This window comes from Lissotriton vulgaris, chromosome 11 (genome assembly GCF_964263255.1).
Source record: "Lissotriton vulgaris chromosome 11, aLisVul1.2, whole genome shotgun sequence".
Taxonomy (NCBI): Eukaryota; Metazoa; Chordata; class Amphibia; order Caudata; family Salamandridae; genus Lissotriton; species Lissotriton vulgaris.
The window spans coordinates 211,222,139-211,294,227 of NC_141699.1; positions in this window are offsets into that span (position 1 = coordinate 211,222,139).

Consider the following 72,089-nt stretch of genomic DNA (forward strand, 5'->3'; position numbering starts at 1 on the left):
CACCTGGCTACGTAGCATAACCTAAAAGCCTCATACATTGAGTGTTGGCCAATGAGTAAATCCAAGTCTTTAGCAGCTTTCTGAACTTGGGTTCAGTAGTGGCTTGACGTAGACAGGGAGGTGCCTTATTCCAGGCTTTCGCTCCAATGACCGCCATGGATTTGCCTCCTCTTGTTGCCATTTTGAACCTAGGAACATGCAGCAGATTTGCGTTGGAGGACCTAAGTGCTCGGAGAGGTTGATAATGTTTAAAGTATTTACGCAAATAAAGTGGGCCCTGATGGTAAAAGGCTCTGTGAGTAATGACGAGCACTTTAAACAGTATGCGTTTGTGTATAGGAAGCCAGTGTAGTGTGTTCAAAGCTGCGGAGGCTGAGGATTTCCTAGGTAGTCTGGGGACCAGTCTGGCAGCTGCGTGTTGGACCATTTGAAGCTTATGCAGGGCAGATTTATTGAGTCCTGCATAGAGGCTGTTGCAATAGTCCAACCTGGAATTTATTGTCACCGCTTCAGCGGCCGTTTTTGGCTGAAAAGCGGCGATAATTTCTTTGAAGTATTATCAAAGACATGCTAACAGGTTTCCTTGTGCTAGCACCCGTTTTACATACGCCTTGCAGCGCATCGCTAATCAGATGAAGTAGACGTTCCTCACATAACTTCATGGGAATTCATCGCTAACGCAGCTTCGAGATATTTACAACAATGCCCCGGACCTAAGAAGCGACAATTAAAATCACGATAAGCCCCCATTAATGCTGGAATCTAATGTCTGCAAAATTCCTGATTAAGCTATAATATCCTATGGGAGGTGAATTGTCAGGCTAAGTGCACCATGTCGTATTATCAATGATTTACCTATCGCTGAGTTTTTATCACTGGATTTCATGCGAAATTCCCACATTTCCCCGTAATCGCTAGATTTATTATCGCTTTTGAATTAAGTGTTGATAATAACGCGCCATCTCAGCGATAAAATCCAGCGATGGACGTCGATAAGAAAAAACGCGCTAAATGCGTTAAGTGATAATCATCGCTGTTTGTTGATAATATGCCCCTTGGCATCTGTGACCTGTGAGAAGTACATAAGGAGGGTTGACCCCTTCCAGTAAATATCTAAGGACAGAAATATCTACAAGCATTGCAAGACTGATCCCCTTGGTTGCTCCTGGAACATAAAAATGCTGAAAAGGACATTCCTGTGAAGAATACCAGCTGACTAGTGTCAACTGGTCCTGGACAGATCTTTGCTGTTGCCCTCTGCGTGAAACACTGAGAGTCTTTCAGAACTCTAAATTATGTTCTTGTAGCCTTAAAAGTGTACTCTTGTGATTGTTTGGGCACTGGAAATAGTTTGGGTATGTTTTCAAAACTCATAACCCAGAACTTCAAGGGGATCGACAGCAAACATTATCTTACCAGTAGTTCCAGAACATCAGATTGACATTTAGGTTTGTTCAGTGGGGAGAAGAGTTTTTCCTCACAAAAACTACAAAGTTCCTTTTCAAATTGGGGCTTAGAAACTTTGTTGAACTTCCCCAATTCCGGGGCCTGGAGGAACCAATCTAACTCTTATATCCAACTCACGGTCCATAGCGACCATTGATTGTGGGAAGGTGGAATCTGACTGCATGGTTGCCCCCACTTTTTTCCTGATGTTTTGATGGTTTTTGACTTAGTTTGGCTGGGATCCTGCTAACCAGGCCCCTAGCCTATCTGCTTTCTCTTCTAAATTGATTCCATGTACTTTAGGTATACTCTAGATTAGATACTGGGGAACCCTTATGAGTCCGTAGTATATGGTATACTATGTACCAAGGGCATAGGTACCCCAATAGCCTATCCAGGGCTGCAGCATGTATTGTGTCACCCCTGGGAATCCATCAAAAGTGACACCACAGGTCTACTACTGCAGCCTGGGTCAGGTGGTGCATGCACCCCTTACTGAGATACAGGTTACCTATATCCCTTCTGATCACTACAAATGTAAACCTATCAGTCAACCCTATAGCAGGACTTAACAATCCTGAAGGCAGCGTGCTTGGTATTTTTGTGAGAGGGTGCACATGCATGAGCATAGCCCCTCTGCAGCCTTCGGAATCTATTCTCCAGGGTTGTATGTGATGCAGCCAGGCCATATACTCTTAAGTGCGTTATAACCTCGCGGTAAATGATAACTTTAAAACAGCTGCACAAAAACATGTTGTGTTTGGTGTCCAGCAACTGGTGTGGAAGGTATGATTCAACCCTACTAGAGGCAGAAACATGAAAACACTGGTGCACCGGTACCATCTTAACAGAACCCGGGCACCACAAAATTGATGCTGCCAGCCGCAGTCATAAGTCTGCCCTCCTGCTGCTGGACGAAACTCCAGCAGGGGAAGGTTTAGCAATAGGTTTTCTGTCACAGGGAGGTGTGACCACCTCCCAGACAGGCTTTAGTGTAGTGGGGCTGGGTGGGTGCACTCCAAGAGTGCTTTGAAGTCTGCACCGGGGGCACATTTGGTGTCCCTTTGCCTAGTCCAGTTCAAACCGGTTTTAGGGGCTACCAGCCCCTGCTCTGGAGCGAAACTGGACACATGACATGGGTGTAGCCACCCCTCTGTCCTGACCCTCCCATAGGTGAGTCCCCAGAGTTTGTCCCACCCCTTCCTTGGGTATAAAGTTGGAACCCCTGGCTACAGTACTTTAGATATTACCTGTACAAGACTCTGCTACAGAAACCAGTACTTCAAGGATATACACTGCGCTAAATGACTGAAGAATCTCCCTCGGAGTAAAGGAGTTACTACCCTGCTTGGCAGGCACCAAAGACGCATCTGACCGGCCTGCATCTCCGAAGCTCCTGAGGAATCTGAAGAACTTTGCAGCACAGGAGGTGGGTTCCTGAGGTCTCAGAGGTTGATCAGTGCCCACATCAAGTCTGAGGCCCGTATCCCTTGCCGAGACTGTTCCACCTGAACCCCTGGACACGTGAATATTTGCAGAAGCATCAGCTTTGAGGCAACCTCTGAGGCTGAGCTTTGGATTAATTGTAGCCCTGACCCCGAGCAGCAGTTTCACTGAATATTGCTGGCCTACACTCCACAAGTGTTCCCTGAGCCGGCCCTTTGTGTTTTCTCTCGAGGTTCCTTTGCGATCCCTGGTCCATTGACCTGTGGGTCCCTGAGAAGGAATCCTTAACTTACAGTGGTCTTCCCTGGTTGCTCCCGATGTGCCCTGACTCTCCATTACTTGGGGTGTCCCCAGGACATTGCTGGTCCTCACCGAAGCATCTTTGCGCTGACAGCGTGGGTTGCAGTGGCCAAGGCTTGTTGGTGTTCAATCCGAGCACTGACCCCCCCCTAGCATTCGACATCCTTCGTGAGACAGCTTGCATCCAGATCCTGGTCATCGTAAACGTCTCCTGGTTCCCGTGGCTGCAGAGTGAAGCTTCACGTCTTCGCACCTGAAGCACCAGACATCGGTGGGCATTCCTCTATAGTGCCCCTGGTCACTGGTTAGTGACCCAGACTCTGTCCCCTCTGCTTTCAGGTTCTTCCCATCTTTGATCCAGGCTTGAATTACACTGGACACTTCTCCTCTTCCCGGTAGCAGCACTTCTTAGTAACATGCCATTGAAATCGACGAGCGTTTCCACTTGACCCCTTTGCACCCGGCTCCTCTGGGTTAGGTAACACAAGTACTCCGGTACTGTCAAGGGTGCTGGCCTTAGAACTGTCTTAATTCCAAAGGGTTTGCTTAGAGTCCGCTCCCAAGTGTCTAAGGGCCCGATGTAGGTAAATGGCATTTACCGATTCGTAAATACCAAATTTTACCGATTCTGTATTTACAAATCGGTAAATGCTATGTAGGTATTCTTACGGATTTTTTTTACCGAATCTGTAACATTTGGTAATTACCGAATCGATATTTACCGATTCAGTAATTGCCATTGATTCCTATGGGCCTTGAGACCCATAGGAACCAATGTCAATTACTGAATCGTTAAATACCGATTCGGTAAATTTACCGAATTTACAAGGGGGACATTGTATCACTTTGACACCCTGTTGCACCCCTGTTTCAGGCATGTGACACACATACATGCCCTCAGGGCATGTATGTGTGCCACATGGCACAGGTGTACATGCACAGATGTGCATGTACACAGGAATTGGTTATTTACCATGCAATAGTATTACATGGTAAATAACGAATTCTTAGGGGCCTGTGGCACTGTTTCCAGCGCCACATACATATAGATTTACTGAATCGGTAAATTTACCGATTCGGTACTTTACAGAATCAGTAATTTTACCGAATCGGTAAATTTACCGATTCTGTAAAATATAGGCCCCCACATCTCAATTACCAAATACCGGTTGGTAACGGCCGAAATCGGCTGTTACCGACCGGTATTTGGTGACCTACATCTGGCCCTTAATCTTTAATTTCCCAACTGCCTAGCATTGTATGGGGATCGCACCTGTGTTCACACTCTGCACACGTCCCCTGTGGGTCCCCTGTGTCACTACCTTGGGTGGTTCCTTGGGGTCCCAGCGATTCTACGTGCTCTAGGCACTGCCTCTAGTCAAGTTGTGGTTCTTATACCACTTACTTAGTATATGGTTAGGTCTCCCCTGGAGCCTATTGTATATTGTGCAATTTACTGTTGATTTAGTGATTGTAACTTATGTACTTTGACCTCTAATCTCATAAAGAGATTAGTAGGGGGTGTTTAGAAATGCATACATACATTTTATATATATATACCTGCTGTGGTTCTCCTTTCATTTGGTCATTCAGGAGGTTATAGACTGGTAAAACAAGCTGCTTTACATTCCTTCAAGACTTAGCCTGAAGGCTGCTCTCCAAAGCTACCACTAGGATATCTTTGAATAAAGGTTGTCTTTAAATCTATAATCAAGAAGGGTTATTTGGACTGGTGCAAGGTGCCTACTTTAATTACTGGACAGCATATACCAGGCCAACTTCTCACATTGGCTACCACTCACACTTTTCACTTTCTAGTGTTATTTTCACTTAAATCTTTATAAAAAAAATTTATTTGGTTCCCCTTATTGGATTTTTGTGTCATTTTGCTGATTACATTTTTTTCTATTTTTAAAGATTGGATTTAGATATTTATTGGGTTGCCTTTTTGACTTTTTAACTGTTTTGGTTCTTCTGAATTCTTTACACATTTACTGTAAGTTAAGAATGTCTGGTCTGTGCCACAGCTATCACGGCTTGAGCTCAGGTTTAAATTGCTGAAAACTTTAGCTGGATCTAACAAGTTAGTGGGTTTGGGCCTGATTTAGATGTAGGCGGATATGGTCCTGCCATCGCTCTTTCACTGGTTTTCCCATCCGCCTACATGGCGGTCCACCTGCTCTCTTTAGATATTGGAGTTTCCATAGATGAAAGGCCACCCTAGTGCCACCGACTCCATAAGGATTGATCTCCATCGTTGACGGCGTCTTAGGCAGAAGCAGCTGTTGAAAAGAATGTTGCCAAGATTACTGCTGTGCTGATCACAATGTGCCTTTCTGTCAGCAAAAATGTGGCAGGGATACCTCCTACTTTGAGTTCTTCCTATGAACAGTGTGTTAATATTTGTTTTAGCTTCTTGTATTTCCACATTGCTCTTACATGCAATTTTTCTATGTGTCATGCATAGGTGTTTATCTTATAACCTATTGTGATAAAATGTAAGCACCTGTATTGACTCTTACAAAAAAATGTTTGGGTGGTGGTGGTGTTGCGCTTGTGGTGCCCGTGGGTGTACATTCAATAGCGTGTGTATGTTGTTGGTGTACTATGCTCTCTGTTCACATTTTGACAATTACACATACACATTTTGACAATTTCACAACATATATGTGAAGTGAGACATTCATTAGTAATACTTACCTGTCCCCGACCCCCAGACCTCGCCACCGTCCCCCCCATCCGCCGAGCGACCGTCGGCAGCATATCGTTCTCTCACCTTGCCGAGAAAACCTGGAACACCCTCCCCATCCGCCTACGACAGACCCAGGACCTGCTGGCATTCAGGAGACTCCTCAAGACCAGGCTGATCGAGCAGTAGCAGCACCGCCCCGCCCCCAGCGCCTTGAGACCCTCACGGGTAAGTAGTGCACTCTACAAAATGTACTGATTGATTGATTGATTGACCAACACCAGCCGGGCCTCATTCCGTTAGAACTCTGCCGCCAGGACACCACCAGCACAATGGTACATCTAAATCGGCTCGGCGCTAACCCGCCGGCATGATGGTGAAGGAGTACTGTGTACCAGTAGAGAAGACTACTGATTCAGTGAGACACAGTCTATTGATGCAAAATCTAAATACAGTGGTCCGAGCACCATCAGCTTCATGGGGTGCTTGGAACTGCTGACACTGCAGGACGGCGGTAGTCCCACCAAGATCTAAATGGGCCCCTTCATTACTTGTAGTGGACTACCGTCCACCCTAACTAACAATTCAATTTCTTACAATGGCAAAGTGAATTGCCCCCATGATTTTCTCTAACTCTCCCTCATATTTGTTTCCAAATGTTGGCATGCATAATGGGTTGTAATTCAGAGTCAGGAAATCTAGAGTTCATGCTTGATACTGTATGATCTCACATATGGATGGATGTGATCGATTCAGATTTCTATACTGAGAATCATGGCATAAGCAAACAGAAACACAAAACCCATGTTGATAAGGAATTCAAGGAAATTCACACTACTCTGTATTATTTTAGATGCATTTAGCCCTCTAGAATCACAAAATTAGAGAAAAATGAATAGTAGTAAATAAAAAACTTCCTACTATCGCTTTAAGGATCTTACTTATTGTTAGTAAAAATAAAAGCAATGACTCATTTCCTGCTGAGGTCTAGAGGCTGGAACTGCCGATCTTAGCACCTGGGGTCTCCAGTTAGAATCACAGCCTCAGTATCTGGCTCAACATGGTGGGGTTCTGGATAAATCACTTATTCTCCCTGAGCCATAAAAAATCAGAAATGTATTAGTGCTTAAAATGTGTGAAATTATTTTTGTAGCTCGCACCTGAATTAGATGAGCTTGCTGATCGTCTCCCAACCACCATGTATTGTACATTGGTGTTTCCTAGCTATGTTTGTGCTACATCAATACCGATCCATACATTCCCTAATCTGTGGATATTTATCCCAAAACCTTGTGCACATACTGTCAACTCACCCTCATTTGGCGGGTGTAATCTGCTTTTTACTTCTCTTCACCCGCCTGACAAACAAAATGTTTCTAAGACTATGACGGACTTGCCTGCTTTCAAGCTCAAAAGAAGTGTTTATTCTCCATCGACCTTAGTGGTGTTGCCAACTTAAATGCCTGACTTCACCCCCATTTTTTGAGGCAAGAAGGATCCCGGTTTGTGCACACTCCCATGCTGACTGGTTTCAAAGTCCACTTTTATTTGCAAAAAGATTGAGTTATAAAAAAGGAAACGTGAACATCTGGGACAGCCAGGGTGGAAGTGTTCATGGTTTACTGGGTTAAATATTCATAGGTTTAGGGGTATACCATACCCAGTGGCAGAGCAAAAAATAGCTTTGCACCCAAATTTTCAGGGCATTTAATAGACAACAAATATAAGCAAAATATCTAAGGAATCAACACTATTATGATGTGGCCCTTAAAGTCTCCGACCTGTGGTCGTAGCCTTCAACAGCGCATCCTAATGGGCAGCTCGGTTTCCTTTCCCACTGCCTTATTATGATGGAGGCGGTCGGAAAGGAAACCAGATGGTCATTCCAGCTGGCTCCCGACGGGCACGGAGATCCTGTCCGCCAGTTGGAAGCCGTCTAGTAATCTGAAGGGTGGGTCTTTCCGCCCTTCAGATTACAATGCACATTTCCACCATGGCTTCCATGCCGGCCTGTCTGACATTGAAACCATGTTAAAAAACGTGTTTGGGGGTCCCTCATCATGGTTTTTTTTGGTGCTCAGCCGAGAGGGCACCTATGGTGCCCCCCTGGTAATCCCTGCACCTTGTGGCAGGTACCTTGAGGTGCCCAGGCGGCCCCTGTGATGATGTAAGGCAAGTTTGCTCTAACTTAGCAACTGCATTTAAATTGGCACCCGAAATAATCGAATTTGCCATTCTGCTCTGCTATCAAGGGGCAGGCTGCTTTTCGTTTGAAGATTTCACAAGTTACTGACAGCGAATGCGACACGCTATCTACGCGAGTGGCTTTGGAGAGCAAGGCTGATCCATGAAAGCCACATGGCGTCTGCAATTCTTTCTTGATCTTGCACCCCACTTTTAATCAAACGCCGTAGTATCCATGAACGCAAGCATTCTCATTTATTGAGTTATTAAAAGGCGAATAATTGTGTCGTATTTTCAATGCATCCAAGCAAGAACATTACACACAAATTAAAATCGGGCCTGCCCTTAAGCCATTCTTCTTTCTTGATCTTGCACAGCAGCGGTTTTATTAGGAGAAAGTACTACTATGAAGAAGACTTCTTAGCTTCAAAGGCCCAGATGATATTTACGCTGCCACAGCAGGGTCTTGCCAAGTTCGCCTTGGCAGTGGCACACATTTTGGGGGCCTTTCTGTGGGAAGGTAAATAAGAGTCAGACAGTTGCGCCGTGCCGCCAGATGCTTTTCATGCATCCAAACTGCATGCATGCAGTGCCATGTCTGCTCACTCGATTGCAGCTAACAATCTGCTTCCCTCTGCTTGACTTGGCCTTCAGAATTTTAATGATAAGTCAGTAAATTACTCTGTGAAGCTACTATCCAATGGTGCAGCATGACCATGGTACATGCGTTCTGGCCCCCTTTATATTCACCCTCATCACAAATGGCCTCGAGACAGCAATGCTTGAGGGAAGTAAAGACCTCCCCTCGGTCGGTCGTCGGCATATACCCGCTTTGCTATATGCCGACGACGCGGTCATTTTGGCTAGAACATCAGTGGAACTGCAGCGAGAGCTGGATAGATACTGTGAATTTATGTTAAGTCTGAACTTGTTTTTAAATGTTAAGAAAACTTTTACTATGCATGCGGGGAGGAAAAGCATGAAACCTAAAAGACTATTTGTGAAAGGAGAAGCTTTGGAAAGAACATCCACCTACCAATACCTGGGAATCGTCATTGACAACAAATTTAAGTGGAAAGCAGCAATTTCTGCTAGGAAACTATCCTTTCTAAAAGCAACAACGGCCTTGAGATCATTTGTTCAAAAATTGGGTCATAAGCCACCTCTAGAAACGTTAAAAATCTACAAGGCAAAATGTGTCAGTACCGCTATTTATGGGGCAGGGATATGGGGCTATGCAAACGTGACTGACTTACAAAAAATAGAAAACGCCTTTTTAAGATCCCTACTGGGGCTACCGAAAAATTCCTCTACATACGCCTGTCACGAAGAGCTGGGCATAGACCATCTAGAGGATATTATAAGAACTCAACCTATAATGCTCTGGCGCAGAATTTGGGTCACTGAACAATGCCACCTAACCAGACTCATTATCCAAGACATACAGACGCTTGAGCACTATGGGCGGATGAAATGGACAGCCTACGTAAAAGCCTTTTTAAAAGACATGGGATACAGTCATTATTTTACAGATCCATCATCTCTAAACAGTATTTCCAAACTAGAACTGAGGAAAGCATGTCTATCACATTTGCATCAAATACGTCTGCTAAAAGAAATCCATAAACCCTCTGTACAACAAAGTTTATTAGTTCAAACAGTATCATCTGTCGAACCCTATTTGATGTATAATATGACCCAATTTGAAAAACTACTTTTGACACGCTTCAGGTTCAACATGTTCCACTTAATGGTCTGTTTTCCCACACAGAATGATTGGTCATCAAAACTGTTGTTGTGCCCTTGCGACTCCCAATCACAGCAGTCAACGATACATACAGTCTTATTTTGTAAATTCTTTGAGGCACCCCGCAGACAATGGCTATTGCCCATATTCAAATATTGGGGCCTACGCCAATGTCGCCCAGCTTACCTGGCGTTACAATATCTGGAAAATGAATTGATAGCAAAAGCAACTGTACGTTTCCTGAAATTTTGCATACGCCATAGGTCTAATCTCTGATAATTAAATGAATGAAGAGACCATAAGGGATGGCAGTAAAAGTTTACCCTTTTCTATGATTTTATAAACTGTATTTTAAATTTACGATTTTTAACAGTCTTTTTTAAATTGAACCAATGTATAAAAATGTATTTCTATGAACTTTTATGGTTTTTCCTCTAAAAAAAAGAATAAAGTTATTTTTGATTTGATTTGATTTGACATGCGAGAGGTTAGTGAATGATGGATTACCGAGATCTGTCACTGGAAGGAGTTTAAATGTTAACTTTGTTCCCTAACCTCAGAGACCTTTCTTAGAAGTGCTGTAATATTTTCAGAGCTTCACCGTCAGCGGCGGACGGCCGTGAAAGTGAAGTTGTGCGCACACGCGTGCGCAACCGGCAAAAGTGTTGTGCAAGTCGCACGTTCTAGCAAGCTGGTGGCCGGCAAGGTAGCGCTTTTTTAAGCAGCTACTAAGTGTATCGCAAATTCAGTGCATGCACTGACTCTAGCTAGACCTAAAAAGGGGTGGTTGTGGGAAATCTTGCACCCTGTGACTGGCACCGCATAGCGCCTGCCGCACTGTGCTTTGTTGTAAAGAGGGATCCCTTGGGTACACCCAGGGGCTACATTTGTAAGTCTCAGTATGAAGGAGGGCCCACAATGAGCCCTCAAAGACAGATTCCGGCAGCCATTTCATCGCGGGCAAACTGAATCGGTACGGCTGTCTGAATCAGTCATCGATTGATCATCTGGAAACTGTCTCCATAGAGCTGTACGAATCGGCTTTCAAAGACTCTGGCTATCCGGATGCCTTTTGGAACCGATTCTTCAGCTTGAGCTATTTCCGGGCATCGTAAATGGTTGTTGAGAAATCTGTACAATTCAGTAGGAAGCAAGGGTTCCAAATCGGATTCTTCCATACTGAATCCCATCCGAAGCCTTTCCTAACAACATCACAATCGGCCCCAAAGTGAGAGTCTCAAGCCTTTTATTATGAGAACTCCCACTTTCTTCCACTGCAAGTAACAAAAGTATCCCTGTATCAAGCAGTAACCCACATACATAGCTTTCTAAAATAGAAATAGGTGCTCTGCATGTTACACAATGTGCTTTGCAACGGGTAAATTCAACCTCTCTACTTCTTTATGAGTTAAAACTGTGAGTAGACTAAACACAGATCATTACAGTAAAACATTGAAGACACAGGAGTTACTGACCGTAGTTATATTCCCTGAAAAATGATGGGCTGCAGGTGCCATAATCCCATCAAATATTTTAAAATGCAGCCTCTTTTTCAACAATTAATTCAGCCAGGACAGAGTTACAGACAAGTGAAATAACAAGTACTGTCTTGAAAAGAGCAAGTGTCTTTCTGACTCTGGTCAACTTGCAACTTGTAGGCCTATGGGTGCAACGAGGCGCAATATTTATTTGAAATGTACCTCTTCCAAACCCTTTGATTTACCTTGTGAAGTCCATACGCGGGAGACAGAGCAGCATAGCGCTGGGTGCGGCACTCAGGCCATCCTCGCTCACTGGGGAACAACGAATACCCCCACCCACACATACTGGTTACATAAGATCTGGCACATATTAGGCATGGAACGGATATCTATGTCTCTTGCAGGGAAGGGGGCGGGATTTCAGGAGGTATGGAAACCATATTGTATTGTATTTTAATTGCATTTATATAGCGCTTAGTATCCCTTACGAGGCGTCGAAGCGCTTATTCGGCGGGTAGCACGCTACTCCGGGACCCACAGAGGATTAGTGTTGAATAAGTATAGTGAAACATGCAAGTACATTTTAAGTGGTGGATAGGTTAATCAGTTATTTGGATTTGGAATGATAGCAGAAGGATAGAGTAGGACAAAGGTTTGTATTTATTTATCGCTCGCTTGTTGACGCATGCTATTCAGGGAGCCTATAAAGGATTAGTGGTGAATTAATATGCTGAAATATGAGGTGATTTCAGTGGTGGATACTAGTCTGTTACTTGGAGTGAGAAGGATAGAGGATGGATAAAAGGGGAAGGAAGATTTGCATTCATATAGCACTTGTTACCCTTGATGGGTGTTGAAGCGCTTTTCTGGCGAGTAGCACGCCACTCCGGTACCCATAAAGGATTAGTGTTGAAAATTAGTATAGTATAAATATGAAGTAATTTGAGTAGTAGATATGTTATTCAGTTATTTGGGCAGTATATTAGTATAGTTGAATATGGAATATGGAATTTGAGAAGTGAAACATGTTAGTCTGTTCATTTTGCTTGAAAAAGGATAGTGGATGGATAAAAGAGTGAAGGATTTTTTTTTTAAAGTCTTAGCAGTAGGAAGAGGCTTTTGGATGAGTAAAAAGGAGTTTTGGAGGGAAGGAGTCAGAGGGGAGAGTTTAGAAATGTTTGTTTTAGGGAATCGGTGTAGTAAAAAGAGGTGTCCGATGATGCAAGGAGGGGTAGAGCAGGAGAGAGTCTAGAAGAGGTTATTTTGGCTATCATAGTAGTGGTATGGGTTTGGGATAAATGAGAGAGTAGATGTAGAGGATATATTGATAGATCTATAGGATGAGAGATAGGGTAGTGCATTAGAAGGAGTAGTAGAAAGAAGTTTGAGATGAGTCAGAAGGTTGGGCTAGAAGATATATTGAGCGAAGTGTAGGCTGAGAAATAGGCTAGTGCATTGGAAATGCTAATTTAGAAGAAAGTGATAAATATATAGATCCATAAGTACATTGAAAGTATATAGATACATAAAAGAAGTTAGTATATTTAGATTAAATATATTGATAGAAGCACAGGATGAGAAATAGGGTAGTGTATTGAATATGCTTTTTCAGGAGAAAAGTAACAGACACACAGATCCAAGTACAAGGAAGGCACATAGATGTACAATGGAAGTATGTACATGTAGACCAAAAATGATTTTTATTTATTGATGAATATTATTATTATTATTTTTTGTTCTTCTCTTAACAACATAATTGTTTTACATGTTTTATAAAGTAATACACAAAGATAGGTACATATCTATTTATTTTATTTATTTATTTTTTAAACTTGTAAGGCGCAACAGCTACCCAAAAAGGGTTTCCCGGCGCCGAGACACAGCACAAATGGTGGCGTGGGTTTGCAGGGTTGTTCCAGTTATTGCTCGAACAACCAGGTTTTGATGTTTTTTCTGAACCTAGCGTGGTTTTCCTCCTTTCGAATATAAAGAGGGAGTGCATTCCAAAGGGTTGGACCTAGATGTGCAAAGGATCTGCCTCCCATTCTTGCAAGTTTGAACCTAGGCATGCAGAAATTAGCCGCTGATTGTGACCTTAGGCTGCGTTTGGGAGTGTAGGGATGGGCTAATGCAAGTAGGTATGTGGGTGCAGTACCCGCTTTTATTCTGAACATATAGTTCAGGGCTTTAAATCTGATTCGGTTTTCTACCCTGAGCCAATGCAGTTCGCGTCGGTAGTTCGAGACCCTGGTGCTTTTAAAAATTCTACACAGCAGCCTGACAGCTGAGTTCTGGACAAGCTGCAGCCGCCGAACTACGGCTTTATTAGAGCCTAGGTACAGGATGTTACCGTAGTCAAGCCGGGATGTGATGAGGGCATTGACTACGGTTTTTTGGGTGGAGATGGGCAACATCCAGAGGATTTTTCTCAACCACTGAATGATGGTAAAACACAGGCCGACAACTTTGCTGGCCTGTTGTTTCATGGCGAGGGAGCTGTCCACGATGACCCCCAGATTGCGAACTTGGGGGGCCGGAGTTGGATGATTTCCCATCTGGGAAGGCCAGTGGGAGGAGTTCCACAATTCATGTTGTTTCCCCAGGAGGAGAATCTCTGTTTTATCACCATTGAGCTTCAGCTGGTTTCTAGTCATCCAGCGGAAGATGTTTTGGAGACCCTGTTTGAGGAGAGACGGGGATGAAGGACTAGATTTAGACAGGGAGAATATGATCTGAGAGTCATCGGCGTAGGTCATGAGAGTGAGTCCTGATTTGTCCGCGAGGTCGGCCAGTGGTCTGAGGTAGAGATTAAAAAACAGAGGGCTCAGAATGGATCCCTGGGGCACTCCATGTGGGGCATTAAACGTTTCGGAGCATGCTGCGGAGGATGTAATTTGGAACGTCCGTTGTATCAGAAAGGACCTGATCCAATCAAGAGCCAAGCCACAGATTCAATTTTTTCTTAACGTAAATATGAGTTTTTCATGTGATATGGTGTCAAAGGCCGCGCTCAAGTCTAAAAGAATGAGAACAACCGTTTGACCATCATCGAGGAGTTTCCGGATGATTTCAGTAACTCCCAGTAGAGTAGTTTCTGTGAAGAAACCTGCACGGAATCCTGATTGGGATGGATGAAGGAGGGAATTGTCTTCAGAAAAGTGAGTTAAGACCGAGTGGATGTGTCTTTCCAGTAGTTTCGAAAAGACAGGGAGCGGGTATATAGGTCGGTAGTTTGCCAATACTTCCGGGTTTGCTGTGGGCTTCTTCAGCAATGGGCTTATCATGGCATGTTTCCAGAGTGCGGGAACTGTGGACAATTCCAAGGAGGAATTTAACGTGTCAGCAATGACTTCAAGGGACGGGACATCCAGTTGTTTTAGAACTTTGATGGGGATGGGGTCACGGGGGGAGCCTGATTTGATGGTCTTAAAGATGGCCTTCAGTGTGTCTATCGTAATGAGAGGCCAGTATTCCAGGCTATATTTAACTGTGGGGACATAGTCTGTGTCTATGTCAGCCTGCGGAGTGGGGTCCTTGTTGTTGCTGTTGATATCACTGATTAGTTTGTCGATTTTGTCTGAGAAAAATACGGTGAGATCCTGGCATTGTCGTTCGTTAAGCGGGGAAGCAGTTGCTGTAGTTTGTGCACCTGCAAGTTCCTAGACGGTGTTATACAGAGTTTTAGGTCTGTTTGTTGCTTCCATAATGGTATTGGAATCATACAAGGCTCGCGCTTTCATGCAGGCTGTGTGGTATTTGTTTCTGGCGTGATGGTACCTCTCTTTTTTTATCGGGTGCATATTCTTTGCGCCACTGACGCTCCAATGCCTTACATTTGGATTTTTCGGTTTTTAATGAGTCGTTGTACCATGGAGCTGGGGGTCGTGGTTATTACCCTTTGTATGAGGGGTAGGTAGGCAGGAGTCTGCAGCGTCACTAAGCCACAGTTGTGTAGCTTTTGCTATGCTTTCCATATTTCGTCCTTTAGTGTGGGCGGGGGGTTTACCAAGTACCCTGTTTAGTTGTGCAATGTCGAGTGATTTCCAGTTTTTCCTGGACGCGGCAGGAAAAACGGGCTGCACAAAGGTGAGGGTTGGTAGTGAAAGGCTGAGTTTTATTAGATAGTGGTCTGACCAACATATGGGAGTGGTATCGAGCCATTGTAGTTCGGTAAGATTGGTAATAATAGGGTCGAGCAGGTGACCCGCCTCATGTGTGGGGCCGGAATTTAGTAATCTCAAGTTTAAAGCTGTCAGGTCTTCAAGCAAGTTGGAGCAAGTGGAGTTAGATGGATCCTCCAGATGCAGGTTGAGGTATCTAATTAGTGAGAAATTTTTTGAGGCTACATAAAATGGTGAGATATAGTTAGCTAAATTGGAAGCCCATTGGGTGGAATTTCCGGGGGGCCGATATATCAACAGGCCATATAGCGTAAAGTTGGGGTTCATGGATATTTAAAAAAAGGCAGCTTCACTGTCTGGGATGTCAGCTGAATTGAGGCTACATTTCAGCTCTCTATTAAAAATGATTGCAATACCCCCACCAGTTTGGTCCACTCTATCTTTCCTAACAATAGCATAGTTGGAGGGAAGAGCAGTAGCTATGTCGGGGCCTGCTCCATCGTGGAGCCAAGTTTCAGTCAAGAAAAGTACGCTAGGTTTATCTTCTAGTAGTAAGTTAAAGATATCTAGTTTGTGTTTCTGTAATGAGCGGCAGTTGGTACTGTAAAGCCGGAGATCTTGCGCCCTAGCATTTGGGTGCCGTTTCCGCTTCCTATATATGTTCCTAAGATCCGGGTAAGGTTGAAAATTAATGAATGTGAGATTACAGTTGGGACAAGAAGTATTTCCTAACTGGTGTGAATCAAGTGTGGAGCACGAGGCATTTGTGGTTGGGCATAGCGATTTTAACTGACTGGAGGACCTTACCCGCCTGTTTTGAGTCTCCGGGGCATGGCCCTCAGCCCCGTGCCCCGTCCTGGCCCGGACGGGCACAGACAGGCTGCTCTTTGGCGTGTCTTCAGCACGCGTGGACGGCGCAGACGCTGCGCGCTGCGCGTATTCGGAGGCATCAGGTTTTTGTAGAGGACAGGCTAGCATTCAGCTCCGCCTCCACCCACTCGCCCAATCAGTGCCAGCACCGGGAGGGAAACCCAGAAGAAGGTACCGCCATGCACCCTCCACAACAAACAAGCCTAATGCTTGCGGTGGTCCGGGGTTGCAGGGGCGACAGAGTGTAGCGATGTTAAGCGTGAGCAGAACAGTGAGTAATAGAGTTTAATTAAAAGGGAGCAATTGCTTCAGTGAAATTATGAAATCTATCCCACACGAAGTGCTAAGAGATTGCAGGTCACGCTACAACAGGAAAATGCATCAGTGCAATTTTTCAGTCAATCACACAAGATTAGTTTAAAAATATTCAGGATTATAATACCAACAAACGCGCTGCAGTCATTCGTGGGCGTGTCATCAGGGCGAAGGTATATTAGCAATGGGTTTATGTAGAGGACGGGCTAGTATTCAGCTCTGCCTCCACCCACTCGCCCAATCAGTGCCAGCACCGGGAGGGAAACCCGGAAGAAGGTACCGCCCTTCACCCTCCACAACAAACAAGCCTAACGCTTGCGGTCTACCGGGGTTGCAGGGGCGACAGAGTGTAGCGATGTTAAGCGTGAGCAGAACAGTGAGTAATACAGTTTAATTAAAAGGGAGCAATTGCTTCAGTGAAATTATAAAATCAATCCCACACGAAGTGCTGAGAGATTGCAGGTCACGCTACAACAGGAAAATGCATCAATGCAATTTTTCAGGCAATCACACGAGATTAGTTTAAAAATATTCAGGATCATAATACCAGCAAACGCGCTGCAGTCATTCGTGCGCGTGTCATCAGGGAGAAGGAATATTAGCAATGGGTTTATGTAGAGGACGGGCTAGCATTTAGCTCTGCCTCCACCCACTCGCCCAATCAGTGCCAGCACCCGGAGGGAAACCCGGAAGAAGGTACCGCCCTGCACCCTCCACAGCAAACAAGCCTAGTCTAGTCTAGTCTGGAAATTTGTATTGCGCAGAACATATCACATCCCGTGAGGGAGTCTCATGGCGCATGCGGACAGTCCCCGAGAAAAGAGGAGAGATCCTATGAAAGGCAAGACCTAGCTGAAAAGCCATGTTTTCAGCAATTTTCGGAACCTCATGTGCTCGATCGTTGCACAGATGTTCATAGGAAGTTTGTTCCATAGGAGGGTGCCATATGGGAAAAAGCACGTCCCCCATTTCTGACTGTTTGTACTCTAGATGGCGTAAGTAGGAACTTGGAGCTGGATCTCAGTTCTCGTCCGGGCTGGTACCAGGTCAATTTTTGGTTCCAGTATTTGGGTCCGGTGCCATGCATATGTTTATGAACTAGACACATGATTTTAAAAATGACTCTTTTTTTTATGGGGAGCCAGTGTAGATTCTTTAGGCTTGGAGAGGAAGGAGATCGTTTTGGGAGTCCCAAAATCAGACGAGCAGCAGTGTTTTGAACAACTTGTAGCCTCTTTATATGGCACTCATTTTTGGCAAGCAGGATGGAGTTGCAGTAGTCTAACCTATTTATTATGAGGCCCTGCACTAGAACTTTGCGAGCTTCTTTTGGTATCCATTTGAAGGCTCTGCGGAGGCTTCGCATGATTCCAAAACAGGTCCCAACAGTGTGGTTCACATGGTCCTTAATGGATAGTTTATTATCCATGTGGATTCCGAGATTGCGGACGGATTCTTTTGGGACCGGACATTCCCCCATTTCCGGGGGCCACCAGTCCTGAGTCCAATGTGCAGTTGCTTGACCAAAAGTCATTATTTCAGATTTTACACCATTTAGTTGTAGGTGGTTCAGACTCATCCAGTTTTTAACCTCGATCAAGCACTCTTTAAAATGTTTTTTTGTATCATTGATATCATGGCCAAGGGTGAGAAGTATTTGCATGCCATCCGCATATGATAACACGTCAAATCCATGTGCCCTAATGAGATTGGCCAGAGGGGCCATATAAACATTAAAAAGCGAAGGACTGAGGATTGAGCCTTGTGGCACACCCCTAGTAACTGGCCGTGTACTGGCCAAAGTTTCATCAGTTTGTAGTGTGGTAGTACGATTGGACAAATAGCTGATGAACCACCTTAAAACCTGCCCTTTGACACCATACTCCCACAGTCGTCTGAAGATGGGAGATGGTGTCAAAGGCAGCCGATAGGCAATTTGAGATGGCTCCAAGTCATCCACTGATCCACGGTTGCGGTGGACCGGGGTTGCAGGGGCGACAGAGTGTAGCGATGTTAAGCGTGAGCAGAACAGTGAGTAATACAGTTTAATTAAAAGGGAGCAATTGCTTCAGTGAAATTATAAAATCAATCCCACACGAAGCACTAAGAGATTGCAGGTCACACTACAACAGGAAAATGCATCAGTGCAATTTTTCAGTCAATCACACGAGATTAGTTTAAAAATATTCAGGATTATAATACCAGCAAACACGCTGCAGTCATTCATGCGCGTGTCATCAGGGCGAAGGTATATTAGCAATGGGTTTATGTAGAGGACGGGCTAGCATTCAGCTCCGCCTCCACCCACTCGCCCAATCAGTGCCAGCACCGGGAGGGAAACCCGGAAGAAGGTACTGTCCTGCACCCTCCACAACAAACAAGCCTAACGCTTGCGGTGGACCGGGGTTGCAGGGGCGCCAGAGTGTAGCGATGTTAAGCCTGAGCAGAACAGTGAGTAATACAGTTTAATTAAAAGGGAGCAATTGCTTCAGTGAAATTATAAAATCAATCCCACACGAAGCGCTAAGAGATTGCAGGTTACGCTACAACAGGAAAATGCATCAGTGCAATTTTTCAGTCAATCACACGAGATTAGTTTAAAAATATTCAGGATTATAATACCAGCAAACACGCTGCAGTCATTCGTGCGCGTGTCATCAGCCCATCTATAGTGAAAACAAATGCTTGTATACAGAGGGATATGCTGTAAATTTCTATTTCCGTATGGTGCTTATGTGGGGAAGAGACAGATCTTGAGTAGTTTTCTGAAGATAAGGTGGTTTTCGGTGGATCTTATGTTGGGGGGTAAAGAGTTCCATAGTTTGGCTGCTTGAACAGAGAAGGATGTGCCACCCATTGTTTTTTTCTTGTATGGTGGGATTTTAAGGCGAGATGCTCCTTTAGAGCGTAGGTTCCTTTGTTGAATGTGTTTGGTGATTTTATTCCTGATGAAGAGTGGTCCTATTCCATGTATTGCTTTGTGGGTAATACAAAGCAGCTTGAACGTGGATCTTCTGGCAACTGGTAACCAGGTTTCTTACTTCCTTCGATACTTTAGGCAGTGATCCCAGTTCATCAGGCCATGTGGCAAGCGGGTTCTAATTTTTCTAATCGCCACACGTGAGTATTTCAGTTTTTCAAGCATTCAATTTGAGATGGCTCCAAGTCATCCACTAATCCACGGCTCTGAGACAGCTGACAATTGGTAATTTTCCAATGTCTTTGGGGCATTCCAGTTGAAGGAGTATTTGCGTGTCATCTGCATAGTTGTAGCACGTGAGGTGAAATTTATTGATCAGTACTGGTAAAGACTTCATGTAGATGTTGAAAAGCATGGGCGAGATGATGGAACCTTGAGGGACCCCTGCTTTTGTGGAGTACGGTTTGACGAGAAAGGTGGGGTGTAGATGGCATTAGTTCTGTTTTGAAGGTAGGACGCGATCCAGTCTAGAGCAGTTCCCTCTATGCCGGCTTCATAAAGTCTTTGTTTCAGAGTGTCATGGTCAACCATGTCAAAGGCAGCTGAGAGGTCCAAGAGGAGTAGCGCAGCAACCCCGTTGCGGTCAACTGTATTCTTTAGGTCATCCCAGATGACAAGGAGGGCAGATTCAGTGCCTCTTCCCAGACGGAATCCTGTTTGGAAAGTTTGTCATTCTCTTCAATGAATTGTGACATCTGCGCGAACACTGCTCTTTCTATCAGTTTGCCCAGGAAACGTCAATTTGTAATGGGTCTGTAGTTGTCAGGGTTCAGCGGGTCCAAGTTTGTTTTCTTCAGTAAAGGGAGTATGTATGACTTTTTGAGTTCTTCTGGAAATATTCCAGTAGTTAAGGAATCGTTGATGATTCTTCTTACTGGAATGGCAGCAGAGGTTGTTAAAAGAATTGTCTTGAAAGTTTGTGGCGGACAAGGGTTAGAAGGGCTGCTGGCAGACCTGCTTGCTTTGACCAGGTCCATAAATTCATCGTGTGAGATGTGTTGGAAGGAACGAAGAGGCTTGATTAGAGCATTCTTGGATAGCTGTTTTGTACAAGGGTTAGTGCTGGTCAGTGGCGTAACAAAACATGAGGGGGCCCCCCTGCAAACTACATGGAGGGGGCCCCCCTCCCATTCTCCGTGCCAGTCTAGAGCTCTCAGGCCAGCGACCCGCCATACTGCAGGGGATGCGGGGCGATTGTTATGCCACTGTCACCAATACAGCCGTTATAAGTAACACTTACCTTGCATCCTTCTCCTCTCTGCCTTGCACCCTTCTCCCCCGCCGCCTTGCACCCTTCTCTACCCTGCATCCTTCTCCCCTTTGCCTTGCACCCTTTTCCCCTCTGCCTTGCACCCATCTCCCCTTTGCCTTGTACCCTTCTCCCCTTTGCCTTGCATCCTTCTCCTCTCTGCCTTGCACCCTTCTCACCTCTGCCTTGCACCCTTTTCACCTCTGCCTTGCACCCTTCTCCCCCTCCGCCTTGCACCCTTCTCTACCTTGCACCCTTCTCCTCTCTTCCTTGCACCCTTCTCCCCTCTGCCTTTCACCCTTCTCCCATCTGCCATGCACCCTTCTCCCCCTCCGCCTTGAACCCTTCTCTACCTTGCACCCTTCTCCTCTCTGCCTTGCACCCTTCTCCCCTCTGCCTTGCACCCTTCTCCCATCTGCCTTGCACCCTTCTCCCCTCTGCCTTGCACCCTTCTCCCCTCCACCTTGCACCCTTCTCCCCACTGCCTTGCACCCTTCTCCCCTCTGCCTTGCACCCTTCTCCCCTCCGCCTTGCACCATTCTCCACTCTGCCTTGCACCCTTCTCCCCTCTACCTTGCACCCTTCTCCCCCTCCGCCTTGCACCCTTCTCTACCTTCCACCCTTCTCCTCTCTTCCTTGCACCCTTCTCCTCTTTGCCTTGCACCCTTCTCCTCTTTGCCTTGCACCCTTCTCTTCTCTGCCTTGCACACTTCTCCCCTGTGCCTTGCACCCTTCTCCCCTCTGCCTTGCACCCTTCTCCCCTCTACCTTTCACCCTTCTCCCCTCTGCCTTTCACCCTTCTCCCCTCTGCCTTTCACCCTTATCCCATCTGCCATGCACCCTTCTCCCCCTCTGCCTTGCACCCTTCTCTACCTTGCACCCTTCTCCCCTCCACCTTGCACCCTTCTCCCCTCAGCCTTGCACCCTTCTCCCCTCCGCCTTGCACCCTTCTCCTATCTGCCTTGCACCCTTCTCCCCTCCGCCTTGCACCCTTCTCCTCTCTACCTTGCACCCTTCTCTACCTTGCACCCTTCTCCTCTCTTCCTTGCACCCTTCTCCTCTTTGCCTTGCACCCTTCTCCTCTTTGCCTTTCACCCTTCTCTTCTCTGCCTTGCACCCTTCTCCTCTTTGCCTTGCACCCTTCTCCTCTTTGCCTTGCACCCTTCTCCTCTTTGCCTTGCACCCTTCTCCCCTCCGCCTTGCACCCTTCTCCTATCTGCCTTGCACCCTTCTCCCCTCCGCCTTGCACCCTTCTCCCCTCCGCCTTGCACCCTTCTCCTCTCTACCTTGCACCCTTCTCCCCCTTGCACCCTTCTCTACCTTGCACCCTTCTCCTCACTTCCTTCTACCCTTCTCCTCTTTGCCTTGCACCCTTCTCCTCTGTGCCTTGCACCCTTCTCTTCTCTGCCTTGCACCCTTCTCCTCTTTGCCTTGCACCCTTCTCCTCTCTGCCTTGCACCCTTCTCCTCTCTGCCTTGCACCCTTCTCCCCTCTGCCTTGCACCCTTCTCCTCTCTGCCTTGCACCCTTCTCCCCTCCGCCTTGCACCCTTCTCCTATCTGCCTTGCACCCTTCTCCCCTCCGCCTTGCACCCTTCTCCTCTCTACCTTGCACCCTTCTCCCCCTCCGCCTTGCACCCTTCTCTACCTTGCACCCTTCTCCTCTCTTCCTTGCACCCTTCTCCTCTCTTCCTTGCACCCTTCTCCTCTTTGCCTTGCACCCTTCTCTTCTCTGCCTTGCACCCTTCTCCTCTTTGCCTTGCACCCTTCTCCTCTTTGCCTTGCACCCTTCTCCTCTTTGCCTTGCACCCTTCTCCCCTCCGCCTTGCACCCTTCTCCTATCTGCCTTGCACCCTTCTCCCCTCCGCCTTGCACCCTTCTCCCCTCCGCCTTGCACCCTTCTCCTCTCTACCTTGCACCCTTCTCCGCCTTGCACCCTTCTCTACCTTGCACCCTTCTCCTCTCTTCCTTGCACCCTTCTCCTCTTTGCCTTGCACCCTTCTCCTCTGTGCCTTGCACCCTTCTCTTCTCTGCCTTGCACCCTTCTCTTCTCTGCCTTGCACCCTTCTCCTCTCTGCCTTGCACCCTTCTCCTCTCTGCCTTGCACCCTTCTCCCCTCTGCCTTGCACCCTTCTCCTCTGCCTTGCACCCTTCCCCTCTCTGCCTTGCACCCTTCTCCCCTCTGCCTTGCACCCTTCTCTACCATGCATCCTTCTCCCCCTCTGCCTTGCACCCTTCTCCCCCTCTGCCTTGCACCCTTCTCGGCCCCCCATTTCCCTCTCCCTGCGGACACCCATGGTGTGTTCTAACAAGCGTGCTTACCTGAGGGCACCATTTTGCTGCCTCGTCCCTTCTCATGTGAGCTTTGCCCTGGAGAATACTCTGTCTGGGGGCCCCCACTCCCACCCTTGTCAGGTGCTCTGTGCTGTCTCTTGCTGTTGCTCTCTGAGGCCCCCACCCCATCCTTGTCCCTGTCTCTTCTCTTGTGGGTGGGCCCCCCACCCCATCCTTGTCCCTGTCTCTTCTTGTCCCTGTCTCTTCCCTTCTCTTGTGGGGTGGAGCCCCCACCCCATCCTTGTCCCTGTCTCTTCTCTTGTGGGGTGGACCCCCCACCCTCTCTTCTCTTCTCTTGTGGGGTGGGCCCCCCACCCCATCCTTGTCCCTGTCTCTTCTGTTCTCTTGTGGGGTGGGGCCCCCACCCCATCCTTGTCCCTGTCTCTTCTCTTCTCTTGTGGGGTGGGCCCCCCACCCTCTCTTCTCTTCTCTTGTGGGGTGGGCCCCCCACCCCATCCTTGTCCCTGTCTCTTCTGTTCTCTTGTGGGTGGGCCCCCCACCCCATCCTTGTCCCTGTCCCTTCTCGGATGGGGGCTGGTCCCTTTCTCTTCTCTTCTCTTGTGGGGTGGGCCCCCCACCCCATCCTTGTCCCTGTCTCTTCTCGGATGGGGGCCTGTCCCTGTCTCTTCTCTTCTCTTGTGGGGTGGGCCCCCCACCCCATCCTTGTCCCTGTCTCCTCTTTTCTCTTGTGGGGTGGGCCCCCCACCCCGTCCTTGTCCCTGTCTCTTCTCTTCTCTTGCACTTTGAGGCCCCCACCCCATCCTTGTCCCTGTCTCTTCTCTTCTCTTGTGGGGTGGGCCCCCCGACCCCATCCTTGTCCCTGTCTCTTCTCGGATGGGGGCCTGTCCCTTTCTCTTTTCTTCTCTTCTCTTGTGGGGCGGGCCCCCCACCCCATCCTTGTCCCTGTCTCTTCTCAGATGGGGGCCTGTCCCTGTCTCTTCTCTTCTCTTGTGGGGTGGGGCCCCCACCCCACCCCATCCTTGTCCCTGTCTCCTCTCTTCTCAGGTGGGCCCCCCCCCCATCCTTGTCCCTGTCTCTTCTCTTCTCCTGTGGGGTGGGCTTTGTTTATCGAGAGGAGAGAGTGGGGGCCGGGCTCTGTGCTGCCTCAGAGGAGCAGTGGAGACTGCTGTCTCTGGTGCCCCCATCCTCTTTCCGGGACTGCCTCTGACTGAAAAGAAACAATGTATATTGATACTTTGTTTCTCTTCAGTCAGAGGGAGGGGGCAAAGGGCTCCAAGCAGGCTGCACCTGGTTCAGATGCAGAGGGAGAGAGGCTTGCTTCAGGGCAGACCTCTCTCACAGCTCTCAGAAGAGCTGAGGGGGCCGGGGACCCCTGGGGGCCCCTTCATTAACTGTAGAGAGTGAGGCCCCCCCGCACTGCGGGGTCTGCGGGGGCGTTTGTTACGCCCCTGGTGCTGGTGCTTTGTTTCTGTTGTAAGTACGAGTCCAATGTGTCTGCTTTGTCAGTGTAATGATTTGCCAGTTTGTCTGTGAAATCTTGAGTAACAGGATGAGTTCCTTCCAGGCAATTTGGTTTTTGAAATTCATTGAGTATTTTATAGAATCAATGAGATTACCTGCCCAAAATATCTTAGGCTCCTGCACCTCACTAAGGCCCCCAAGCCGGATCAACACAAGACGTAAGGACAATAACCAACTACTTAATGTAGCGCGGGTCAGGCGCGCAACGCCCATTGGACTCAAAGGGCTTCAGCTTCAGCACCCCCCCCCCCCCCCACCTGCGTCGTGTGTGGGAGCCCAGGATGAGACAGCTTCCCGGGCACACAGAGCGGCACCCGAGTATTTCAAAGGTCCTTACAAGACCTTTTGCTTGTTAATGAGGCTTTGATCTTTTTCACCCCTTCTTAGAGCCCTGCCCCCTGCAGCTCCAATCTGCTTTTTGCCTGAAGGATCAGCCCCACCTATAATGATGTGTATGCAATCTAGTCTTTGGTGGGTGGAGTTAGGGGGGTTACAGGAAGAGGAGGAGCGGGGACAGGAAAGGGACAGTTAGGATAGGGACGTGGTCATGAGCAGCAGCAAGAATAAATGCTCTTCAAATAGTACATAGTGTGTCTGTCGTTATTTACAGCACAACGCTACAGATGGCGACGAGGGTGGGATGGTGCAGTCTGTCATCCCCTGGACCCCTGGAGACGAGTGACCCGTCCCTCGCAGCACATGAGAAGAAGTCGCCGTCGCGACACGTGTGCCCTGCAGAGACCGCCGCCGAGAGTCAAGCGGCCAGCGGTAAATGCCCGCTTCTCCGTGACCAGCTGGTCGTGTGGAGCCCAGTCGGGAAAGCGCTGTCGAGCGCTGGAATTGCCCCGTTGTGGAAACATTGTCGAGCGTTTGTAATCGGGTGCTTACCCCAGATGCGTGAGGTCGAGTGCGGCGAAAGAAATGAAGATCGGGAGCCCACCCTGATCTGACCTGCCGTTCTGGTGTCCTGGGAGCGTGTGGAGGTGCCGCTTGCTGCAGGGACCGGCTGCCGGTGAGTTTCGGTTGATGAAACGTGAACCAAGACTGAATGAGCCCAAATCTCGTGGGAAACGAGATTTTCATAGCGGCGGCCATTTTGAAGTCAGGCGGTGAGCTCCAGTCCCCATTGAAAGCATAGGGCAGCCATTTTGAAGTCAGGCAACTTGACATTGAGCAACAAGCACAAGCAAAGACAACAGTAAATGAAACAAACACAAGCAAATGCAAGAGGTGAAATAGGAAAACAAGCACAAGCCAATGCAAGAAACAGTCACAGGCAATAGTAAAGATAAACAAGCACATGCAAATACAAGAGGTGAACTAAGGAAACAAGCACGAGCAAAGTCAGAGGAGAAAAGAAATAAATCAAAATGACGACGTCACTGCAACGAAATGTCGTGGGTCCAGTGGCGACCACGCCAAATGCAGCAGGCGTCTCATATTTGCGCGCCCCAGAACCTCTGGCCCTGATAGCTGGAGGTGGCATGGGCCTCAGGTGGCAAGAGTGGTTCGAGGACTTTGAAGATTTTATGAAGGGATCCAAAGTCACTGATGAAGATGAAAAGTTAATTGCGCTGCGCAATCTAGTTGGCAAAGAAGTTGGTAAGCTAATCAAGGAACTGCCGACTGCGGACACAGGATCATATGCCAAGGTGCGAGATGCTTTAAATAAAAAGTTTCTACATAAGAGAAACGTAAATTATGAAAGGTACACGTTTAACCTAGCCTGTCAAGAAAAAGAAGAACTCATGAGTACGTTATAACAAGACTTCGACGACTGTCAAGTTATTGTGAATTTGATAATTTTTCTACGGAGGATGCCATTAGATTGCGAATCATTGAAGGATGCCAATCGGAGACCCTCAGAGGCGGCTCTTACGGAACAGTCACAATCTAGACGAAATTGAAGAGGTGACCCGAGTATATGATCAAGCAGAGGAGCATGCCAAGAAAATGGAGGCAGGACGTGTTGAGAGGCGGGAACAAGCCTACCACCTACAAAGCAGCACCACTCGCAAATACTCTCGAGATCGACGGCGGACATCCAGACCTTCTTCCCGCCAACGTTATGCCGGGCGCAGACACCATGAGTCTGGCCGTGGAGACAAGAAACGAGACCGGCCCCTGAGTTGTTACAGGTGCGGATATGATTTTCCACACACAGATGCGTGTCCAGGGCTTGGGCAGCAGTGTCGAAAGTGTGGAAGAGAAAATCACTTTGAGATTGTTTGTGGAGAGTATCGTAAAGACAGAACGAAAGAGACTGCGAGATCCTCTCGCCCTGTCACAAAGCGACATCATGCAAAGTCTGTTCAAGATCAGCCAGAGTCATCCTCTGCCTCCTCACACTCGAGCAGAGAGTCTCGTAAGTCACAATGGATGAGAAGATCTCTGCCCAGAGAATCCAGGTCAGCATCTCCAGCATCTTTGTACACTGATGAATATGCCAGTATGGTAGCTGATCCAGACAAACTGAAGAAATACCGCAGACTGGACATATGTGTGGGTACCCATGCAACCAAGTTTGTACTGGATAGTGGGGCATCACTGAACTATATCCCCGTAACTGAGTACAACAAAATGCAGCCGCCACCCACCCTAAGCCCGGCACACGTCAGAGTGTACACGTGGATGTCGAAGAAACCTCTCACGTGCCTGGGAAAATTTGCAACCACGCTCAAGCACAAAACCACATCTGTGCCAGCTCACATGCATGTCATTGATGGACCGGAAGCTGACTGCCTCCTCAGCTTACCCACTGCTGAGTGTCTTCGGCTGGTTGAAATTCTATGTCGGGTGAGTGATGATCCCAATATTATACACAAATTCCCTAAATTGTTCTCCGGACTTGGAAAAATTACCAGATGCCAAATTCGGTTGCATATCAACGAACAAGTACGACCTATAGCACAACACCACAGGCGAGTGCCCTTCCACCTTCAACAAGCTGTGGAAGATGAAATTCAAGAATTATTACGAACAGACATTATTGAGCGGACAGAAGGCCTCACTCCGTGGGTTTCACCAGTGGTGATCGTGCCAAAGAAGGGCACACCAGGCAAGGTGCGCCTGTGTGTGGATATTATGCTTCCAAACACAGCTATCGAAAGAGAGCGTCATCCAGGACCTCACTTAAGTGACATGATTTCATCTCTCAATGGCTCACAGGTCTTTTCCAAGCTAGAACTAGAAGGTCTGGAAAAAGAAGCTGAGTCCTCAAAGTCTTCAGTGAGAGAAATAAGCACTGATATAGCACTGAACCAGACCCAAGCGGTCGATGGACACTAAATATACGATAGAAATCCTATCAGCCCACCCTTTTGGCGGAGCCTCGTCATGTAGGACATCTAGAACCCAACAGGTGTATCCATGCCCAGATGAATTGGCTAGATATCACACTATTATGGTTCACAAGATGGAAGTGTCCATGCCGCTGGCGGTGCTGGTACAGTGCAGTGCAGTGAAAAATAAGTGAGTGACATTAAAATGACGGTCAAGGCAAAACAAAGATCCCTTTATTGTTATTCACCTGGACGTCATATTAAAAAAGGGTGCAAAACAGTGTGACAAAATCACTGTCTACTTTGCTGTGTGGTTGATAAGGCCAACATGTTTCTGCCATGAGGTGAAACTACACCGGCATTCTTCAGGGCCACTAGTATAAAACTTGCTACTGCAAAGATACACTCTATTGATAGTGCAAAGAAAAAGTGAGGTGTCAGACCACAATAAGTCTGTCAACAGAAAATGTGGTCAATTAGACCATCCTACCGTATCCTCTTGAACCATGTGCTGATAGAGGATGCAGTCCCTGCAAACAAAGACAGAGAAAAATAAAACTACTATTTGTTGTTCTCTAAACATGACAGTCTATCAAGGGCAGTCAACCCTGGAAAAAACTATCATGTCGTGTAATGAAGACAACACAAGACTCAGCCAGGCCAGTCAAACCTGTGACGGCCGATTGATTAATACAGGTTGCACATAGGGTAAACCACAGAGAATTCTGAATAAAGTTTAAACAAATAAATAGACTTACCCAGCAATGTGTGGGGGTCAAGCCTCACCTCACCCGGCAACGGCTCGGAGAATGAGGCCCCGCTCTATGCACAAACATAATGAATAAAAATATAGATAGACTGTCAGCGATCTGATCAGTGTCCTCAATCATAAGTATATAGTCACAGTTGTGCATGCAAACGCTTGGTTGTAAGTTGCCCACAATGATCACAGTGCCATGGAGAAAAGGGGTAGGTATAGCATCAAAGTGTTGAATGTAAAAGTAGGTTATAACTGACAAGAAAGATGGAGTGTTCCTAGCCCTACATCCCTCATGATGTTAACAAGCATTCTGCACACAAAAAATATTTCAATATTCTGTTTGCAATACAGTACAAAAATAACTGAAATGAGGGAGAGAGATGGCTCAACTGACTCTGTCTTTAAGCCCATTCTACAAGGATAGTCTACCCTGATCCTAACTGGTATAAAAGGTAACCCCTCTAAGTAAGTATCCAACGGCCAGAGCGCCGGCCGAACGAACCGCTCTAAAGCATTCCCACAGACAGAAGTAATGGGAAATCAAGCCAGCGTGTGGCAGATAAGGTCGCATAGACTCACCTCTCCGTCGGTACCTCTCGGCAAGATCCACAGCCAAAGGGGAGGCAACGAGGAGAGGCGAGGAGCGCATTTAAATACCCCCCGTGATTGGTGGAGGGTCCGTTGATTCGGCTCACCTGGTAGGCCGATGACGGTCCTCCAATGCGTGAATTCTGGCAATGCGCATGCGCGCCGGTGAACCACTCGTGTTGTCAACGTGGTTCAGAACCGGAGCATGCGCGGTGTTAAAGTGTAAAGTGTGAGCGTTGTAAGCATGCGCGGAGGTCTCCATCCTGGTGGAGAATAGCGCATGCGCGCTGTTCATTGTGTACCTGCTCGTCCACGGTGCATGCGCATTCCAGGCCAGTGTCTAGTCAAAGACTGGCGCCTGCGGGAATAGACACCCATCATGAACAAATGCTACTACCACCTCATAGACCTGAGTTTTACTAATGTCTGCGCCTGCAATGGTACAAACGGGAACACAAGGCACTTAAGGGCCAATTTAGCATATAATCGAGATAAATATTATGAGTGTGGTGGATTAGCGACTCGAACTTGGAATGTAAAGGGGCATGTCTCAGTTGTTAATGTGTTCAAAGCCACAGTGTCCGCGCCTGCAATGGTACAAACGGGAACACGGGGCACTGCAGGACCAGTTCAGCATACGATCAAAAGAAATACCACAAGTGTGGCAGACTAGCGACCAAAAACTTAGGATGTAAAAGGGGCATGTCTCAGTCATTGATATGTGCAGAGCCACAGAGGTGTGGGACACCACAGGAATAACTGATCATGTAGGCAAAAATTAGACACATGTAAAAGCAGCAATGGTATACAGTGTCCAATATGGACTCTCCATTGGTAGGAGCATCTCGTTTGTGTATTAGATCTAACAAAAGTCCAATCATGGGGTAAGACTGGCGTAAAGAGATGTTATAAAAAGCAGGCTATGGGTAGTATTACTCATTTTGCATGGGTGGTCCTAGGTGGTCTTGAAGGCAAAAGGGCAGACAGTAATGATTCAGATTCCAAACAATAGAAAATGTACTATGGTCAGTAACCCAGAGGAAAAGTAAACTGTTCATATGGACACCCATGGGATGTTGTCATTCAACCCTGCCACATCAGTTTTTAATTTGAAAATCCAACGTTGTTCCTTGATGAACAAAAACCGTGAAACATCTGTGATGTGTGCTGGGATGAAGGGTTGTTCCAAGACCACCCACCTCAAATCGTCTGCTTTATGTTTCTTAGCTAGAAAGTGATTTGTTAGGCAGGTAGACTGTTTGTTACAACGTATCGTGCTCTTGTGTTCACTAATACGTAATTTTACTTTTCTGGTGGTATGTCCGACGTATGCTAGACCACAAGGGCACGCGATCAAGTAGATCAATTTCTCAGAGTTGCAGTTAGTGTGGTTAATCAGTCTCCATGGTCTGGAAGTTCCAATGTCAATAGAAAGAGTCTTCTGAGTCTGAGGGCATACGGTGCAACCACCGCAAGGGTAATGCCCCCTGACCGGAGCAGTGTTCCAAATAGTGTCAAGAGTAGTAGTGGTATCTCTTCTCTGGGTCTTGGGTCTGGTATGAACCAGACTGTCCCTGATACTGGGCCCTCTTTTGAAGGCAAACAAGGGCTTGGGTATTTCTCCAGATGCTGTGTTCAGGATCTTCCAATGTTTCAGCACCGTTTTTTTTTACCACATTAGATAGGGTACTGAAAGTATGTACCATCGTGATCCTGTCAGAAGGCGTCTTACTGCGTCGATGTTCAATCAGTGCCTCTCGATTGTTGTTGAACGCTCTTTTGTGCGCCCGACGTATCAGATAATTTGGGTAGTGACGTTCCTTAAGGTTTGACGATAGCTCTTTAGCGTGTTGTTCATACAGGGTGTAAGAGGAACCATTTCTGCGAACCCTCAGAAATTGGCCTACCGGTAAGTTGTCACGAAGTGACTGCGGGTGAAAACTCCGGTATGAGAGCAGTGAGTTGCGGGCCATGGGTTTCTTGTAAAGTCGACTTTGTAAGCCTCCCTCTCCAGGGAAGATGAGAAGATCTAAAAATGGCAACTGCTCTTTACTGAATTCCATCGTGAAGTTGAGGTATTGATTCCTAGAGTTCAACCAGGTATGGAAATCGGTGACCTCGATGCTTGTGCCTCTCCATATGACAATGATGTCATCAATATATCGGCGCCACAGCAACACCTGTCCTAAGAAAGGGTTGCTGTGGTTCAGAACATGGTCTTGCTCAAACTGGTGCATATACAAATTAGCAAGACTAGGGGCAAAGACACTCCCCATTGACGTTCCGGAGACTTGGAGGTAGAGGTCATCCTGGTATTGAAAATAATTCTCCATCATGGCCAGTCTGGCGCACTCCATGATAAAGGGTATTGGAGTAATTGTATCCAAAGGTCTTGACTCTAACAAACTCCTGATGCAGTCCAAAGTCTCTTGTTGCGGGATGCATGTATAGAGAGACTCGACGTCGAAACTCACCAATAGGTAAGTCTCGACGTGGAACTCAGTCTCTGCAAGGAGTCGTAGAGCATCACCGGTGTCTTGTAAGTACGTAGGTGTATCTTTGACGATTGGCTTGAGAAAGAAATCCACAAAAGTGGACAATGGCTCCAGTAAAGAACCAATCCCCGAAATAATCGGGCGGCCCGGAGGAGGTCTCTTCTCCTTATGAATCTTAGGGAGACAGTAAAAATAAGGAACCACAGGATGTGTCGTGCTGAGATACCTGGCTTCTTGAGATGTAATCCATCCTTCGCAGGATGCTTCTTCAATGAGGCTTTTGATGTCATTGGAGACCCTCATGGTAGGATCTTCTGTAAGTCGGCGATAGGCTTTGGAGTCATTTGATTGGCGTTTACACTCACTGTGGTAGATGTCAGTATCTTGTATGACAATAGCTCCGCCTTTGTCGGCGGGTTTTATGGTAATGGTGGCATCTTTAGACAAACCCATAAGTGCCATCCTTTCGACTCTGGTCATATTGGAAAAAGTCCTTTTGTTTGTCTGGTCCATGTTCATAATATCATGGGTGACTGCTTGCTCAAAAGCAATGACCCTGGCAGGAACTTGATGGTTGAGTGGCGTGTATGTGGATTTAGGTCTAAGACCTGTGTTGCGATCCAAAGAATCCTCTAGATTGAGGTTATCATTAGTTGTTTTGAAAAAGAAATGTAAACTGATTTTTCTGTAAAAGGATTCTAGTTCGCACCTCAAGTTGAAGGGGTCTCCTTCATTGGTTGGAAAGAATCCTAATCCTTTATTAAGGACTGAAGTCTCAGTAGGTGTAAGTATCCGGGTGCTGAGATTGACCACGAGATCACTAGTTTCTTCTAGGATTGGCCCCCTCTGTTGTTCGAGGTGTCCGGTGCCCAATTCACTGACTGTTGGCCTCTTCTCCTTCCACGGCCTCTGCCTTGACCCTGCCATAAAAAAGACTGGTCAAAGTAGAGATTTGGATTGAGTGGGTAGTTTGGGGTTTGATGGCCAATAGTGGGTGGTCCCATCGGTGGTTGGTGATAGCCCCAAGGTGCTGGAGGCCACCATGGCCCTGGGTTTGGGTAGTACTGCATACCTCGCCCTCTGTTGGATCTTCTTTGGGGACCTTTGCCCCGCCCTCTGTTAGGTGTCCCTCGGTGCGAATTCCCTTGATCACTAGACTCTGATTCTGAGCCTGAGGAAGAGTAGTTAGACCCGTATCTCTTCCCTGTGGTGGTATAGACCGGGGCTACATAAGAGTCACTAATGTAGGGGTAGGTGGTTTCCATGGAGAATCGTGCAAGATCTTTCTTGAATTTTTCAACTTTATTCAAAAGGATGTTATCATAATATTCTTTGTTGGTTTTATTAGTCTCGTCCATATTCTTTTTAAAAAGCACCGGACGGATAGCTGCATTAATTTGACCTTCTAAGACTTGGATCTCAACCAATAAAGCATCGGCTGTTTTCTTAGCGGTTTTAATAATCAAGATAAGCCAATCACGCGTGCAGCGCCACGCAATCAATGCCCAATCTTTTAAGAATCCTTTGTCTGTTAGAAAAAGACGTGGTGTGTTCGTCACTATTAGCCCTGATGGTGCACACTTCCCATGGAGGTACTCGTTAATGACTACACCATGTAAGGAAATACGAGAGTGATTCTTTTTCATATTCAGTAAGGTCACCCAGTCATCCTCAGTTGTAGTAGTGGATGTGGAGGGTAAGTCATTTAGAATGCTAGGGTTGTCAGTAAGAAGAGTGTTGAGGTCCGCATCATCGAATGCCAACCCCCCAAAATCAGCCATAGTTAGTGATCAGAGCAAGGCAACGCAATCAAACAAGTGAGCGAAAAAAAGACAACATGAAATTCGTGTTGTCAGAGAAGAAAATAGACCCGCAGCGGAGGCTGCACAATACAGAAAAACAACTATTACAGGAGGGTCAAGGGGAATATATTTATAGACCATCCAAGTTCAAAACCCCTATTAGAACTATAAAGAACAAAAAGAACTAGAAGGTCTGGAAAAAGAAGCTGAGTCCTCAAAGTCTTCAGTGAGAGAAATAAGCACTGATATAGCACTGAACCAGACCCAAGCGGTCGATGGACACTAAATATGCGATAGAAATCCAACAGCCCACCCTTTTGGCGGAGCCTCGTCAAGTAGGACATCTAGAACCCAACAGGTGTATCCATGCCCAGATGAATTGGCTAGATATCACACTATTATAGTTCACAAGATGGAAGTGTCCACGCCGCTGGCGGTGCTGGTACAGTGCAGTGCAGTGAAAAATAAGTGAGTGACATTAAAATGACGGTCAAGGCAAAAGAAAGATCCCTTTATTGTTATTCACCTGGACGTCATATTAAAAAAGGGTGCAAAACAGTGTGACAAAATCACTGTCTACTTTGCTGTGTGGTTGATAAGGCCAACATGTTTCTGCCATGAGGTGAAACTACACCGGCATTCTTCAGGGCCACTAGTATAAAACTTGCTACTGCAAAGATACACTCTATTGATATTGCAAAGAAAAAGTGAGGTGTCAGACCACAATAAGTCTGTCAACAGAAAATGTGGTCAATTAGACCATCCTACCGTATCCTCTTGAACCATGTGCTGATAGAGGATGCAGTCCCTGCAAACAAAGACAGAGAAAAATAAAACTACTATTTGTTGTTCTCTAAACATGACAGTCTATCAGGGGCAGTCAACCCTGGAAAAAACTATCATGTCGTGTAATGAAGACAACACAAGACTCAGCTAGGCCAGTCAAACCTGTGATGGCCGATTGATTAATACAGGTTGCACATAGGGTAAACCACAGAGAATTCTGAATAAAGTTTAAACAAATAAATAGACTTACCCAGCAATGTGTGGGAGTCAAGCCTCACCTATCCCGGCAACAGCTCGGAGAATGAGGCCCCGCTCTATGCACAAACATAATGAATAAAAATATAGATAGACTGTCAGCGATCTGATCAGTGTCCTCAATCATAAGTATATAGTCACAGTTGTGCATGCAAACGCTTGGTTGTAAGTTGCCCACAATGATCACAGTGCCATGGAGAGGAAGGGTAGGTATAGCTTCAAAGTGTTGAATGTAAAAGTAGGTTATAACTGACAAGAAAGATGGAGTGTTCCTAGCCCTACATCCCTCATGATGTTAACAAGCATTCTGCACCCAAAAAATATTTCAATATTCTGTTTGCAATACAGTACAAAAATAACTGAAATGAGGGAGAGAGATGGCTCAACTGACTCTGTGTTTAAGCCCATTCTACAAGGATAGTCTACCCTGATCCTAACTGGTATAAAAGGTAACCCCTCTAAGTAAGTATCCAACGGCCAGAGCGCCGGCCGAACGAACCGCTCTAAAGCATTCCCACAGACAGAAGTAAAGGGAAATCAAGCCAGCGTGTGGCAGATAAGGTCGCACAGACTCACCTCTCCGTCGGTACCTCTCGGCAAGATCCACAGCCGAAGGGGAGGCAACGAGGAGAGTCGAGGAGCGCATTTAAATACCCCCCGTGATTGGTGGAGGGTCCGTTGATTCGGCTCACCTGGTAGGCCGATGACGGTCCTCCAATGCGTGAATTCTGGCAATGCGCATGCGCGCCGGTGAACCACTCGTGTTGTCAACGTGGTTCAGAACCGGAGCATGCGCGGTGTTAAAGTGTAAAGTGTGAGCGTTGTAAGCATGCGCGGAGGTCTCCATCCTGGTGGAGAATAGCGCATGCGCGCTGTTCATTGTGTACCTGCTCGTCCACGGTGCATGCGCATTCCAGGCCAGTGTCTAGTCAAAGACTGGCGCCTGCGGGAATAGACACCCATCATGAACAAACGCTACTACCACCTCATAGACCTGAGTTTTACTAATGTCTGCGCCTGCAATGGTACAAACGGGAACACGAGGCACTTAAGGGCCAATTTAGCATATAATCGAGATAAATATTATGAGTGTGGTGGATTAGCGACTCGAACTTGGAATGTAAAGGGGCATGTCTCAGTTGTTAATGTGTTCAAAGCCACAGTGTCCGCGCCTGCAATGGTACAAACGGGAACACGGGGCACTGCAGGACCAGTTTAGCATACGATCAAAAGAAATACCACAAGTGTGGCAAACTAGTATATTTAGTGTCCATCGACCGCTTGGGTCTGGTTCAGTGCTATATCAGTGCTTATTTCTCTCACTGAAGACTTTGAGGACTCAGCTTCTTTTTCCAGACCTTCTAGTTCTTTTTGTTCTTTATAGTTCTAATAGGGGTTTTGAACTTGGATGGTCTATAAATATATTCCCCTTGACCCTCCTGTAATAGTTGTTTTTCTGTATTGTGCAGCCTCCGCTGCGGGTCTATTTTCTTCTCTGACAACACGAATTTCATGTTGTCTTTTTTTCACTCACTTGTTTGATTGCGTTGCCTTGCTCTGATCACTAACTATGGCTGATTTTGGGGGGTTGGCATTCGATGATGAGGACCTCAACACTCTTCTTACTGACAACCCTAGCATTCTAAATGACTTACCCTCCACATCCACTACTACAACTGAGGATGACTGGGTGACCTTACTGAATATGAAAAATAATCACTCTCGTATTTCCTTACATGGTGTAATCATGAACGAGTACCTCCATGGGAAGTGTGCACCATCAGGGCTAATAGTGACGAACACACCACGTCTTTTTCTAACAGACAAGGGATTCTTAAAAGATTGGGCATTGATTGCGTGGCGCTGCACGCGTGATTGGCTTATCTTGATTATTAAAACCGCTAAGAAAACAGCCGATGCTTTATTGGTTGAGATCCAAGTCTTAGAAGGTCAAATTAATGCAGCTATCCGTCCGGTGCTTTTTAAAAAGAATATGGACGAGACTAATAAAACCAACAAAGAATATTATGATAACATCCTTTTGAATAAAGTTGAAAAATTCAAGAAAGATCTTGCACGATTCTCCATGGAAACCACCTACCCCTACATTAGTGACTCTTATGTAGCCCCGGTCTATACCACCACAGGGAAGAGATACGGGTCTAACTACTCTTCCTCAGGCTCAGAATCAGAGTCTAGTGATCAAGGGAATTCGCACCGAGGGACACCTAACAGAGGGCGGGGCAAAGGTCCCCAAAGAAGATCCAACAGAGAGCGAGGTATGCAGTACTACCCAAACCCAGGGCCATGGTGGCCTCCAGCACCTTGGGGCTATCACCAACCACCGATGGGACCACCCACTATGGGCCATCAAACCCCAAACTACCCACTCAATCCAAATCTCTACTTTGACCAGTCTTTTTTATGGCAGGGTCAAGGCAGAGGCCGCGGAAGGAGAAGAGGCCAACAGTCAGTGAATTGGGCACCGGACACCTCGAACAACAGAGGGGGCCAATCCTAGAAGAAACTAGTGATCTCGTGGTCAATCTCAGCACCCGGATACTTACACCTACTGAGACTTCAGTCCTTAATAAAGGATTAGGATTCGTTCCAACCAATGAAGGAGACCCCTTCAACTTGAGGTGCGAACTAGAATCCTTTTACAGAAAAATCCGTTTACATTTCTTTTTCAAAACAACTAATGATAACCTCAATCTAGAGGATTCTTTGGATCGCAACACAGGTCTTAGACCTAAATCCACATACACGCCACTCAACCATCAAGTTCCTGCCAGGGTCATTGCTTTTGAGCAAGCAGTCACCCATGATATTATGAACATGGACTAGACAAACAAAAGGACTTTTTCCAATATGACCAGAGTCGAAAGGATGGCACTTATGGGTTTGTCTAAAGATGCCACCATTACCATAAAACCCGCCGACAAAGGCGGAGCTATTGTCATACAAGATACTGACATCTACCACAGTGAGTGTAAACGCCAATTAAATGACTCCAAAGCCTATCGCCGACTTACAGAAGATCCTACCATGAGGGTCTCCAATGACATCAAAAGCCTCATTGGAGAAGCATCCTGCGAAGGATGGATTACATCTCAAGAAGCCAGGTATCTCAGCACGACACATCCTGTGGTTCCTTATTTTTACTGTCTCCCTAAGATTCATAAGGAGAAGAGACCTCCTCCGGGCCGCCCGATTATTTCATGGATTGGTTCTTTACTCGAGCCATTGTCCACTTTTGTGGATTTCTTTCTCAAGCCAATCGTCAAAGATACATCTACGTACTTACAAGACACCGGTGATGTTCTACGACTCCTTGCAGAGACTGAGTTCCACGTCGAGACTGACCTATTGGTGAGTTTCGACGTCGAGTCTCTCTATACATGCATCCCGCAACAAGAGACTTTGGACTGCATCAGGAGTTTGTTAGAGTCAAGACCTTTGGATACAATTACTCCAGTACCCTTTATCATGGAGTGCGCCAGACTGGCCATGATGGAGAATTATTTTCAATACCAGGATGACCTCTACCTCCAAGTCTCCGGAACGTCAATGGGGAGTGTCTTTGCCCCTAGTCTTGCTAATTTGTATATGCACCAGTTTGAGCAAGACCATGTTCTGAACCACAGCAACCCTTTCTTAGGACAGGTGTTGCTGTGGCGCCGATATATTGATGACATCATTGTCATATGGAGAGGCACAAGCATCGAGGTCACCGATTTCCATACCTGGTTGAACTCTAGGAATCAATACCTCAACTTCACGATGGAATTCAGTAAAGAGCAGTTGCCATTTTTAGATCTTCTCATCTTCCCTGGAGAGGGAGGCTTACAAAGTCGACTTTACAAGAAACCCATGGCCCGCAACTCAATGCTCTCATACCGGAGTTTTCACCCGCAGTCACTTCGTGACAACTTACCGGTAGGCCAATTTCTGAGGGTTCGCAGAAATTGTTCCTCGAACACCCTGTATGAACAACACGCTAAAGAGCTATCGTCAAACCTTAAGGAACGTCACTACCCAAATTATCTGATACGTCGGGCGCACAAAAGAGCGTTCAACAACAATCGAGAGGCACTGATTGAACATCGACGCAGTAAGACGCCTTCTGACAGGATCACGATGGTACATACTTTCAGTACCCTATCTAATGTGGTCAAAAAAAATGGTGCTGAAACATTGGAAGATCCTGAACACAGCATCTGGAGAAATACCCAAGCCCTTATTTGCCTTCAAAAGAGGGTCCAGTATCAGGGACAGTCTGGTTCATACCAGACCCAAGACCCAGAGAAGAGATACCACTACTACTCTTGACACTATTTGGAACACTGCTCCGGTCAGGGGGCATTACCCTTGCGGTGGTTGCACCGTATGCCCTCAGACTCAGAAGACTCTTTCTATTGACATTGGAACTTCCAGACCATGGAGACTGATTAACCACACTAACTGCAACTCTGAGAAATTGATCTACTTGATCGCGTGCCCTTGTAATCTAGCATACGTCGGACATACCACCAGAAAAGTAAAATTACGTATTAGTGAACACAAGAGCACGATACGTTGTAACAAACAGTCTACCTGCCTAACGAATCACTTTCTAGCTAAGAAACATAAAGTAGACGATTTGAGGTGGGTGGTCTTGGAACAACCCTTCATCCCAGCACACATCACAGATGTTTCACGGTTTTTGTTCATCAAGGAACAACGTTGGATTTTCAAATTAAAAACTGATGTGGCAGGGTTGAATGACAACATCCCATGGGTGTCCATATGAACAGTTTACTTTTCCTCTGGGTTACTGACCATAGTACATTTTCTATTGTTTGGAATCTGAATCATTACTGTCTGGCATTTTGCCTTCAAGACCACCTACGACCACCCATGCAAAATGAGTAATACTACCCATAGCCTGCTTTTTATAACATCTCTTTACGCCAGTCTTACCCCATGATTGGACTTTTGTTAGATCTAATACACAAACGAGATGCTCCTACCAATGGAGAGTCCATATTGGACACTGTATACCATTGCTGCTTTTACATGTGTCTAATTTTTGCCTACATGATCAGTTATTCCTGTGGTGTCCCACACCTCTGTGGCTCTGCACATATCAACGACTGAGACATGCCCCTTTTACATCCTAAGTTTTTGGTCGCTAGTCTGCCACACTTGTGGTATTTCTTTTGATCGTATGCTAAACTGGTCCTGCAGTGCCCCGTGTTCCCGTTTGTACCATTGCAGGCGCGGACACTGTGGCTTTGAACACATTAACAACTGAGACATGCCCCTTTACATTCCAAGTTCGAGTCGCTAATCCACCACACTCATAATATTTATCTCGATTATATGCTAAATTGGCCCTTAAGTGCCTCGTGTTCCCGTTTGTACCATTGCAGGCGCAGACATTAGTAAAACTCAGGTCTATGAGGTGGTAGTAGCGTTTGTTCATGATGGGTGTCTATTCCCGCAGGCGCCAGTCTTTGACTAGACACTGGCCTGGAATGCGCATGCACCGTGGACGAGCAGGTACACAATGAACAGCGCGCATGCGCTATTCTCCACCAGGATGGAGACCTCCGCGCATGCTTACAACGCTCACACTTTACACTTTAACACCGCGCATGCTCCGGTTCTGAACCACGTTGACAACACGAGTGGTTCACCGGCGCGCATGCGCATTGCCAGAATTCACGCATTGGAGGACCGTCATCGGCCTACCAGGTGAGCCGAATCAACGGACCCTCCACCAATCACGGGGGGTATTTAAATGCGCTCCTCGCCTCTCCTCGTTGCCTCCCCTTCGGCTGTGGATCTTGCCGAGAGGTACCGACGGAGAGGTGAGTCTATGCGACCTTATCTGCCACACGCTGGCTTGATTTCCCTTTACTTCTGTCTGTGGGAATGCTTTAGAGCGGTTCGTTCGGCCGGCGCTCTGGCCGTTGGATACTTACTTAGAGGGGTTACCTTTTATACCAGTTAGGATCAGGGTAGACTATCCTTGTAGAATGGTCTTAAACACAGAGTCAGTTGAGCCATCTCTCTCCCTCATTTCAGTTATTTTTGTACTGTATTGCAAACAGAATATTGAAATATTTTTTGGGTGCAGAATGCTTGTTAACATCATGAGGGATGTAGGGCTAGGAACACTCCATCTTTCTTGTCAGTTATAACCTACTTTTACATTCAACACTTTGATGCTATACCTACCCCTTTTCTCCATGGCACTGTGATCATTGTGGGCAACTTACAACCAAGCGTTTGCATGCACAACTGTGACTATATACTTATGATTGAGGACACTGGTCAGATCGCTGACAGTCTATCTATATTTTTATTCATTATGTTTGTGCATAGAGCGGGGCCTCATTCTCCGAGCCGTTGCCGGGTGAGGTGAGGCTTGACTCCCACACATTGCTGGGTAAGTCTATTTATTTGTTCAAACTTTATTCAGAATTCTCTGTGGTTTACCCTATGTGCAACCTGTATTAATCAATCGGCCGTCACAGGTTTGACTGGCCTAGCTGAGTCTTGTGTTGTCTTCATTACACGGCATGATAGTTTTTTCCAGGGTTGACTGCCCCTGATAGACTGTCATGTTTAGAGAACAACAAATAGTAGTTTTATTTTTCTCTGTCTTTGTTTGCAGGGACTGCATCCTCTATCAGCACATGGTTCAAGAGGATACGGTAGGATGGTCTAATTGACCACATTTTCTGTTGACAGACTTATTGTGGTCTGACACCTCACTTTTTCTTTGCACTATCAATAGAGTGTATCTTTGCAGTAGCAAGTTTTATACTAGTGGCCCTGAAGAATGCCGGTGTAGTTTCACCTCATGGCAGAAACATGTTGGCCTTATCAACCACACAGCAAAGTAGACAGTGATTTTGTCACACTGTTTTGCACCCTTTTTTAATATGACGTCCAGGTGAATAACAATAAAGGGATCTTTCTTTTGCCTTGACCGTCATTTTAATGTCACTCACTTAGTTTTTCACTGCACTGCACTGTACCAGCACCGCCAGCGGCGTGGACACGTCCATCTTGTGAACCATAATAGTGTGATATCTAGCCAATTCATCTGGGCATGGATACACCTGTTGGGTTCTAGATGTCCTACATGACGAGGCTCCGCCAAAAGGGTGGGCTGATAGGATTTCTATTGTATATTTAGTGTCCATCGACCGCTTGGGTCTGGTTCAGTGCTATATCAGTGCTTATTTCTCTCACTGAAGACTTTGAGGACTCAGCTTCTTTTTCCAGACCTTCTAGTTCTTTTTGTTCTTTATAGTTCTAATAGGGGTTTTGAACTTGGATGGTCTATAAATATATTCCCCTTGACCCTCCTGTAATAGTTGTTTTTCTTTTCCAAGCTAGACCTGAATAAAGGACCTCACTTAAGTGACATGATTTCATCTTTCAACGGCTCACAGGTCTTTTCCAAGCTAGACCTGAATAAAGGATACCAACTGTTGGAACTGCATGAGAAGTCTTGCTATATAACAACCTTCGCCACTCATCTAGGGCTGTTCCGATACAAGCGTCTTAGCTTTGGAATTTCGTCTGCAGCAGAGATTTTCCAAGAAGCCATCCGCCAGACTATACATCACATACCAAATGCACTAAATTACAGTGATGACATTTTAGTATACGGTGCGAATGTCCAGGAACATGATAAAGCACTACACCGGGTGTGCCACGCTCTCCTGGAAGCCAACCTCACCCTCAACAAAGAAAAGTGTGAATTCCATCAGTCCACCCTAAAATTCTTTGGACACGTGTTTTCCGGAGCCGGGATGAAGCCTGATCCCGAGAAGGTGATAGCTCTAAATGACACCAAAAGTCCACAAGATGTGAGTGACATTAGATCTTTCTTGGGAATGACGAGCTACTGCGCCAGGTATATCAAAGATTACGCCACAATCAGCCATTCGCTACGTGCTCTTACCAAACAAGGGCAACCATTCACCTGGACTTCCCAATGTGAGCAGGCGTTTCAAAAAATTAAACGAGCTGGTGAGTCCGCTGACAATCAGGCATACTTCAGCCCCAAAAGAAACACCAAAATCATTGTTGATGCCAGCCCAGTGGGGCTAGGCGCCATACTAGCTCAGTTTGACAACGAAACGGATCAGAGACACATTGTGGCTTATGCCAGCAGAAGTTTAACACCATCGCTGCTAGTGATATTTTGCTTCTGTGCTGGGATTTTCAAAAGTCCATTGTGTATGACGAGCTGGGCTCGTCATCAGCCTGGTAGGAGGCTACTTCATGACGAGCCCAGCTCGTCATGAGCCTGGAAGGGGTTAACAGACACTGAGAAGGCCTATTCTCAACCGGAAAAAGAAAGTCTTGCTGTCGTTTGGGCTTGCGAACATTTTCATATTTTCATATACGGCAAGCATTTCACGCTAGTAACCGATCATCAAGCATTGGTTACCATTTTCGGAAACCGTAGGGCCAAAATGCCACCTCGAATTGAACGCTGGGGTTTACGTTTGCAGGAGTACACCTACACTATAGTGCACAAACCAGGAAAGTCAGCCAATCCGGCTTACTACATGTCGAGACACCCTCAAGTGTTGCAGGCGTCTAACCCATTCCTGGCCGAAGAGTACATTCACTTTGTAGTGGACCAAGCCAGACCACTGGCGGTTCCCCTCGAAGCCATATGTGAGGCCACGGCTCAAGATGATGTCCTCCAAAAGGTGATGCGCCGATTGCAGTCTAACCGGTGGCGCCACGACAACGAGGAAGATGGGAACGATCCCCACACCAGACAAGAGATGCAGGCTTTCATACACGTGAGCGAGGAACTATCAGCCACCTCAGAGGTGCTCCTACTGAGGGATCAACGGATTGTTATTCCCATGCGTCTCCATCAGGGTGTCATCAATCTGGCACATGAGTGTCATCGTGGAGTGGTAGCTACCAAAAGAGCGCTCAGAGAAAGAGTATGGTTCCCGTTACTCGATCAGATGGTCGAACTCACTTTGAAAGATTGTCCTCAGTGCCAACTCGTGAGTCAAGGAGATCCTCCAGCTCCTCTCCATATGTCAAAGTTGCCCGGCGGTGTATGGCAAGAACTTGCCCTGGACTTCTATGGACCCCTTCAGTCGGGGAAATACGTCCTAGTGATAATGGATGAGTATTCCAGATTTCCCATAGCACAGTTCGTGTCATCCACCAATGCCACCAGCACCATTGCCGTTCTGGATGAAGTCTTCGCTGCCTGGGGCGTTCCGAAAGAAGTCAAGACCGACAATGGACCGCCATTCAATGGACATGACTTTGGGGAATTTGCGAAACACCTCAACTTCAGGCATCGCAAAATCACTCCCCTATGGCCCCAGGCCAATGGCATGGTGGAGAGGTTCATGGCCACCTTAAAAAAGACATTCCAGCAGGCTACTCTTGACAACAAAGACTTCCAAGCGACTCTAAATGAAGTTCTGAGAGCTTATCGAACAACTCCCCATGCCACTACCGGGAAGTGTCCTGCCACACTCATGTTGGGACGACCGATCAGGACACGGATATCTTCTTGGGGAGGTGCTTTAATGCCGGTGTCATCCAAAGATGTACACAAGGAAGTAGTGGTTGCTGACCGTGAACGCAAGAGCAAGATGAAGTCTTACGCTGACGAGCGGCGGAGAGCACGATCTCCATCCCTTCACAAAGGGGATTGGGTGCTGATCAAGCAGGAACAACAGAAGAAAACAGACTGTGAATTTAGAGCTGAACCTTTGAAAGTGACACAACAAAAGGGTACGATGATAACAGCCGAATCAGAGAACAAGAGAATTACACGGAATGTCTCACATTTTCAAAGGTGCGCTCTGACAGTTAAAGACATCCTCAACCAAGCGACTGAGCGGCTGACTACAGAGAGGCCCGAACCCGTCTCTGCAGCACAGACACCTGAGAATCAGACAGAAGCTGGACCTGACAATGGAAGCGTGCCCAGACGAACTATTCGCCGACCTACCCGGCTAATTGGAAGAACTATAACCTCATCGATGCTGCTGACGGCCAACGGCCGTCTTGTGCACTACCTTTGGAGTGCTGCGCACGTCCGTTGGCCGTCGCGGCCCCACCCGCGCAATAGAACGTTCCGCACTAGCGCGGAACGTTCGTCGCAGTTAAGTGGATAATCAAGTCAGACTTTGCTATTTGTTTTCATTTTGTTAACACGGGGGAGATGTAATGATGTGTATGCAGTCTAGTCTTTGGTGGGTGGAGTTAGGGGAGTTACAGGAAGAGGAGGAGCGGGGACAGGAAAGGGGCAGTTAGGATAGGGACGTGGTCATGAGCAGCAGCAAGAATAAATGCTCTTCAAATAGTACATAGAGTGTCTGTTGGGTATTTACAGCACGACGCTACACCACCCAAACCCCACCCCCGAAGTTTTTTCTTAGCCCCCTCCATCTTCGAAATTTGACTCTGGCACGAGTCATGTTTCTGGGTGAGGGTGGATGGGGAGGGGGGGAGTTTTCTTGGGGGAGAGGTGCGTTCTGGTGGTAGGAGGGTTTCGGGGGGGGGGGGGGTGGAGTTTTCTTTTCCTCCTTTTCTAGGGCGTGTAACACACCACTTGCAGTAATCTAAGTGTGACTAGCTAACCGGGAGTCTTCTCCCTAAACGTTTCTTTGATGTTGTATCTGTGTGACCCCTTTACAAAATGCTAATTAAAGAGTTAAACCATAAAAATGTTACTCTCCCTAAGACAAATGACACGAGAGATTGTCCGAACCTGTGTGTGAGATCACTTGAAAACTTTATGGGACATGAGGCGCGCGCCGATCTGTACTGTAACAACAGTACCCGGGCGGGGACTCCCGCAGCGGTTCTTAGAGGCTGCCAGTCACACAGTGCATGACTGTTAATTTGTCGGCCTTTGTGACACTCAGCCACTGCCAGCAGCAGAGTGTCGCCTACTCTCGGCAGCGACGGACGTGTCTCGACACATTCCTCTGTAGCCAAGATGAGAGACGGCGGCTGGATAAGTGTTCCCGTTCCGTTCCCGAGTGGCTTCGGGGAGCGGATGGTGGCTCGTTTACCAATTAGCCTCGCGCTCTCATTCGTAAGTCTAACATTTAAGCTTCATTTTGCAGGCATGCCTCGTCACCATGACATGTCGTTTGCAGCGGTGCTGATGTCCTTTCTGTGTGGTGTGCTACTGGTGCTGATGGCCTTGGGTGCGATTAAAGCGATGGCTATTAACAACCCGTCACACTGGCTGCCCTTCCTCACTTTCCTGACCCTCGATGTATTTGTCGGTCTCTTCAGCATCTGCAGCCTGTTCGTGCGCACTCCGCCCTGCCTGCGCTTCATGGACCACCTGAACTGGAGGAAGCCCAGCAACGCAATGTACTTGTATGGCATTAACGACCCGGTCTTTGGAAATGCCGCCGAGGTGCCCCTGTTTCCACCTCACTCACGAGGCCCCGCAACCCTCTTGACTCTGTGCTTCGCCGCTCTGCTGCTTCCCAAGTTCTATCTGGTGATGTGCGGCTGGCGCGGCTACAAGGCCATGAAGTTTGGTCGTTGGGGGAAATGGCAACCTTGAAGTTTCGGCCGTCAAGCTGCCGGAGAAGGGGCTGCTCCCGCCCTCCAGTGAAGAGGCCGCGGCCCTGCCGGCCAAGGAGCCCCCTCCCCCGGCCGGCTCCGGTTAGTCGCCGCGGCGACTCTTTTTTTTCTCCAGGGCTGGGGTAGGAACGGGCTTTGAACGGGCTTTCAATCAAGGGCTTTACTGTCTCATGTCAACTTTCTCTTTTTGCGCTGATTGTAGCTGACACATGTCGTCTGGATCGATGGACTCGTCTAATCGCTAATATGTGGGCTTTGGTAAAAAAGAAAAACAGCTCGCTGTGACTCGAAAGGCTGCAACGAATGATCCCACCGTACTTCGCGGAACTTTGAACCGTACTTCACAGGGGGCGATTGCCGTTTTCCACCACTCATTTCCCTTGTGTTGAACTGAGTCTCTCCCTCTGTCTAAGTGCCCACTGTTCCGCAGGTGGTTTTCTGCTGGGACTGTTCCAACCTGCTGGGACCTCCAACCTGCTCCATGTCTGCTGCGATTATGTTAAGGTCTGTTCTAACGTCACCCCTCAGTACCGTAGGATTCTCGAGCACTGGCTACCAGTACCACAGTACGATGGATGCAACACGAAGCTGCAGGGCTGCTCACCAACATGCAGGGCTGTGCTAAATGTGGGTCAACTACTCCAGCCTATTAGCACCAGCCGCCATACAGAAGTAGGGAGCCGTTCCGATCCTAACTCCAGGACTGACTGACCCCTGGCTGCTTCAAGTTCTCAGGTGAGCGCTTCGCTTCCTGAAAGACCCCTGCACTCATCAGATGGTCGAGGCCGCCCTGGCATTCGGTTGATGCTCGTGACAAACGCCGCACCACAACTGATCACCACGGACTGGGGAGCCACATGTTGTATGCAGCTCTCTTGACATGGGCCACTTTTCACAGGACGAAATGTCACCATCTGTAACCTGGGCTATTAGATGAACCTCATCAACAAACCCTTCTGGATTTTGCTGTTAGTATTCTGTATACACGTACTGGGTGGAACTTATGCACAATGTCACTTAGCACTTTTGTAAGTTGTGGGGTTTGAGCGACAATATATTGCTACCACTTGTTAAATGCAAAGCCAAGGAACGTGTCGTCAGCAATTTTAGGAAAAACAAAACTTGCCTCGCTGCCAGTAGTTCTTACTCTCGAGGGTTCAGCAGGATTATTGACAGTGTCTAGAAAAGAGTGTTGTTAAATCGAAATCAGCCAAACATAAAAGTTGCTAATGCACATTCAAGTGATTCACGATTCGAGGAGAGTATATTCTAGGTTTTGGGAGCAAACTTACATTTGATGGTAAACTCCGCAAATGAATAACTATTCGATGTTAAAAAGGGTTGTCGTCGGAAAGGCTCTGTTATGCTTCTCACGGCTATGTGCCCCTTCTGATTTCAATAGTGAAATGTTAAAACACCTGGTCAAATTAGCTGAATCATAGGCGGAAATTGGAGAAAATTAGATTATTCTACAGTCCTTGTTCACATTGTATGTTTGCCTCTGAAGATAGGAGGCCTGCTGTCCCTGTTCATAAAGCAAAATAAAAACACATTTTTAATCTAGCTTCATGGAGATAGAACTCGCCCTTACTTCAATACTCAAATCTGAGCGTGCCTGCTGTGGTCCAAAGAGTTTGTGACTTTGTAGTGATTTGCCTCAGTATTTCTTACAGTTGATTTCCAAAACTGTGAGGCAAATATAGGCATAGAAGAGTCCTGGGGAAAAGTAGAGAAGGCAAATAAACCAGCACTCTTCCTTTAGAGATCCGACGAAAGTACAACAGGTTGTAATCTTTTTTAACTATTAAGGGAGTGGGTCTGCCTGGTTTCACACACAATGGGACAGGACCCAATTCTTGATGCTGCACTTGCGTATCAGGTGGCTTTACCCACGGGCCACTGGATTAAAGTGGGTTATTTGAAATATGTGATAGGTTGGTGCCCGGTGTATATACGTAAAATCCTGGGGTAAGAAATCCCCAAATCAGGAGCCATTTTCGATACAGTATTCTGTATTTATTGATTGTCAGAAATAAATCAAACAAACAGCCATCTTATATAATTTTCTTTTTTCCTTTTAAAAAATGTGATTTACAAAGAAGCAAACATTTTCCATTAGTCGCAAACTGACCAATGACGTGTAATTGCCCAAAAAAGATATACTTCCATGCTATTCTAGGACAGAGGGTAGTTGGTTTTAATGAATTATCTTATGGAAAATAGCAAGAGTTACTTACATTCAGATGCACTGCATCTTTACAAACATTTGAAAGCCAGGACACATTGAGTCACGACAAATTGAGTACACTCTTTTTTGATGTATTGTGAAGATCACAGCTTCTGACCTGGGCTCCCATCAGGGGCCTCGCTTTGGGGAGAGAGTGGGCGTTTGGGATGTTACACTCCCCAAAATAAATGTATTTTCTGGAAATTAGTTGGGTACATGTGCTTTCAGTCGGCTCTGGTGAGGAGTCTGTCGGATTTCACAAGAAATGGTTACATACACACAGACAAAAACACACACTTATTTACCCCTTTTTCTGTTTTGAAAGTCTTCAAAAGTGTTGGTTATTTTACCAAACCTTGTGTTTTATCTCACCTAGTACCCCCACCCATCAATATTCTCCCTTTCCACTGCCACTAAAGACCCTCTCATGCGCCCTTCCTGTCTGCAATGTACTTTAACATTTCATGCCAGAGTGATTGTTGGGAAATCGCCCCCCCACACCCCTTCTTCATGACCAAGCTATGCCACTGGTTTGTATTAAAAAAAAGTATGGTAACATTTTCCATGTCTTCGAGTAACCAGTGATTCCTAAACCTTTTGCCAGCTTTGAACGAAAAAAGTATATGTGTTTACACAAATGCGTCATATCCAGTTGGGTCCTCTCAGTTGGCACATACTTCTTCCTCCGCTTGAAAATATGTTAAATGCTCTCTAGCTCTTTGAGAGTAATTTCTGTATTTTTGAAGGTGGTTAATCACTGCAATGCAAAATCAGCTATAACTTTACAAGGAAACGTGTTTTTAGAACAAAAGTAACTTGACTTAGACAAGTGAGATCCGGAACTTCAATACTTTTTTTTAAGAAAACTAAGATTTAGACGTATAGATGGCCCAAATAACAAGCATTGGCATAGCCAATATGTCTCGTCTTCAAGACCGAATAAGTGTTTAGCCATTAAGAACATTATCCATTACGTTAGCCATTAAAGTTTGTGGTCGATTAATGGCGGGAGACACCATTAATATACTGTCGAGAAAAAGCCTTCAAATGAATGGTTATATAAGCACACTTAGTAATAATTATAGTTTTGTCAGAAATTGAGTGGTACTTTGATTAATTGCCGGAAGGCATTGGACCAGGTGTTAAGTATGTGCAGGTTGCTTCTCTGTTCTGTAAACCTCACGCTGCAGGAAAGGTACAGACATACCCATTTATCACTAATTACTCACCTGTTGGACTTCCGACCAGTGCCAGAATATCAACAGCACACAAAAAAGCAGCCTCTACAGAACTTTGCAGAGTACTTCAGCAAGCACATTAAATGCCTTTTGCAGCCAAGAGGTGGAACAAATTACTTTAAATAATGGGTGGAGTTGGTTGTCCTTTTTATGTACAGGGGGTTCCACTGCCTTTTTTTGTTTAAAGAAACTTGTCTTGATCTAGCAAATTTGCGCATTTTCTTGGCTTTGTAGTGCGGTGACTTGGGGCCATATGTATCAACATTCCGTTATGCGTTTCCTAAATAGTGATTTTTAAGGAATCGCTATTTAGAAATCGCAAAACGGTATGTATGTAGAAAATCGCTTCTTTTTAGCGATTCCTTAAAATTGCATAATTGCGATTAGCAAATTGCTAATCGCAATTAAGGAATAATTTCCCATTCATTTCTATGGGCCAGGAGGCCCATAGGAATGAAGGGGAAATTGCGAATCGCAATTTGCTAATCGCAAATTGTGAATATTTTCAAGGGTGTAGGGCTGTCTCAAGAACACCCTGCTGCACCCCTGAAAATGACATGTGTGCGCATATGGTACACATACATGCCCTAAGGGCATGTATGAGCATCACATGGCACCTGTTGATTTTTTAAATAATTCTTTTTTGAAAGAATTCGCAACTTACCACCAACTAGAAGTTGGTGGTAATTTGCGATTCCTTAATGGCATTTTGGAATGTTTTTTTCCTTGATACATTGCATTTAAGGAATCGCAAAATTTGCAATTCCTTAAATGCAATCGCAAAATAAGGAATGGCAAATTTAGCGATTCCTTATTTTGCAACAAAAATGTTTCATACATACCATTTAGCGAAAATGGGTTCGCAAACGCCGGAATTCTGCGAATTTCGGCGTTTGCGAACACATTTTGCCTTCATACATATGGCCCTTGGAGAGGTATTACTGAAGTGAGGTAACTGCTGAGTTCCGTGAGAGAGAAGACTGTGTGTTCTATTATGGACAAGTAATAGAGGTGTGATTATGGAGGTTCAGCCACGTGCTGCGAAAAGTACCCACTTATAATGCATAGAGCAATTGCAGGTAAGGAGTTGTGTTGAGACACCCATACTTTGAACATGGTGTATTGCTGTAGTCTGAAAGCATTGTATGCGTTGCCATTTTTCATGTGTTGTTTGTTTCAGGTGCATGTGTTTAACACTATCACATGCACAGCCATATCCAATGAGACTTACAGAAACTACAGCATCCAGCATGCAGCAGTTAATGTGATTGTAAGAATAGAGCACTTGCATTACCAATCAATGGTTCCAACACTATTAGTGGAGACGGGAACCAGCTCTATGGCATTATATATTTGTGGGCTACTGACATTAAGGGGCACGACCTGAAGAAACTAGTCATGCCGGTAAAAAATGGCCAGGTAGCAACTCTACCACTGAGATAGACTCTGCTTCGAACAGGTGCTCTACTATGAAGGACACTAGTTTGAGAACGCTATATATAACAAAAAGGAAGTGTTTCATTTGGTTCATCTGGCTCAATGATTAAAGCGGCAGACCCTGATGCAGAGGTCTAACCCTGGACCAGGGTTCAATTCCCCGCCTCAGCGGGTCTTGGGCTCAAAATTCCACATACTTGATAATTCCCGCCTCGGTGCCTATTCCAATCATGGAGTCCCACTCTGCAACTCTGGGCAATAGCTTGCTTAATTCCACAACGGCCCCCACAACGCTAAGGATGCCTGGCCTCCAACTTGGGGGTGCCCAGGAGTGGACGCCTCACAGGGAAAGCCAGGATGGGTTCCACAGCGGTATTCGTACAAGCGCCTTGAGACCCTTGCGGGTGAGTAGTGCGCTATACAAGTATCAATTTACATTTTACATATAAACGTTCGAACACATATCGACGTTTTGCTGGATTTAAGATATAGTTGTGCTGTTTGCTAACTACCACTCACAGCATCCGTGTTACAAAATGAAACACTGGGATCCATGTTTAACCGGTACATTTGCATGAAAGGAAGATTTTACCCATACCCAACATGGCTCCAGATTAAGTCTCATCTACCAGTACAAACTAGGATTGAGATAGGTCGCGTGGAGTAATCTGCTTTCTGTATCTACTTTCTCTCTTCCCCCAAGCAGCTGTTTTCGTTCACAGCAATGGGTTTTGTAAATACTTGGAAACCAAAGATCCTGTTCATAGCAGTGAGTGTACATTTGCTGATCGTTTGAACACCAGCCTAACTCCACTCGTGAATTTTCCTCTCACAGAGCAAACGCAGTGACCTTTAAATATTCTACAGCGCGGATGGACCTTGTGTACTGTGAATTGAGGCCAAACAAAGCCCAATATGTAAATATAGTAAACGAATACAGTGCCACACTGCCGAACTCTACTGGCGTCTGCCCAACAACAACAGCAAGAAATTCCAAAAAATCTCGAAAAACAGGATCACACTCGCCCTGCCGCCAAAGAAAAAAAAACAATACACTCTAATCCCCGCAAAGAAAACACAAAAAAGATATTATGTGGTATCCAGTGAAACAGGTATAGCAGCGGGTGACATTTGTACTCATTGCTCAACTTCCCTGATTATTATTAACCTCTTGACCTGTAACACCCCCCTCGTGGAATAATCATGCACCACAAACCAATCTCAACAACTTGCATCATAACTATGTCATTGCCTCGGACTCAACTCACTTTACACATGAGTATGCACACAGCCCCTTCCTGTTATCCAGATCACACAGTAGTAGAACTTATACACAGATCCCCATTAGCCCACTATAGCACTCACTTCCTCCCTCCTACTCACACTTCAAAGCAGCACAAGACCCTCCCAACAGCACCTATAAACACAATAAGCACATCACATGGCCTAAATTATTCCCACTCTTTATGGAAATACTTTAGAATGGCGCCAATCACTCTCTCCCCGGAGCACAATAACTAAGCTTATCACAGTACCCCTCTTAGACCTACCAGATTGATAGAAGCACTGTATCAGTGCTGAGCCTGAGCTAGGCTGCATTGTTTGTGGTAGGATCGGCCATGCATTGAAAGAAGCCGAGGGAAAGGAGATTGCTGCTGCAACTTTAGGTTGGCAGCAAGGGCGCCTGCACCAGAGGCACAACTAGAGCCAAATTCCTGGGGGGCTAAGAAAGAATTTCAGGGGGAGGCGGATGATCTTTAAGCAATAGGCAGAGTGGAACTGCAGGGGCTCTTAGAAAGGGTGAAACAACAAAGCCTAATTAACATTTAAATGGTCTTTTGAAGACCTGTGAAGTGCTCGGGTGTGGCTGTGTGTGCCCGGGAAGCTGTCTCATCCCGGGCTGCCACACACAACAGGGGGGGCTGAAGCCCTTTGAGTTCAATGGGTGTTGCGCGCCTGGCCTGCAGCTGTGGATAAGGTGGCTGAGGAGCCAGACGGCAGTGGGAAGGGCTGCCCCCTGACGGGTTTTCTACCAACACATCATTATTTTGAAAGCCTTTATTTTTTAGCCTTTACCTGTAAATACTTCAAAGAGCAAATATAAGTATAAACCACTTTTAAATGTGTTCTAGGGCTTCGCTAAAGAGCCATGACTACTATTTAAAGTAAGCAAAGTGAGAAAAGTCATGTTACAATAGAATATATACTTTTATGTTTACACTCCTATTTAGTATCATGTGCGGACCTTTGCAGACTTAAAAGAACAGAAAATGTCCGGCATTGTTTTCTATTGGAATGGTGGCACCCCTAGCAGCGGGTATGGAAGCGTGGAAGGCAGGAGGGGTACGGCTGGCAGAGGGTGCGCTGGAGGGGGTAGGAGGTAGGGCTTTGACTGACAGGCGCTGAGGGGGCCAGGGCGGGGGCATTGGGGTATGAATGGTTGAGCAGCATGAGCTGCGATGGGAGGGGCAGGAGTTGGATTTGTGATGGACAGGAGATGTGGAGGTGCGCTGGAGGGGCAAGGGTCCGCAGTGGGTGGGCGGGCGCAGCTCGAAGCACTGCGGGCAGAGCGGGGCGCAGGCTCAGACCCTGAGCTGCAGCCATGGCAGAGAGTTCTGAGAAGGTGCCCATCGTCCTGGCGGGGCTCGAGAACGTGGAGCAGTGCCTGCCGCCTGTGAGTACCCCGCCCCGGGGCTTGCACAGAGAGTTTCATAGAATATGCGAAATGATGGGTATCACTTACAGCCTGAAAAGCAAGGTGTGCACAAAAGCGCAGAGAGGGAACCTAGAAGGCCGGGTGGGCAATTACTGAAAGCACAGCTATATTTCAACTGCCCTTTGTGCGCAGTGCCTGTTGGGACGTCTTGTTCTCCGGTGCAACAAGTGCTAGATCCTGGGGCAGATGATAAGAATAGCGTTTGGTAGAATTCACCCCCACTTTAGGGGGAGGCATTATTTGAGGTGTGGTAGCGAAGGGGTAAATGTATTACATTGTGTGCTGGAGTGTACCCCCCAGAAGCGAGGAGGTGGGGGCAGGTGATGTGTGTGCCTTAATGAGGGGCTAGTTTACACTGGAGGGACACGGGGTTCCATGATAGCTTGGGTGCAGTTTGCAAAGGATTGTGTGTGTCATTTGTACTGTGATAAGCTTCAGTGAGGTGAATGAAGTGAGCTGAGATTCACTAGTTAACTTACAAAACAAGCATTGGCCGCGCAGCAGTGAAAGTAACGCCGCGCGGCCATGAAAGCGAAAGTCATTGCGATCATTCTGAAAGCGAAAGTGATCGCGATCGTGATGATGGGCTAAAGCACGCTAGAGATGCGCGTGCAGCAGCGCATGCGCTTGTGCGTGTGATAGTAAGCTGGTCGCCGCTTTGGTAGCACTTTTAAAAGCAGCTGCTAAATATCTTAGCCAGAGGAGCGCATGCGCTGGGTCAGCCAGAGACCTAAAAAACAGCATTGGCAAAACAAATAGGTCTTTTAATATAAAATAACTCTGCCACTTCTGTCAGCCTGTGGACCAGGGGCAAATGTTTATTTTTTCTTGGGGACTGCATCGTTTTTAGGTCTCGCTAGAGCCAGCGCCTGCACTGTAGCTGGCTTTTTGAAGTGCTACCAAAAGGCTTTCTCCCGCCACCAGCGAGCGGTTACCACGCGCGGGCGCGCGCTTCCGAGCACAGGCGCCATCTTGCGGGCACCCTTACAGCCGCGATTAACTAAAGGACTCCGTAGGTAATTTCTTTCCCATGTATAACTGCAATGCAGTCATCTAGTGGCCAGTTCTGGTAGTGTAATGTGAACAGTTCAGGTAATTTTGTCTGATTCTTGTTTAGTTAGGATAGACTTCTCTTTGTTGACAATGAAGTCGAATTCCCCGATCTCTTAGGAAAGAAGCTACTGCTCTCATTACCTTGGTAAAGCACCAAGGGGCGGAGGAGAGTCCGAAGGGGAGAGCCTTGAACTGATAAATATGATTTTTCCAGAGAAATTGTAGGTATGGTTGAAGAATTTCTGCCATCGGGATAGTGAAGTAGGCGTCCTTCAAATCTAGTTTTACTAACCAGTCTTCTTTTTGAAGAAGGTCTCTTAAGAGATGTATTCCTTCCATTTTGAAGTGCCTGTAAACGAGAAATTTGTTCAGGCCATTTAAATTTATAACCGGTCTCCAACCCTTTCCTTTTTTCTCCACAAGGAACAAAGAGCTTACGAAGGTTAGAGAATCCAAAGGAACTTCTATTATCGCTCCTTTCTCGAGCATAGAGGATATCTCTTCTTCTACTATTTTCTCCTTCTCTACTGAGATGGGAATATCCCTCGGGAATGAGGTTTGAAACGGAGTTTGAACAAAATCTATCATAAAGCCTATTACTGTGGACAGTACCCACGGATCTTGAGTTATTTGCTCCCATTTTTTTGAAAACAGTTTCAGTCTGCCTCCCACTTTTGGAGGGGTAGAAGGAGAAAGTAAATGAAGGGAACTTACTTGGAGGGTTTGATGAGAAAGATGATCGAGATCTTCCACCTCTTGCTCGATTTCCTCTTCCAAGGTTGGAGGTGTTGTACTAATTATTCTGGTATGAGCCTCTTCCAAAGGGGCGTGATCTCTGGTAGGGCCTTTGGTTATAGCGGCCGGAAGGAAGGCCCCTTCTTCCGGCCCTTCCAAAAACATTATTGCTGAATACTCTCTTCATATTCTTTTGGGCCTTATCAAGAGCAGTAAAAGTTGATACGTACTTTCCTAAAGATCTTATAAGCTCTTCACCAAAGAGCAGGTCTTTTGGATTCGAGGAAGGTTCCTTCTCAGCCATATCTGTGAGTTTAGGGTCTAGTTTAAAAAGGATGAGCCTACGCCTTTCAGCGTTAATGCTAGTATTAGCATTACCTAGGAGAATGAGGTCTCTTTGACTCTGATTGATTCTGCTCAATGGACCAAGTACGTCCAATAGGCAATCTTGGCCCTTAAAGGCTTTTTCGAGACCTTTCCTAGGGTCGCACCCAAGTCTAAAATGGTACTTAATTAATTTGGGGTCCGTATTAGGGGCGTAACAAGCTTTCTCATTGATTGAGGGTCTTGAACACTCAGCCCTTAGAATATTCCTTGCCCCTCTTTCAAGAGGGAATCAAATCCATTTTTTAATAAATTTAGAGACATGGTCCTGGGTAGACCATTGTGAGGAACGGGATGTTTTAGATTTAGGGGGGAGAACATCTCCTCCCCCAGGGGGTTTAGAATACTATCTTTGGAAGTAGAAGGGGTTTCATCCTCCTCTTCAAAAATTCCTACGTCCTCATCATCTAAATCCAGAACGTATTAGTCTGGGTCTATATCCTCGTCCTCATTTGAACCCTCATGGTAATCCTGAGCACTTTGAAGCAATGAGCCGCTAGGGGCATCCAAGTTATTTGGGCCGTAAGGGGCACCCAAATGTAGTGTGTCATAAAAGACATCTCTATTATTTGAGGTGCGAAGACCATCCAAAAATTTGTGGTGCTAAGACCACCAATAATATTAGAGGTGCTAGGACCTCCTGTGCTCCCATGCGTCTCGGTAGCAGTGTGGTTGCTTTTCCGGGTACGTTTAGCTCCAACTTTATCATGAATAAAAACAGCAGACACATCTTCTTGAGAAGGAAGTGGTCTTTTATAAGGAGCAAACTGAGCAAAGGATCATAATGTGAAAATCCTCCTTATTAAAATTAGGGAGTCTAGCATTGTTTATATCTGAATCGGAGTCAGAAACATTTTCCATATTGCCCTTCTTTTTTTTTTTTTTTTTTAGGTAAAAGAAATGGTAAAAAGCTATTCGCCCTATGTATTCTCTCACTTTAAAAATATGTTAATATAAGTGACAGTTTTCCCCTCAAGGGCAAATTATAAGGGGCTGAATATAAAATGCCTTGGGTTAAGGGGCCCTTTTGCTATTTGTCAAAACCAGGTTTTAAAATTAATTGTACATTAATTTGGTAATTCTTATAAATAATGTATATAGTGCCCGCTCGCTAAATTATAGTGTATGCAGTGTTCGTTCGATAAATCCTCACAAACGCAGTCAAACAGCTGATGTTCAACTGTCAGAGTGAGGAAAGCTCCTAGTCGAGACGTGCATGAAGCGTGGCTCTCGCCAAGGAACTTTCCTCTAATGCGTGACATATCATTTCCTTGAGGACGGAGACTGCGGGCCAAATGGGGGAGAGGTTCAAGTAACTCGGAACAACGCTTGTCTTTTGAATGCTTGTTCAAAGATGGAAGGTGAGCGTGGGATCACTCGGTGGGAGCGCGAGAAGGGTAGTGCTTGTCCTAAGCACGCAAAAGAGTTACAAAACCGATAGATTAAGAGCGGAGTTTCAGGCTGAAACAGGGTGAGTAGACCAACGCTGGTTTAATCTACATAAACGCCAGTTCGTTGTGAGAGCTGACGGTATGAGGAATACAGCGTTTGATATCTATACATTATTCAACAGACAGAAAAAAAGGCAAACAACAGCGGGATGTACAATAAAATAAGGAAAGTAAAGTAAACTACCTGGGCTAAGGCATACTGAAAGAAATCACTGAGCAAATGCACAGTATTAAACAACAACCTGCTAAATAGAGGTTATCCAAACAGAGGGAGGGGATGATCTCCATAAATTGCAGATCATGAAGGAGGGGGGGGGAGGGAGGGGATAAAGCCACCCTTCACATAAACCCCAATATAAATCCAAATTGTTACCAAAAACACAATATTAGAGAAAGTAGGTTTAGAGAAGATAATGAGCTACTTATCTGCTTGGAGCCGCATTTAAAAGAGGCTGATGATTGCTATGTGTAATGTCTTACTTTATCTCAGTGTTCTTATTGGAACCTTTATATTGTGATGCGACTGGCTTGGATCTGCAATTAAAAGTCATTGCATAATGTGAGCCTCCGTGTCTTTAATGAAATCTACATTCTCTAGGCATGATAATAGGAGAATCGCAATTCTTGTTTATTTTATTTTATTTTATTTTATTTTATGCAATTTTATAAAGCGCAGACTTTACCCGAAGGTGTCAGAGCACTGTACAATAGAACCAGTTACGTTACATGAGAGAACTGTTAAAAAATGGAACAAACAAAAATAGCAGGCCATAGAATCAAAACAACGCAGTCAAAAGGAACACAATATCAAACACAGCAAGCACAGAATGTACAAACAAAAATATAAATATATATGACAAATTTACAATGACTAAAGAACTTCCTGGCGGGGTCTGAGAAAGAGGGAATTAGTTCTGAAAGTGTCTTTGGAATAGAAGAGATTTGAGGTCCGCTTTGAAGATCTGGATGGAGGTGATGGCACGGAGCAAAGAAGGAAGCGAGTTCCAGGTTCTCGCCGCATTACCTGAGAACGATTGCGCCATCAATTTTTCCCTTTTGAAGGAGGGGGGCTCCAGCAGGAACTTTTCCGCATTCCGAGAAGGTCTTAAGATTCCAGACAATTTCAGTTTATTCGCCAGATAGCGAGGGGAGGAAGAGTGCAAAGCTTTGTGGGTGATGCACGCCGTTTTGTAAATAGCTCTAGCCTCGATTGGAAGCCATCGGAGAGAAGACAGGATAGGAGTGATGTGGTCACCTCATTTGGACCCTGAAATGAAGCGAGCTGCTGAATGGAGGACGGATTTGAGGAGGGAGAGATGAGATTTGGGAAGGCGAGTCATAAGAGAATTACAATAATCCAGTCTAGAGAGAACTAGTAATTGGACCAAGGTTTTTAGGTCATTCTCTTGAAAGAACCGACGAATCCCCCATAGAAGGCGCAGCTGATAACGTGCACTCTTGGCAATGGAGTTGATGTGTGAGATTAGGTTGAGTCTTTTGCCAACTATGACACCTAAGGATTTAGCGCAGTCAACATTGACGGGTTCACTGTTCAGTAAATTCAACTGATCCATCCAGGATTGAACAGGAGGCGGGGAGAGATAGCTAGATAAGAGGAGGAATTCCGTTTTGGAGGGATTGAGAATGAGTTGGTGAACTAACATCCAGTTGTGAATAGAGTTGAGAGTAGAGTTGAGTAGTGAGAGATCATGAGAGGAAGACACCTTGAGGTAGATTTGGGTGTCATCCGCATAGACATGGTAGAGGATTCCATATTTGCTTAGGAGGTTCCCTAATGGTTCCAGATAGAGATTAAACAGAGTGGGAGCAAGGATAGAAGCTTGAGGGACGCCTTGACCAACCACCAGTGGAGACGAGAGACTGTTCGCAATCTTGATCATTTGGGATCTGACCAAGAGGAATGAGGCAAACAATTTGAGTTCTGTGCCTTCCACGTCCATTCTCTGTTGAAGAGTGTTAAGGAGGGTATTGTGATTAACAGTGTCAAAGGCTGCAGAGAGGTCAAGAAGAATCAGAAGGCACGATTCCCCTGAATCGAGTATATGCAGCGCATCATCGATCACTCGCAGCACGGCTTGAGGGCACTACGAGTTTCTCACCCCATCTTTGCTCCTATGCTCCATCTGTCGCCTTATCTCCTCAATCACCCCTTACTGTCACTGTTGAAATTAAACAGGAATCAAGTATTGTAGAAAGGAAGATTTAATGTCCAGCACAGCATCAGCAGGTACACAGCTACCAATACAATATAAAACTCACTCTCTGCCTCTACACCTTCTAGAATTCCAGGTCTTGTTGGAATCATAACATGATGTGTAGAGCAGACATCAGAAGAACAGGCTGATGTCATACAAGCGGAAATAAATAAATAAATGATAGAGAAAACATAGAATGTAACACATCCCCCTTTTTCATAACAAAAGAAAACTAAACATAATCTCTCAATTTTAACGGTCTACTTGTAACACGAACATTACGTTTGATCCTTGAGGCATTGGTGTCTTGATTACCCTGACCTGAAATATCAGATCTAGGTAAATCCTTAGCACAAGCACCATGAACAGCATAGTTACACTTTGCAATTCTTTTTGTGTTCCATAACTTTCCATCCTGAGTAATAACAGAATTTGAGAACACTTTTTTAATCTGTATAGGTCTACCAAACTTAGATGAACCTTTAGTCATTAAACCAGGTTTTTTAATTCTCACCCAATCGCCTACAACAAAATCATGCATTTTAACTTTCCATTTCTTGTTGTACCAACACATGGTCTTATTTTGTTTTTCTTCAACTCTCCTAGCAGTGTCATGTACACATTCTTTAGTAATCAATTTATCTTGACATTTATCCATAAGCCACCATGGACAAATCCTAGAGGCAGGATCTCTACCCTTTAATAATTTGAAAGGACTAATTCCAGTTGTTGAATGAGGTGTAATTCGATAAACCCACAACCTCTCTCTCAACTCACTCAACCATTCTCCACGTGTATTAATAACATCAGAAACGTAAGATTTCAACACCCTATTAAACCTTTCTACTTGTCCGTTTTCATGTGGTTCGTACAAGGATGTGCATTTGTGTACAATCCCATGTCCCTTCAAAAAGTTTTCCATCTCTGATGACTTCAATTGGACACCATTGTCCGTAACCAAAATAGAAGGACAGCCCTCTCGAGCAAAAATCTCCTTAAAAAACAAAATTACAGAATTGGTCGTGGCACTGGAAACAAACTTCACCTCTGGCCATTTCGAATGGAAATCAATCAACACCAATGCATACCGTGAATTCTCTGGTAAGTTCTTAAATGGTCCTGCAATATCAAAAGCTAACTTTTGCCAAGGCATCTCCGGCCATTTCACCACCTTTAAAGGTGGAACATTAGTTCTGAGCATCTTTTCACTTGACACACACTCCGTACATTCCCTTACTGTTCTGTCAATATACGCATCCATTCCTGGCCACCGAAAGAAACTCCTAACCAACCTCTTCATAGAAGATATGCCTGGGTGTGTCTTGTGAGCCAATTTAAGAATCATGTCCTGTATACCCTGCGGTGGAACACATTTGCCCGATTTAAACAAAAAATCATTCTCAATTTCCAATTCATCCGCTACCTTAGCAAACGGTAGCAGCTCTTCCATAATAAAAATTTTCTTGGGCCAACCTTCCATCACAAACTTCTTGAGAGTGCTCCACTTATCATCTTCAGCAATGCAACTGTTCCACTTCTCTTCTGTGATCTCTTGGAATTGATCACCTAATACATCAGCAATCGTTAAGGAAAAATCTACCTCTCTAATAACATCAACCTCATCTTGTTTACATGGAAGACGAGAAAGGAAATCAGCTGTGACATTTTTCTTTCCTGGGACATATTCTGTACTAAAATTGTACTCCTGTAACCTGGATGACAATCTTGCGATTCTGGCTGTAGAATGCCAACCATCACCAGTAGATAAAATATTAACTAGAGGTTTATGATCCGTTCGCAGAACAAACCTGCAGCCCCAGACATACAACCGAAAATGTTCAACAGCCCACACACATGCAAGTAACTCCCTCTCAATCACTGCATACTTCCTCTCACAGTCATTTAAGGTACGTGAAGCAAAAGCTACATTCCATTCTTCTTTTCCTTCTCTCTGAGACAAAACACCCCCTAAGCCATATAGACTAGCATCCACAGTTATTATACACCCCTTCTTCATCCTGAAAGGTTTCAACATAGGAGCATTAACAATGTCCCTTTTTATCAACTCAAACGCCTCCTGTTGTTCCTTTGACCATACATACATCACATTCTGTCTTAACAAACTTCGCAGAGGTTCCATTTTGGTAGCAAAACCTTCCACAAATTTACTATAGTACTTACACATTCCTGTGAATGACAATAATTGATCTCTGTTGACAGGTGATGGTGCTTTGACTATGGCATCCACATTGGTTTTTTTTTAATAATTCCATCTCCAGATAGGGTATGTCCCAGATATTCTACAGTATGTTGGAACAGTTTACATTTATGGGCTTTTAAAGTAAGGCCATGATCTTCTAATCTCTTGCAAACCTCATACAGATGAACTACATGGTCATTTTTATTTCTTGAAAAAATCAGAATGTCATCCTGAAAACACTTAACATATTCATCTAAATCTTTGAAAATCAAAAACATAACCCTTTGAAATACTGACGCAGCTGACGCCAGGCCAAAAGGCATTCTTGTATATTGATATAAACCAAAAGGCGTGATAAATGCTGTAAGCTTCTTAGATTCTTCTTTAAGTTCAATCTGATGGTAGGCCGAACGTAAATCCAACGTGGAAAATATTTTGGCACCTTCGAACATTGATACTACCTCATTGATATTTGGTAAGGGGTGACAATCTATGACAATATTTGAGTTCAGAGCCCTGAGGTCTACACACACTCTTAATTTTTGATCAGGCTTGCGGACTAAAACTATGGGAGAAACCCACTCAGCCGATTCAATAGTTTCAATTATGCCCTCATCTGATAACTCCTTTAACATGTCTTTCAGTTCTTGTCTTACACTAATAGGTACACCCCTTATTTTTTGTTTCACCGGTGTAGCATTGTCTTTCAAAACAATTTTGTGTGAAAAAATCTTAAGTTTTCCTAATTTGTCACAAAAACATTTTTGAACGAGTTGATAAGTTTCTGTTCTTCGCCATCAATTTTGAAATTATCATCTACTGTGGCAACTTGGTTATATAGCGTATCATCACATAACATAACAGGTTCCTCAGCCCTAGGATTTAATATAATACCCAACTTGTATTGGTCACGCCAACCCAGGACATTGACACCCTTTTTGGCAATATAGAGTTTTATGTCAGCACATCTGTGCTTAAAATGTATGGAAACTTCAAAAAAACCTTCAACTTCAATTTGGTTCCCCTCAAAACTAACAGCCTTGATATCTGGTTGTTCCAACTTACTTAAACATAGTTGTTTACTCAACTTCTCAAGAAAATAATGTTCTGTCATAATTGTCCATGGTGAACCTGAGTCTACCATCAAGGATATGTTAACCTGGCACATCACAAAATCAGCATTAGGTGATTTTTTTATATGAGCTGGAACAACGTCAATTATTGAAACAACAAAACCTTTGTCAACAATATCTGTATCTTGTAAATGATCCTGTAAAGCACTAGTGTGAGCGGTTTCATTACAAGTGAGAAATGATACTGCTCCCTTAGAGGGTGTAGCATTGCGTTTGAGATCTTTACAAACACTAGTGAAATGTCCTATTCTTCCACAATTTATACACTCTTTGTTAAGAGCAGGACATCCAGGAAATGTGATCTATTACCACATCTATAACAGACAGTCATACTACCAAACATTCCTTGAGAATTCCTATTAAATCCACCTCTGTAATTTTGTTGAAACCGTGAAGATTGAGGACGTTGAAAGGATTTTTGCATATGGCTATTATTCCTGAGTTTAACATTACATACTTCTTCTTCTGCAACTTTCTTATTAGCATTATCTTTAACAACTTCCATCCATTTTTCAGATTGTTCTAAAGCCTTAGCTTCTGAAATGGCTTCAGATAATGTGGGATTACCCAACACCCATAATCTTTCCTGTATTTTCTTATTCTTAACATGTACAATGATTTAATCTCTGATCATTTCATCTGTTAACAACCCAAAATTGCAATGTAGAGATAATGATCTCAAACCTGTAAGAAAATCATCAAAATTTTCGTCAGATTTCTGTGCCCTTGTATAGAATTTAAATCGATTTAATGCAATACTTGTAACAGGTTTAAATCTTTTCTCTATGCGTAATAAGGCTTCGTTATAGACATTTAAATTATCACCACCACCATCATTCTGTACTGTAACTTGGGGCAAAGATCTAAAAATAACCTGACCTTCTGATCCTAAACAATGAAGGAAAATACTTTTTTTTCTTTCTGCCCCCATGCGTTCCCCATCAATTGCTTTCATATATGTGATAAATTCTTCCTTCCATCTTGCCCAAGGCATGGGAGGATCACCTTTAGTTTGTAGGAATTTTGCTGGAGGGTCAAACTGCATGTTAAAATAATGTTAAAGATTAATGACTAAATGCCTAAAGTTAAAACCACATGCTAGTTGTAAATACTGTGAATTATCACAAACTAAACTTAAATGATTAAAGCAAAGGAACTAATCTTTGTGGAAACTAATCACACAAAAAAACGAAAATAAATATGCTGGTAAACATATAAGTAAAGGTAAAATTGAATTTTAAATTAATAGTCTTGCCGAGTAGAAAAAATTGTACCAGAAACGATCGCAATGTCTATAAATAAGCTCCGTTATTGAAGCTCCGTTGTTTTGTTGATATCGGTTCCCTTGGAAACTGAAAATGGCCGCCAACATCGTGACGCGCTGCGTGAAGACGCCGCGTGATGATGCACTACGGAAAGACGCTGAGAAGCTCCCTTGGCAACAGCTCGTGTTGGCGGCGGTGAGGGACGCTGCAGCGTTGATGCTCCCTATGCAACAGCTCGCGTAGGCGGTTCACAGACTGCTCGCGTGAATCGATGGGACAGCGATTGCTCGCGTGTGTAGAAATCAAAAGATGCAACTTAGGCTGAGTTGGAAATTTAGGAAAAAAATGTATAAAAATCCACAAAATAGCTGCAGACGGTCACAAAACGAGCGGAATTCGAAGCGTCCCACTGGCATCACGCAGAGCAGGTAAACAAGCAGTATGTAGATAGATATGCTTCACAATCCGAAAAACAGTAAGATTAAAACCCAAAAATAGTATAAAGGAATATATCCAAAGTCAAGAAAATACAGCCGCAGGTGCTATCAAGGCACATAAAATGAGAAATATAAAGAAAACTGCCGCTGGTGCCATCAAAGCACAATGTTAGTAAAATGTAATAATCCTTAGACACTCCGTACCTGTGCTGGCAAGATGACAGGAGTATAAGGTGGTTCTTTCCCTCGTCGCCAAAATATGTTGAAATTAAACAGGAATCAAGTATTGTAGAAAGGAAGATTTAATGTCCAGCACAGCATCAGCAGGTACACAGCTACCAATACAATATAAAACTGACTCTCTGCCTCTACACCTTCTAGAATTCCAGGTCTTGTTGGAATCATAACATGCCGCGCTTCGTTCCCTTCATTGGCTACCCCTCCACAAGAGAATTCTTTTTAAAATCCTGATTATAGCCTTCCGGGCCTACAATAAAACAGGCCCTAAATACCTCACCAGGCGTTTTCCCCACTACACCCCTAGTCGTCATCTTCGCTCTACCCACAACAATCTCATCCTCCCCTCCAAATACAATTTGAAAACCAAGGGCGGGAAAACCCTCAGTTTCCTTGCCGCGAAAGCCTGGAATAAACTGCCTAAAAATCTCAGACAACTGACCCAGGAAAAACCTTTCAGAAAGCTTCTAAAAACCTGGATCTTCACTCTCCCCGATGACTACACCAAAGCAGCCATCTAAACCTCTTGGACTAGCTCTCTCAGGATTCTTAGCGCCAAGATGCTCCCTTCGGAGCGAACGCTGCGCTCTAAAAATACCCCCAAAATATCAAATATCAAAATATCAAACATGATGTGTAGAGCATGTATACAACAACAAGGGAACCCAAACGGTTATCTGGGGACCGTGGGTAGCTATAGTTTTTAGAAACAACAAAGGTCCCCAAGAATATGAAAATCCAAAGACTGATAAATAATAGTCCACAATGGGAACTACCTTGACCACTGTCCAGCCGGACAGGGTAATTTATTTTTTCAATGATAAAGATACTGGGGTATGGAAGGGCACAGTCCTGTACCGTTTCCAGGAACAAACAGGGGGAGTTTTTAGGCAAGAAGGAGCATAGTTGGCCACTTATATTTCAATAGACATTGGACTGTGCCCTTCCATACCCTAGTATCTTTATCATTGAAAAAATAAATTACCCTGTCCGGCTGGACAGTGGTCAAGGTAGTTCCCAAATGATGTGTAGAGCAGACATCAGAAGAACAGGCTGATGTCATACAAGTGGAAATAAATAAATAAATGATAGAGAAAACATAGAATGTAACAGTCACCCACCACTTCTGGCTTTCAAGCCTCCGCTTCATACCCGGAATCATTGAGTGCGCTAACAATGTCGGTAATCCTGGCGTTGGGCGTTTTAAACGGCGCCTGGCAGTGCACGGCGTTTGCGCGCTTGCTCCCAGCAAAAAAAAACATTTAAAACAAAAAGTTCCAGGAAAGTCTAGTGGTACAACTGGAACTATGCAGGTAATTGCAGGGTGACGGTTCGTTTCAAAGCACCAAACTGCAACCGTTGTTGCGTCCGGAAGCAGTCGAAGCCTATTCTGAATCAGAATATGCCGACAGCGAAAGATGTTGAAATGGCAACCAAGGTGGAGAGACAGGCCTGTGGTTCGTTTGGGGCATGCGTCTCTGGAGTCAGACTCTTCATGGCCACGCCAACGTTGAAGGCACGTTGTATCTACAAGTCAATGTGCGGTTCTAATTTACAATATTTCTGAGCATGTCCACCTACCGAGCCGCCGTACGGCCGCGGGCGTTTAATTTCTCAGAAACACGCATCCGCCTAAGGCTGAGTGTTCAGGGCACGGCCGCCTTCAGCACAGTGAGGACATGAAATTGACTCTGTGACCCAGTCATGAAAGCATATTAAAATATGTCCGTAAAAGTAAAAAAAGAATGGGACGTCACCTTTAGGGGTCTGTTAAAGTACTGAAATTGTTTCAAAGAGAAGGTGACGGGCTGAACGCTTGCAGCGCTTCGCCTTTGTGCTTTGTTCCTTGGTGCAGGATATGTAACTTGGAGTGTATCCTGTATCCCTTTCACCAAAAAATGGCTCCGTTACCTTGGTAACCACCTCCGCTTCCGAGGATCACATCTCACCTGCGCCTGAAAACGGGACCAATGAGACTCGAAAATATGTGCCACTTAAAGCTCATTGGCATATTAAAATATTCTATGGAGAAAATTAAGTCTTAAACGTGAAAAGGCAAGGAAGGGCTTTGACAATTTGTAAATAAAAGCTGGCATCAAGTTGGAGGGTTAATCTTTGGGTATGATGAACAAGTGAAAGAGAAGATGTACTTTTTGAGTTCTAGCTGATCTCTGCTCATGGTGCCAGATGTAGAAAGAGTTTATACCACGAGGATAGCAAGTGTTAAAACCCTTTTTCAAATGTACTAAACCACATTAACGTTTCAGAAAAGTTTTTCTGAATCGTTAAATGGATTTTGAAAACCATAATGAATCGGTTTTTGGATGGGGTTTTTATAGGGCGTCCCTTCCACCGATTCTTTATGGTGTGTGTTAATGTGTTGTGCAAAAATCCAGTTTCAATCCAGCAATATTGTACCAATTCATCTAAGGAACTGCCCCTTCTCCTTACTGAATGTTGAAAAAATATTTTTGGGAGAAGGCAGTGGTCTGCGGGAACGTTGTCTACTCCTAAAAAAAGTTTGAAGAGTTTAATTTAGATTTTTTTTAATGCATCCTGTATTTAGGTCTCGGCAATACCTGAGCTATTGGCCTGGTCAATGTGAATGTCTTTTAGCCATGTTGTCTTGCAACAAACTGCTGTTCAGCAGGATTGAAAGGCCAGAATCGCAGAACGTTGAGCAGACACCGCATCTCTTTGACCCCATGTTGAGTTTGTCGAGCCCCTCCTAACACAAACAAGCATTGGCATAGCCAATAGACCTCGTCTTTGGGACCTTATAAGTGTTTAGCCATGCAACAGTTGATGTTGCACCAAGGATATTGTGCTGCATAACTAAATACTTATAAGGTCCCAAAGGCAAGACCTATTGGCTATGCCAATGCTTGTTAAGTTTCTGCTTTGATTGCTGTTATGAGTGGTGATTCATTATTTGTTTACTTTCTCATAATGTGAGTGTACATGTCTCCTAAAATGAAGACAGATTTGAGGCCAAACGTTATAGGCTAACCTGTTTACTATGCACATTCTTTTAAAAGGAAAGCAAGTCCGTCTGTTTGCTTCCAGTCGGCTATATCAATTTTGATTCAGCAAAATAACAATGTAAAAATTATCCATGCAATGCCTCATATCCAACATACTTAGACTTGAAATGTATTTGTTCACAACATGAAAAAAACCATTATGTATTTTTGTCACTTCGGTGATTGTTTTGGAGAAAATTATAATTTGTCCTAAAACACACACCTTGATAATTATGATTGTTTAAAGCATGGGTACTCACAAACTTTCTCTCGGGGGCCAAATTTACATTGTGGTTTGGGTCCAAGGGCCACACCGGTGGGGGCGGGGTCAGTTTCTAGGGGGTGTGGCTAGAGCAACAAAACAAAACTGTGACCATGAGGTTGAACACAGGTCCCTGCAGCGGACGCCTTCGTCCACTGAGCCACCAGACCTGGCATACACACATCTCTCTTTCTCTCTCTCTCTTTCTCGCTCTCTCTCTCTCTGTCTCCCTCCCTCCATCCCTCTCTCTCCCTTTCTCTCTGTCTCCCTCTGTCTCACCCACTCTGACTCTCTCTTCCTCACTCTGACTGTCTCACTCCCTCTCTCTCTGTCTCCCTCTCTCTCCTTCCCTCTCTCCTCCCCTCTCCCCTCTCCCTCACTCTCCTTCCTCCTCTCCCTCCCTCACTCCCCTTCCCTCTCTCCCCTTCCCTCTCTCCCTCCCTCACTCCCCTTCCCTCACTCCCTCCTTCACTCCTCTTCCCTCACTCCCTCCCTCACTCCCCTTCCGTCACTCCCCTTCCCCCGCTTCCCCTTCCCTCACTCCCCTACCCCTCTCCCCTTCCCTCTGTCCCTCCCCACTCCCTTTCCCTCTCTCCCCCACTCCCCTTCCCTCTCTCCCTCCCCTTCCCCACGCCCCTTCCCTCTTTCCCTCCCCTCACTCCCCTCCCCTCACTCCCTCCCTCACTCCCCTTCCCTCACTCCCCTTCCCTCACTCCCCTTCCCTCACTCCCCTACCCCGCTCTCCTTCCCTCTGTCCCTCCCCACTCTCCTTCCCTCTCTCCCTCCCCTACCTCACTCCATTTCCCTCTTCCCCTCCCCTCACTCCCCTTCCCTCTTTTCCTCCCCTCACTCTGCTCCCCTCACTCCCTCCCTCACTCCCCTTCCCTCACTCCCCTTCCCTCACTCCCTCCCTCCCTCCCTCACTCCCCTTCCCTCACTCCCATTCCCTGACTCCGCTACCCCGCTCCCCTTCCCTCTGTCCCTCCCCACTCCCTTTCCCTCTCGCCCCCACTCCCCTTCCCTCTCTCTCTCCCCGTACCCACTCCCCTTCCCTCTTTCCCTCACTCCCCTTCCCTCACTCCCTCCCTCACTCCACTTCCCTCACCCCCTCCCTCACTTCCTCCCTCCCCTCACTCCCCTTCCCTCTTTCCCTCCCTCCCCTCACTCCGCTCCCCTCACTCCACTCCCCTCACTTCCGCCCTCACTCCCTTTCCCTCACTCCCCTTCCCTCACTCCCCTTCCCTCCCTCCCTCACTCCCCTTCTCTCACTCCCCTTCCCTCACTCCCATTCCCTCACTCCCCTACCCCGCTCCCCTTCCCTCTGTCCCTCCCCACTCCCTTTCCCTCTCGCCCCACTCCCCTTCCCTCTCTCTCTCCCCTTCCCCACTCCCCTTCCCTCTTTCCCTCCCCACACTCCGCTTCCCTCACTCCCTCCCTCATTCCAATTCCCTCACTCCCTCCCTCACTCCCTCCCTCCCTCACTCCCTCCCTCACTCCCCTTCCCTCACTCCCCTTCCCTCACTCCCCTTCCCTCACTCCCTCCCTCCCTCATTCCCCTTCCCTCACTTCCCTTCCCTCACTCCCCTTCCCTCACTCCCTCCCTCACTTCCCTTCCCTCACTCCTCTACCCCGCTCCCTTTCCCTCTATCCCCCCACTCCCTTTCCCTCTCACCCCCACTCCCCTTCCCTCTCTCTCTCCCCTTTCCCACTCCCCTTCCCTCTTTCCCTCCCCTCACTTCCCTTCCCTCACTCCCTCCCTCACTCCACTTCCCTCACTTCCTCACTCCCTCCCTCCCCTTCCCTCACTCCCATTCCCTCACTCCCCTACCCCGCTCCCCTTCCCTCTGTCCCTCCCCACTCCCTTTCCCTTTCGCCCCACTCCCCTTCCCTCTTTCCCTCCCCTCACTCCCCTTCCCTCAATCCCTCCCTCACTCCACTTCCCTCACTCCCTCACTCCCTCCCGCCCTCACTCCCTTTCCCTCACTCCCATCCCTCACTCCCCTACCCCGCTCCCCTTCCCTCTGTCCCTCCCCACTCCCTTTCCCTCTCGCCCCCACTCACCTTCCCTCTCTCTCTCCCCGTACCCACTCCAGTCCCCTTCCCTCTTTCCCTCCCCTCACTCCCCTTCCCTCACTCCCTCCCTCACTCCACTTCCCTCACCCCCTCCCTCACTTCCTCCCTCCCCTCACTCCCCTTCCCCCTTTCCCCCCCCTCACTCCGCTCCCCTCACTCCACTCCTCTCACTCCCTCCCTCACTCCCTTTCCCTCACTCCCCTTCCCTCACTCCCCTTCCCTCCCTCCCTCCCTCCCCTTCCCTCACTCCCCTTCCCTCACTCCCCTAACCCGCTCCCCTTCCCTCTGTCCCTCCCCACTCCCTTTCCTTCTCGCCCCCACGCCCCTTCCCTCTTTCCCTCCCCTCACTCCCCTCCCCTCACTCCCTCCCTTACTCCACCTTCCCTCACTCCCCGTCCCTCACTCCCCTTCCCTCACTCCCCTACCCCGCTCTCCTTCCCTCTGTCCCTCCCCACTCTCCTTCCCTCTCTCCCTCCCCTACCTCACTCCATTTCCCTCTACCCCTCCCCTCACTCCCCTTCCATCTTTTCCTCCCCTCACTCTGCTCCCCTCACTCCCTCCCTTACACCCCTTCCCTCACTCCCCTTCCCTCACTCCCTCCCTCCCTCACTCCCCTTCCCTCACTCCCATTCCCTGACTCCGCTACCCCGCTCCCCTTCCCTCTGTCCCTCCCCACTCCCTTTCCCTCTCGCCCCCACTCCCCTTCCCTCTCTCTCTCCCCGTACCCACTCCCCTTCCCTCTTTCCCTCACTCCCCTTCCCTCACTCCCTCCCTCACTCCACTTCCCTCACCCCCTCCCTCACTTCCTCCCTCCCCTCACTCCCCTTCCCTCTTTCCCTCCCTCCCCTCACTCCGCTCCCCTCACTCCACTCCCCTCACTCCCTCCCTCACTCCCTTTCCCTCACTCCCCTTCCCTCACTCCCCTTCCCTCCCTCCCTCACTCCCCTTCTTTCACTCCCCTTCCCTCACTCCCATTCCCTCACTCCCCTACCCCGCTCCCCTTCCCTCTGTCCCTCCCCACTCCCTTTCCCTCTCGCCCCCACTCCCCTTCCCTCTCTCTCTCCCCTTCCCCACTCCCCTTCCCTCTTTCCCTCCCCTCACTCCGCTTCCCTCACTCCCTCCCTCATTCCACTTCCCTCACTCCCTCCCTCCCTCACTCCCTCCCTCACTCCCCTTCCCTCACTCCCCTTCCCTCACTCCCCTCACTCCCTCCCTCCCTCATTCCCCTTCCCTCACTTCCCTTCCCTCACTCCCCTTCCATCACTCCCTCCCTCACTCCTCTTCCCTCACTCCTCTACCCCGCTCCCTTTCCCTCTGTCCCTCCCCACTCCCTTTCCCTCTCACCCCCACTCCCCTTCCCTCTCTCTCTCCCCTTTCCCACCTCCCTTCCCTCTTTCCCTCCCCTCACTTCCCTTCCCTCACTCCCTCCCTCACTCCACTTCCCTCACTTCCTCACTCCCTCCCTCCCCTTCCCTCACTCCCATTCCCTCACTCCCCTACCGCGCTCCCCTTCCCTCTGTCCCTCCCCACTCCCTTTCCCTTTCGCCCCACTCCCCTTCCCTCTTTCCCTCCCCGCACTCCCCTTCCCTCAATCCCTCCCTCACTCCACTTCCCTCACTCCCTCACTCCCTCCCTCCCTCACTCCCTTTCCCTCACTCCCATCCCTCACTCCCCTACCCCGCTCCCCTTCCCTCTGTCCCTCCCCACTCCCTTTCCCTCTCGCCCCCACTCACCTTCCCTCTCTCTCTCCCCGTACCCACTCCAGTCCCCTTCCCTCTTTCCCTCCCCT